Raw genomic sequence first — 72,089 nt, 5'->3', positions numbered from 1 at the left:
GTGGATTGGCTATGCTAAATTGCTCAGGGCTGTAGATTAGGTGGGTTATGGGTCTGGGTGGGATGCTCCAAGGGTCAGTGTGGACTTGTTGGGCCTGTTTTCACACTCTAGGGATTCTATGAAATAAAAGGAGGGTTGAGGAGATACTTTTTTGCAGAGGGTGACAAGAGTCTGGCACTTGCTGCCTGAAGGGCCGGTTGAGTTCGAAACGCTGGTAACATTTGACCAGTATTCAGGTATTCATCTGCATGTCTATTTGCTCTTCAGCAGCCTGCACCTCTACTGTCTCATTTCTTTTTAATTTTTAAAACTTCCCTCCAATTGAATCCGTCCTCCCACACCCACCCTTATCCCACTTATTAGTTTAAAGCCCTCAATAAGGTGCTAAAAAGGCAGATGGACCATGTGCTGCAAAATGAGAGAAGTATAGTCAGATCTTTGTTCACTGACACAAACATGATGGGCCATATGACCTCTTTCTATGTTGTAAATGTCGAAGAGTTTATGAATCTACAACAAAGACTTCAAGGAATGAATCTTCACACTTGTAATAGTTAATTGTAAAACCGAAAGAACTGTGGATGCTATAAATCAGGATCAAAAAACAGAAAGTGCTGGAAAAGCTCCCCAGGTCTGTCAGCATCTGTAAAGAAAAACTCAGAGTTAATGTTTCGGGTCTGGTGCCCCTTCCTCAGAACCTCGGGTCAACGGACTGATTTACCTCTGATTTTTGCTGCCAGACCTGCTGAGCTTTTCCAGCAACTTCTGTTTTTATTCCTGAACAGTTAATTGTCACTGGTTGACTGGCAGTAATTCAGACTCGTCATATTGATAAAACGGCGTTGAGGCTGAAATAGACAAAATGTAACTTTCTATGCTGAAGTCAGTTTGTATCAAAGAGTGTAGTAACTTCATATCATTCAGTAAATCTCAATGGTCAGACAACAGCAGGGTTTGGTTGCATCAAGTAGAAAATTTTGGTTTTCTGTGTTCTGAATTTACAGTATTATTTATAAGAAATAACAACAAATGCCTTTTGTCTCATCATTGTTACTTCTCAGTCAGTTATGCCCCAACATCTCTCTGAAATCTGGTTGTGTGTGCAGTATTCTGTATCTCCCCTGTATCTCTGTAAGTTTACATGAGTTTCTGTGGGCTCTGCCCCACATGGAGCTCTGATGGGAATGCTTTGGCAGCTTCAGGTAAGCATTCATATCCAGCCTTCATTTTTAACAAAGCAAATAATTTCTCCCTGATGAAGAAGCCACAGTTAAGGAAAAGGCACATCGTGCTAAACAGCAACAGGTTTAGGAATTAAATGCCAGGCAGCAGGCAGGTCATCAAGGAGGAGATAATTGCATGATCAACAAAATGGATTTGAACGGTCAGTATTAGAAAGTACTTACTGTGACCCTGCACCGAGACTGACAGGAGGAATGCAGAGAGACAAACATAGAGAGACCTCATTGTCAATACTTCACCATTTCACCCTTCTCACTCGCTTATTCTTATCCTTTTACATAAAAAATACAGAAGTTAGTTGACTTCCTGTGCACTGCTGAAGAAATTTTGGTCCATCTTACAAGATACGAACAACAGAAGGGAAGTCTGTGTATTTTTAGTAGCAGCTGAGAGAATGGCAAATCTACTGTAAAGCTGAGGCACCAACCACAGCAACTGTTGAGAAAAGAACAAAGAACAATACAGGATATGAACAGATCCTTTAGCCCTCCAAGCCTGCACCACCACATTTTGCCCTTCCGTACTAAAACTGTCTTCACTTACAGGATCTGCATCCCTCTATTCCCTTCCTACTCATGTATTTGTCCAAGTGCTTTTTCAATGCTGATATTGTGTATGCTTCCACCACCTCCTCTGGCAGCACGTTCCAGGCACTCACCACCCTTTGTGTGAAAAGTGTGCCTTGCATATCTCTTTTAAACTTCCCCACCATCATGTTTTCAATCTGTGTCCCCTAGTAATTGCCCCCTCCACCCTGGAAAAATGTCTCATGCTTTCCACTTTATCCATGCCATTCACAATCTTATAAACTTCTATTAGGTCACCCCCTCAAACTCCAGCATTCCAGTGAATACAAACCTAATCTATCCAACCTTTCTTCATGCTAAAATCCCCCGTACCAGGCAACATCCTGGTAAACCTGTTCTGTACCCTCTCCAAAGCATCCACATCCTTCCGGTAGTATGGTGACCAGAACTGTGTGCAATATTCCACGCGTGGCTTGACTAAAGTTTTATAAAGCTGCAGCATAACTTGTCTATTCTTATACTCAATGCCCCTTCCAATGAAGGCAAGAATGCCATAAAACTTTTTTACTACCCTATCATCCTGAGCTGCCACCTCAGTGATCTCTGGATCTGCACATCCAGGTACCTCTGCAAATCAATATTCCTAAGGATTCGGCCATTCACTGTATAACTTCCAACTGCACCTGACCTCCCAAAATGCATCACCTCACATTTGTCCGGATTAAACTTCATCTGCCACTTTTCTGCCTATGCTTCCAACTGCTCCACATCCAGCTGCATCCTCTGACAATCCTCCTCACTATCTGCAATTCTACTAATCATTGTATCATCTGCAAACTTACTAATTAGATCAGCTACGTTTTCCTCCAAATCATCTTTGCAGACCAGGAATAGCAGAGGTCGTACCACTGATTCCTGTAGAACACCACAAGTCAAAACCCTCTGTTTCAAAAAGCATCCTTCCACCACTACCCTCTGTCTCCTATGACTAAGTCAGTTCTGTATCCATCTTGCCAACTCACCCTGATACCATGTGATTTGACCTTATGTACCTGTCTGCCATGAGGGACCTTGTCAAAGGCTTTACTAAAGTTCAAGTAGACAACATCAATCGCTTTTCCCTAATCAATCATCTTCATCATCTCCTCAAAAGATTCAATCAAGTTAGTGAGGCATGACCTCCCTTGCACAAAACCACGCTGTCTATCAATAATAGGTCCATTGGCTTCTAAATGCGTATAGATCCTGTAACTGGGAATCTTTTTCAATAATTTCTCCACCACCGACATGAGACTCACAGGCCTGTAATTTCCTGAATTATCCCTGCTACCCTTCTTAAACAATGGGACAACATTGGCTATTCTCCAGGCCCCTGGGACCTCACCTGTGGCCAAAGAGGATACAAAGATGTCTGTCAATGCTCCAGCAATTTGTTCTCTTGCCTCCTTCAATATGCTGGGAAAGATCCCATCATGACCCAGGGACTTATCTATTTTAACACTTTTTAAGATGGACAACACCTCTTCCTTTTTAATAACAACTTGGCTTAGAAACTCAAAACTCCCTTCCTTAAGATCATCCTCCATCAATTACTTGTCTTTGGTGAATACCGACACAACTTATTCAATTAGGACCTCACCTGCCTCTTCTGGCTCCACACATAGATTCCCTCCTTTGTCCTTCAGTAGGCCAACCCTTTCCTTGTCTACTCTCTTGCTTTTTATAAAGGTATGGAAAGCCTTGGGATTCTCCTTAATCCTGTTTTTTAATGACCTTTCATGACCTTGAAAGTCCTTCTAATTTCTGGATTAAGTTCTTTCCTAATTTCCTTGCATACCTCAAGGGGTTCATCAGTTCCCAGCTTCTTAGACCTTATGTATGCTTCCTTTCTCTTTCTGATCAAGGTCATAACATGTCTGGTCACCCAAGGTTCATGTAACTTGCCATACTAACCATTCATTCTCATAGGAACGCGTCACTCCTGAACTCTTATCAGCTGCTGTTTGAAATACTCCCACATGTCCGATGTCGATTTATCCTCAAACAGCTGCCTCAATTCAAAATTATCCACTTCCTGCGTAATATTGTTGTAGTTCCCGCCTCCCAATTTAACATCTTCACCCGAGGACTGCTGTTATCCCGATCCATGAGTATCTTAAAACTCACAGTATTATGGTCACTACTCCCTAAATGCTCCCCCACTGAAACTTCACTCACTTGGCCGGGCTCATTTCCCAAAACCATTTCCCAAACCCCTTCCCTGGTTGCACTGTTTACATATTGACATTCAACCAGAGGGTGCTGAGTCGTCACTTATTTGCATTCTGGGATTGGACTTTGTGGTCAGTATGGGTGTGAAGGGTATCGTGGAAGAACCTGCTGTTAAGGAACGGTTATTCCCAAACATTATATTATTGTTGTGTTTTCATTCCTCCTTCTTCCTCTAACCAAAAAGAATGTTGCATCAGCTTCCAATACGACCTTCAGTGTCAACATCAAACACTCTGAGGGCTGGACAGGGTTACTGACACATCAAAGCTCCCTCTACACTGTCCCCATCAAACACTCCCCTAAAGGGACAACCCGTGGTCCATAGAGTAAAGCTGACTCTACACTGTCCTCAGCAAACATGCTCAGGACAGGGAGAGCATAGGGTTTAGTTAGAGATTAAAGCACCTTCTGCTGCTTTAAACTGAAAGTAACCCACAGAAAAGCACAGTTGACACTGTCCCCATCAAACTCTCCCAGGGCAGATACAGCACAGGATCAGATAAAGAGTTTGGCTCCTTCTCTCTGGTCGTCCAGATCTTTCTGTATTGCTGAAGGGAGAGTGACTCAAGACATAGATGGAGGCTGCTGTCCTGGACCTTCTGTCCCGAACACACAGTGTTGGTGTAAGGGCTGACCCAGGGTCACAGATCTCTGGCAAAATAATCACAAATATACATGTAGAAAGATGGAAATTCAGTTTGTTTTGACATTGCAGACAGACAGACACACACACACACACACATTTGTCGTGCATTTATAACCAAACACGGGATTTAACAGAATAATAAAGTCAGTAGTGGCTGCTGAAGCCACTGTGGGGTTTGAATGTTATTTCTGCAGTTCCCACAATTTCCTTCTCAGAGCCCCAATGCTTTGGGTTGTATCTCATGCTTTTTGCCTAAGTCTGAGCTGCACCAATTTTGTTTTTTTGAGCATTTTTTCCTGCCTCTCTCTCAGTCCAGGAGGGAAACAGCCCTCAATAGAACAGAAAGAGTCAAGACAGAGGATGTGCTGCTGATCATTTGGCTCATCGGCCTGATGTGGATTTAAAGGATTGCCAAATTTTAACTTGGTTCTTTAGTTCTATTGGTCATTTCAGAACAACAACTCCAAAGAAATATTTCAGTGTCAAATTGTTGTCACCAGACTGTTGGGCACCATCAGAGCTAGACTGTATTAACTCCACCCACAACATTTTCATTCCAATTCTGAGGTTATATTGAAACTTTTGATTTTATTACAGCTCCTTTAAGGAGCTGTTAATTTTAAGTTTGGTTTCATTGGTTAAACTTATATTGGTTATTTTGAATCAAAGAGTATAAAGAGACATTGCAATGTCCACAAGTATACATTCACCCCGCTTTGGAGCTGCAGTGCATCATTCGGGGGATGGTATTTTAAATGCAATTAGTGCACTCCCTTTAGAGATGCGATTTTAATTTTTACACAGCCTCTATGGGCTGTTGCTTAAGTTAATTTGATTTCATGGGTTGTCAAAAAGAAAGAGTATGAAGAGTAATTTGCTGCAAGTGTTAAGAATTTATGCAGTCATTGGGAAAATGCTAGAATCCATTATTAAGGAAGTGGGATCAGGATTTAGATAATCATGATGCAATCAGGCACAGTCAACATGGTTTTCTGAAAGAAAAGTAATGTTTGATTAATTTATCAGAGTTCTTTGACAAAATAACAATCAATATGGAGAAAGGGGTCCTGAAAGAGTTCCAAGGAAGAGTCACTGGACCTGAAACATTAACTGTGATTTCTCTCCACAGATGCTGACAGACCTGCTCAGATTTTCCAGCAAATTCTGTTTAAGGTGGAGAAAGGGGTCACTGTGGTATGCCAGGATTTCTTAAAAAAGTGTTCAATAAACCTTTATGATGCATTGATGGGATATGGGATGTTGTTGCTTGGCCTGCATTTATTGGCAAAAGGTTTAAGGATGACCTCTAACAAAAGGAATATGCTGTCCTTACCAGTCTGGCCTGTGTATGGTTTTGATTCTACACAATTCGGTTAACTTTTTAAGCTGAATCTGACATTGTTTTGGCTGTGTATGCATTGCCTCAGGATTTTTGGAGAGATACTTGCTGTGAGGACCAGTGAGATTTCCCCCTGTATCTTACAAAATGCACATTATTAACTACGCACCCAGTCCTGGTGGCATTCCCCACATCCAATTCTATCCCAATTTTACTAAGGGCTATTCCTGAAGCCAGTCGCCACTCACTGGAAAACCACTAATAGATGAATATCCCTAGCGCGTGCACCATCTCCTCATTCAGTACAGACTATTGTTTGACTTAACATGACAGAAGATGACAGCACCACTGGAATGTCTGTGGATGATGGATGTGTGAGGATGATGCCCGTGGATCGTGCCGTGAGACGCTATTTGGTGCTGAGCAACATGGAGACTCCTCACAGCCAGTGGTGAGCTGAAGTCTCCAGGCACCTGCTCTGACCTCCATGTTGAGAATTTGCGATGTCTAGCTTGCTCAGCACGTTTTCAAGTTCAGGAAGTGGAATGTTCATCAGCAGGTTCAGGCAGTAATAAGGCATTTAAAAAGTTATAATGCCCCCTTAATTCACAAGTTCTTGCTGCCTAGTGAGAGACATGCCTCACTGCTCAGCAAATCCATAAAGGATGCAACGAGATGCTCCCAATATCGAGATAGACCTCAGCAAACTTCTCGTTGGGTTCTACCACAAATTTGATCTTGACTCATCAGTCAGGCCCCTCTAAGATGACACCAATAGTGTTAGCAGTGTTAGTTGTGACAATGGGCTAGATCCAAATGAACCAGTGACCATGATTCAAACTACTCCCTGATGTCATGGTCAATTTTTATCCCTGAACCAGGGCATTAGGGGGAGGCAACGGCCTATCACTGGACTGTTAATCCAAAGACCCAGAAAACTTCTGGGAACCTGATTTCAAATCCCACCACATCAGATGGTGGAATTTGAATTCAATAAGTATCTGGAATTAAGAATATCATGATGACCGTGAATCCATTGCCGATTGAAGGAAAAAACCATCTGGTTCACCAATGTCCTTTCGGAAAGGAATCTGCCATCCTTACCTGGTCTGGTCTACATGGGTCTCTAGACCTGCGGCAATCTGGTTGACTCTGAACTGCCCATTGGCAATTAATGCCTAGCCAGCAATGCTCACATCCCGCGAATGAATTAAAAAAAACCCCAACATCACTGAAAGGAATATGTGGTTGTTAGCATAAAGCTGTTTGTCAGGAAATGAGAAAAGAAGGAGGAGACTGAAAGGAATAAATGTATTTTCAAACTTAAATCTGAAGTTTACAACTTGTCCAGAACAATTCACAATCTGAAAAATAAGATTCTGTCATTATATTTGTTCCCTTTCTGGGTCAGAGAAATCGAGTGATCAACATTATTAGCATGATCAGCAGTTCTTACTATCTCTATGATATAAATACACATCTTTTGATTCCATCTTGTTCACAGAGTGATCCAGAAAACTATTATACAAACATCCTCAACATAGCAGGCTGCCCAACACCATCTGTCTGGGGGGAAATAGAATGTGCAATGAAAGCTGTCCCACATCAAAGGGAAAAAAAATCAATAGAGACACAGAAAATATATTGACACACCACCCAAGTATTCAATATCACATGACATATAGATGGGCATTGTTACACCTCACTGAGGTAGCATGTTAGAAAACAAGCCTCAGTATTCCCGGAGTTAGCACAAAAATTAAAGTTTTTATAGAAGTTCACAAAATTCCCCAATTTCCCTGAGTTTTACACCCAGGTTGACAGAAAGCACAGACCAGCTTTCTGTACTTCACAAGGATTACTATTTTATACAAGACTATAAACCCAGACAAATAATGATGAACTATTAACATGTGACACCACTCGTTAAAACTCTTAAGATCCTCATAAACTCCGACTTAAACGTGCACACACATAGTCACACATGCCCACAGACATTCTGAGTGTTCTGAGGAAAGGTCACCAGACCCGAAACGTTAACTCTATTTTTTTCTTCACAGATGCTGCCAGACATGCTGAGCTTTGCCAGCAACTTTGTTTTTGATCCTGATTTACAGCATCCGCAGTTCTTTCGGTGTTTATTTAGACAGGAAGCAAACATTTGTCTTCGGATGCGGGGAAAACACAGAAAACAGTTTCAGTGGTCCCTGTTCACACGAACTGCTGAGATGATTCTTGTGCGGATCAGAAAGCTGCTTCTCTGGATGCTGTCACTGGGTTACAAGAGTCATAAGTCACATGACGCCAGGTTATAGTCCAACAGGTTTATTTGAAATCACAAGCTTTCAGAGCGCTGCTCCTTCATCAGGTGAATTGTGAATTCTGACTTTGTCCACCCCAGCCCAAAACCGGCACGTCCACAGAAGAAACACTGGGTGGCTTATAAAAGTTGTGACACTAATCAGAGTTCAGAGCTTCCTGCAACTGCTGAACGGAAAGAGAATAAGATGGTTTTCCTCAGACTGAAAGTAGATTTTACTGCAGGGAACAGAGCTGATGGAGGTCGGATGACATCACCAAGCTGTTCAGTTATCTGGGAACCAATCACATTGTTGTTGGCAACAAGAACATCTTTGTCACTGAATACTGGTCATTAATCCACAGATCAATCAGCTACTTCTTGCTGGCCTCATCTCTATTCGTACACGCCATTGTCTCCAACTCATCTGCACATTCTTCTGCTACTATTTGACCCAGCAGCTGTGTAAGTAGGACTTAAAATGAGAGTCAAGTTATTTGCTTTCAAAAACATCCAGTAATCCTTCAGCAATCCTTGGCTTTCCAACAATTCTGATACATTTCAGTCCACAATAAAAAATACATGTGAAGAAGAATAACGTCAAGTTTAGGCATTGGTGAATCCCATGATGTTCCTTGAATTTGTTCTGGGAAATAGTACAGCTCGGTTGCACAGATTCAGTACTTTCTATGAATGCTCACTGCTTAAGTGTGCTTACAACAGCTGCATAGGTTACATCTGCTAGAAAGAGACAGAAATCAGAGCTGATTATAGTTATAATTTCAGTTTGAGGGTAATTACAGGAAAGGGGCACGTTTTCCCCAAACACCAGTCCCTTCGGTGTCAGGGCAATGACAAGAAAGGGAAATATTTACTCCAACAGTTGTACATTTTTCCCCTCATTCTCTTCTGACCATGATACATAGAAAGAGCAAGACAAGCTGCTTGACTGACAGTCAAGTATCATCCAATGGAATAGTGAAGAGTCTGTTTGCTTTCTGATTGGTGTAGTAAGGCAACACCCCAGTGAAGATGAACAGTTCTACTGCCAATGACAGCAGCATTGCAGTGAGGGGATGGGGCTTGAAGGTAATGTGATCAAACCTCCATGCTCCACCCAGCCCCAAATGGCACTGTTCTACATATGGGAGAATGGCCTCCAAGGGCTGGGAAAGGAGAAAGGATTAGGATTAGGATTTTGAAAGGAAAAAAACTGATTCACTCTCTTCTGAATCAGCAACTGAGACAGTCTTGCCATCTTGAACTGAAAGAGAATAGCCTGTTGGTGAGGAGGATGTATTTTAAATGTTGAGAAACATCACAATATGGAAAAAACATTTGTAGCTACTTACCTTTTTTCTTGCTAACAAACATGATGTTTCTTAAGTACAGGAATCAGGCTGAGCTGTAATACAAACAGTATCCACTCTGAAACTGCCTTACTTCATCATCTTTCTTTCTCCAGAATCAAAGGATCTTACAATAAGACACAATTCTGTGCAAACATCATAGCTTTATCATTGGAAAATGGTTGACGAGTTTCATTCAAATCAGACATCAAACTGTATTCTGAGTTTTTTGGACATGTGGTCCCCCAATAGGCATGCCTTAAGGAACGACTTAAAAGGTGTAAAGAGAGTTGGAGAGGTTCAAATGGGATTCTCAGAGTCTTGGAGATTAAAAGTTAGGCACCAGAGACATTACTATTCCAGTCCACTTAAGCCTACATCAGTCATCTCTCTGTAATGAGAGAACAACACATTATCTCTGGGATAACAGTGAGTTTATATTTACCGTAAGGGGTATGGCGGAGAAAGAATTGGAGGTAGGAAGTCATCTCAATGGATTGTAAGTGTACAAGGATGGTACAAAGATAGACTCAATGCTGTGGAGGAATTTGAACATGAGGAGGGATAATCTTTAATTTTATGCATTTTTCAACTTGCAAGCAGTTCTGGGCATCACACCTTCGGAAGGATATTTTGACCTGAGAAAGATTGTGGTGCAGAACGATGATAACTGGTCTCACACAGTTCAATTACAAGTTGTTCTGTCACAAATTAGGTTTGTATCCCTTTGCACTAGAATATTTGGGAGTGATTTGATTCAATTTCTTAAGGTAAGAAAAGCATAAACGATCTTTGCACATTTGCCAAGTTGGGATGAGTCAGATGCCTTTTCATGGGGATTCCTGATTCCATGATTACCAATGCTAATGCAGGGTTTCCAATTCTCTCACAGTCCCATGGTTCAGGTCACAAACCCTGCACCCAGTACTCCATTGCAGAGGAAACACGTCCTGCTCATCCACAATTTTCATCCAGTTGGTCCAGGATTTTAAAGAGTCAAGGTTCACAGCATCTCAGAGATGTTGCAAACCATGGTCTACATGAGGGAACTTATTGAAAACTGAATTCACAGTGTGCCCTGTAATAAGGTATGCCTTTTATGCCACCCTCCCTGAACCCTCTTGCCAACTGCCTTGCCAAGCTAAGATGTGGCAATTTCATGCCCATTGTCAGGTATTTCAAGAAAGTAATGCTTTCTTGGAGATATTTTCCAATCAACATGATTAGAGATATTATTACACACCTCTGGATCAGGTGGGACTTGACCCAGTTCTCCCTGCTTAGACATAGGGACATTACCACTGTACCACAAGAGCCTCTAATAGTCTTAATCATAGAGTCATAGCGATCTAGAGTACAGAAAAAGGCCCTTTGGCCCATCAAATCTCTGCTGGTCAAGAAACATCCACCTAACTATTCTAATTCGATTGTGCAGCACTAGCCCCATAGCCTTATATGCCTCAACATCACAAGTGCACATCTAAACGCTTCTTGAGAGTTTCTGCCTGTGCCACCCTTACAAGCAATGTGTTCCAGATTCCCACCATTCGCAGGGTGTAAAGGTTTCCCTCACATCTCCTATAAACCTTTAAATTTATCAACAATCCTCAGACAGCACCTTGCAAACCCACAACCACATCCATCTAAAAATGCAATGCCAGCAGATAAATGGGAATACCGCCGCCTATGAGTTTACCTCCAAGGCTCTTACCATCCTGACTTGGAAATATATTCTCGCTCCTTCACCGTCGTTGGGTCAAAATCCTGGTATTCTGTCCCTAAAGGCATTGCGGGTCTACCTACAACACATCTCCTGCAGCAGTTCAAGAAGGCAGCTCACCAACAATTTCTCAAGAGGTCAACAAGAGATGGGCAATGTATGCTGCCCAGCCAGTGACACAAATTTCTCATGAATTAATAAAAATAAACTTCCTGCCCCTTACCTTAGATTAATGCCCCACACTCCATCAGGAGGAAAACATCTTCATGTTGAACTTATCTATGCCCCTCATAATTTTATGCATCTCAATCATGTCCCCTCGCAACCTCCTCTTCCCTAAGGAAAACAGTCTATCCAATCTCTCTTCATAATTGAAACTCTCCAACCCAGGCGACATCCTGGCAAATCTCTTCTGCACCCTCTCCAGATCTCTCCTATGATGTGGATTCCTGAACTGCACACAATTCTCCAGCTGTGGTCTAACCAATTTTTCATGCAGTTCCAGCATAACCTTCCTGCTCCTACTTAAACCCTTTGCTTCAACTAAAAAAATGGAAGTATCCCATATGGCTTTTTAACCATGTTATCCAAGACTCACCAACTTTAAGGGCATTTAAATGGTCATTGGATAAACATATGGATGATAATGGAATAGTTTAGGTTAGATGGGCTTCAGATTGGTTTCACAGGTCGGCGCAACATCGAGGGCCGAAGGGCCTGTACTGCGCTGTAATGTTCTATGTTCTATGCCCTGATACCTGAAGGGGAATGGTGTACATGCACACCAAGGTCCCTCTGATCCTTGGTATTTCTGAGGGTCCAACTGTTTGTTACATCTTCCTTTCCCTTTTTTGTCCTGCCCAAGTGCTGATGCAGATTGAATTTTATTTGCCACTGATCAGGCCATCTGACAGCCTCCTGTAGTCTTGGGCTGTCCTCCTCAATATTTACCACCCCAACTATTTGTTTATCATCTGGGAACCCACTGATCAACGCTCCGTCATTTAAGTCTAACTCAATTATATAAAGTACAAATAGCAAGGGCATCAACAGTGACCCCTGTGGGATCCCACTGGACACAGATTTCCAGTCACAAAAATGCCCCTTGACCATCTCACTCTATTTCCTGCCAGTCAGCCAATTGTGGATTTAAATTGCAAAATTCCCTTGGATCCCATAGGCTCTCACCTTTGCTAACAATCTCCCATTTGGGACCTGATCAAAAGCCTTGCTGAAGTCCAAGAAGGTATAAGAATGTAAGAAACAGGTCCAGGAGTAGACCAACTGGCCACTCGAGCCTGCTCTGCCATTCAATAAGATCATGGCTGATCTCTTCATGGACTCAGCTCTACTTACCCACTCACCATAACCTTTAATTCCTTTACTGTTCAAAAATCTATCTACCTTTGCCTTAAAAAGATGACATCAAATGCATTGCCCTCATCTACACATCTGATCACCTCTTCAAAAAATTCAGTGAAGTTGTTAAGACATAAGAGACAACAAGGTGCAGGCTGGATGAACACAGCAGGCCAAGCAGCATCATAGGAGCAGAGAGGCTGACGTTTCGGGCCTAGGGTCTAGGGTTCCTCCCTTGCCTCACTCAACAAGCTGAGGTACATCTCATCCTGCCCTGGAGATTTATCTATGTCTGAACTCTAGCAAAAACAATCTTAACCTAGTCAATCTCTCCTCACATGCCAGACCCGCCATCCCTGGAATCTGCCTGGTAAACCTTCACTCCGCTCCCTCAAGAGCAACATCATCTTTTCTCAGAAAAGGAGACCAAAACTGCACACAATATTCCAGGTTTGGTCTCACCAAGGCCCTGTATAACTGCAACAACACATCCCTGCTCCTGTACTCAAAACCTCTCGCAATGAAGGCCAACACACCATTTGCCTTCTTTACCGCCTGCTGCACCTGCATGCTTACCTTCAGCGACTGGTGCACAAGGACACCCAGGTCCCACTGCACACTTCCCTCTCCTAATTTACAGCCATCCAGGTAGTAATCTGCCTTCTCATTTTTGCTTCCGAAGTGAATAACCTCACATTTATCCAAATTATACTGTATATGCTGTTGATTTGCCCGCTCACCCAATGTGTCAAGATCATGCTGAAGGACCTCTGCATCCTTGTCACAGTTCACCTTCCAACCCAATTTGTTATTATCTGCAAACTTGAAGATGTTACATTTTGTTCCTTCATTCAAATCATTAGTATATGTTGTGAATAGCTGGGGTCCCAGCACTGATCCCTGTGGCACCCCACTAGTGACTGCCTGCCAAAGAGTACTGAGCCTGTGGAATTCATTACCACAGGAAGTGGTTGACGCCAAAACATTGAATATATTCAAGAGGTGACTTAATATAGCACCTGGGGCAAATGGGATCAAATGTTACGGGGAGAAAGCCGGGTTAGGCTATTGAGTAGGACAATTAGCCAGGATTGTGAAGAATGGTGAAGCATTCTCGAAGGGCCAAATGGCCTCCTCATGCTCCTACCTTCTATGTTTCTATGTTTAAACTGGCCTATGTTTAAGCTCCTCTCTGACTATGCAAATTTAATTATATCACAGACTATCTCCTTGATACGTACACCAAAATCATCCCTCTTACCAGTGAACACCAACATAAAGGATTCATTTAGAACCTGACCGACATCCTCTGGGTCGAAAGCACAAATTATGACCATGGACCTTTTACCCTTAGTGCACCTTTAAAATAACTTTGAATTTTTCTTTATGTTACCTGCCAGTATACTTTCATATCGCCTTTTAGCTCTCCTAATCTCACTATTAAATTCCCACTTTCACATTCTATCATTCTCCAGAAACTGCCACTGTTCCGACCTCTCAGCATCTGCCATAAGCCTCCCTTTTCCTCTTAATCCAATGCTATGTATTACGCGATATTCAAGATTCACTGGATTTGTTGGTCCCACCCTTTAGCCCTCCACTCTCCTTGTTTCCTTCTTTGATGTGGAGGTGCCAGTACCACACTGGGATGGACAAAGCCAAAAATCAGACAACACCAGGTCCTAGTCCAACAAGTTTATTTGAAATCACAAGCATTCAGAACATCCCACTGCAAATGACAAAGGAGCAGCTATCCGAAAGCTGTAATTTCAAATAAACCTTTTGGACTATAACCTGGTGATTTTTGACTATTTCCTTCTTCACTACATCCCAAAGTATACCTGTTCTGGACTACATGTGAGTCCAGTCCTGCAAAAGGACACTGGTTTAAGGTACAGTAGTTATTAAAGAATGAGAGGGGGTGTCAGCGAGCAGGTTTATACAGGGCTGCAAGGTGCCACATGCTCAAAGAGGAAGCCAATGTCATCAGTAAGTGATGGAAAGCAACAGCCAGTCTCAAAGATTACACTAATTAAAACCAAAAGAACTGCAGACACTGTCAAAGATTACACTGCCGGAAGTCTGCATTCAGAAACATTGTAAAGGATGATTTTAATTTTATTTTAGTAAACGGAGAGTACAGAAACAGGTATTTCAATATAAAGAAACGGAGGTTTGCCTCCCCTCACTCCTGGAGGCGAGGAAGGAAATTGTTGGGGCCTTGTACAAATCTTTTTATTCTGTTTAGTCACAGGAGAGGTCCCAGAGCACTGGAGAATAGCCAAAATTGTTCTTTTGTTTAACGGCAACAGAGGTAATCCAGGAACTTACAGGCTGGTGATCCTTACATCAGTGGTAGGGAAATTATTGGAGAAGATTATTAGGGACAGGATTTACTCACATTTAGAAAAATATGGACTTATTTATGATAGCCAGCATGGCGTTGTGTGGGGAGCTCATGTCTCACAAACTTGATTCAGGTTTTGGGAAAGTTTGATGATTGATGGGGGCAGGGGAGTAGATGTTGTCAACATGGACTTTCATAAGGCCTTTGACAAGGTGCTTCACGGCAGGCTGACACAGAAGGTGAAGTCACGTCAATCCATGAGGGATGGTAAGATGGATACAGAATTGGCTTAGTCATAGAAGACAGAGAGTAGTGGTAGAAGGGTGTTTCTCTGACTGGAGATCTGTGAGCAGTGGTGTCCTGCAGGAATCAGTACTGGGACTCTGTTGTTTAGTATTTATGTAAATATTTTGAAGGATAATGTAGATGGTGTGATTAATAAGATTGCAAATGACACAAAGATTGGGGGAGTTGTGGATAGTGAGGAAGATAGCCAGAGGATACAGCAGGATATAGATAGGCTGGAGACTTGGCCGGAGAAATGGCAGATAAAATTTAATCTGGACTAATATGAGGTAATGCATTTTGGAAGGTCTAATGCAAGAGGGAAGTGTACAGTAAATGGCAGAATCCTTAGAAGCATTAAGATAAAGAGATCTGAAAGTGCCAACACCAGTGGATAAAGTGGTCAAGGAGGCATACGACTTGCTTGCCTTTGGGACACAGAGTTTCAAAATTAGCAACAAAAACAAAGTTGCTGGAAAAGCTCAGCAGGTCTGGCAGCATCTGTGAAGGAAAAAACAGAGTTAACATTTCGGGTCCGGTGACCCTGCCTCAGAACTCTATTTTTTCTTTCACAGATGCTGCCAGGCTTGCTGAGCTTTTCCAGCAACTTTGTTTAGGTTCCTGATTTACGGCATCCGCAGTTCTTTCGGTTTTTGTTCAAAGTTGACAAGTCATGCTGCAGCTGTATGGAAGGTTAGTTTGGCCACATTTGGAATACTGTGTACAGGACTGGTCGCCAAACTATCAGAAGGACGTGGAGGCTTTGGAGAGGAGACAGAAAAGGTTTACCAGGTGTTTGCCTGGTTTGGAGGATATTATCTATGTGGAGAGATTGGACAAACTCAGTCTGTTTTCACTTGAAGAGGCTGAGGGGTGACCTGACAGAAGTTTACAAAATTATGGGAGGTATGGTTAGAACGAATGATCAGAGTCTTTTACTCAGGATAGAGATGTCGATTACTAGGGGATGTGTATATATATATATATATATATATATGTATAGTAAAAAGGGGAAAGTTTGGAGGAAATGTGGGATGAAAATATTTTTACATGGAGGCTGCTAAGTGCTTAGAATGCGCTGCCAGAGGTGGTTTTGGAGGCGGAAACAATGGCAACATTTAAGAAGCATTTTGACAGATACACGAATAGGCAGGGAATAGAGGGATTCGACAGTTCAGAAAGGCATCGTGTGTCATCACAGACTTGATGGGTCAAAAGGCCTTTTCCTGCGCTGCACTGTTCTTTGTTCCTGGCTTGGCGCCCCACCCCTTCATTCCTGGTGCAGACTTCCCTTCACTTCCCTTGCAGACTCCCCTCACTCCTGGGGTAGCTTCCTCCCCTCACAATTGGTTCAGCCTCCCCTCACTCTTGGTTCAGGCCTTCCTTCACTCTTGGTGTGGACCTCCCTTAATTCCTGACATCTCTCTGCAATTATATAGAGCCTTGGTGAGACCCCATCTGGAATCTGGTGAACAGATCTGATTTCTACATCTACGACAATGTCTACTTGTTAAAGAGGAAGGGTCTGAGGAAGGGTCACCGGACCCAAAAAGTTAACTGCTTTTTCTTTTACAGATGCTGCCAGACCTGCTGAGCTTTTCCAGCAACTTTGTTTTTGTTAAAGAAGGAGTGTAACAAAGATTAACTAAACTAATTCCAGGGATGGAATGATTGCCCTTTGAAGCAAGATTAAGTAGACTGAGCCTTTATTCTACAGAAATCAGAAGAACAAGAGGTGATCTTTCAATCAGATCACATCCTTACAGGGATTGACAGTGTTGATACATTGTCTTTAACCAGGGAACACAGCCTCAGAATGAAGGATAGACCCTTAAGGGGGAGGCTGTTTAGGACTGAGATGAGAGGGAATTTATTGTCGCGAAGGAGGTGAATCTTGAGAAATCTCTAGCCAGAGAGCTGTGGAAGCTTAGCCATTGAGTATGTTCACGAATGAAATGGTAAATTTCCAGACATTAAAAACATTGAGAGGTATGGGGATAGTGCAGGAAAGTGGTGTTGAACTACAAGACCAGACGTGATCCTATAGATTGGTGGAGCATCTTGTCTCTAGTGGGGAAAGTCCTGATACACACTCTCCTGACTCTCTTACTTCTTGTGGCTGTGGAAATCCTCCAAAGACACACTTCGGCTTTAAATCTTCCAGTGGAACAGCTTACATGGTCTTTGTTGTCAGACAAATCCAAGTAAAATGTCAAGCACAACACAAGGAACTCTTTATTACATTTCTCAACCTGACCAAAGCAGATAACTTAGTAAATCACTTGATGGAACAATCCTGCAACTGCTTTGTGATGACATGACTGCTTCCGAAACGGATGTCTTCACAGATCAGGATCAGAGTCAAGCAACACTGTGTGACAGCTCCACATTATCCATAGTCTACCAAACAGTGACTGTGTCCTCTGGTGTCAGGATTAAGTATTACCAAGATAGAAATCTCTTCAACCTCAGACTCATCCGTGCCAAAATAACATGACCACAACAAACAGACATAAGATACAGTATGCACTGATAACTTCACTGTTGGTTTTGCATTCTGCACCAGACTAGCAAACCACCCTTGATCTCTTCAATCTTGCAAAAAGAGACTTGGCCACTGCTTGAGTGTTGCCAAAACAAAACTCAAATCACCCATCAGTTAAATATTCTGCCTCCTGTATATGTTAAAACTCTGGAATACAATTAGCACATTCGATATCTTGGGAGGCACCTCCTCAAAAGGGTGCCCAAGGCTGAGATCACTGGCTCTGTCCATCACTGCAAGTCTGAGAACAGTCCATAGCTGACCATGAAGGGACTCTGGTTTTCAATGTCCACTGGGGAAGAGAGATCCAACACTGGATCAGCAGAGACAGCTCAATCTTCTAGAAACTATGGCAGTGATTGTATGACAACATTGGCTCTCCATAAGTCAGCAAAAAGTCCTTGTCTTCATCACCAGCCCATGTAAATGTTGGTGGACGCACAATGCTGTTTGTGATGGAATTACAGGATTGTGACCAAGTGACAGTGAAGGAACAAGGATATATTTCTGAGTTAGGATGGTGAATGGAATGAAGGGGAACTTGCAGGTGATCCCAAGTATCTGTAATCATGAACAAGAATGGAGTTGACTGTATTGCCACAGTTCGGACACTGAACGGCATTTGGACACTTTCCCTGTTCTTTCAAAAAGACAAACTTCAGAAGCTTTTATTTTTTTTATTTTTGAAACATTTCATTGCTTCTGTGTGTTTGGGACTTCTTCAACTCAAAAGACAACATGTTGCAGCTTGTGAGCCTTTGGACATCTTGCAGGATAATTTAAAATGTTACAATTTGCAATCACCTTGTTAAGTACAAATGATTCTGAGGCTCAGAGCGCACCAATAATATGTTACAGTCTCTGACAGGTACAGGTCACAGTTAACTCTCTTGTGTCACACATGTCTCCTGTGGAATGTCATTCCAATGTGGCAGCAAAATAGGTAATATCTGCTTCCTGTTTGGTAGCATCATACATGACAAGAGGAGGCCCCTCATCCCACTGTGCCTGTGCCAGCCGTTTGAAATTAGTCACACTCCCTGTGTTCTTTCCTAATTCTGCGCATTGCCTCTGTCATGTGACCTCTGGTTCTTTTCTCAATCATCTTTATCTGTACATTTACTCACTGACTGTCCTGCCACTGGAAATAGTTTCTCATGACTTTCTTTAGAAACAGTCTTCTTGAATTGGCACAGCTCAATCAAATCTCCCCTGAATCTTCACTGCTCTAAAAGCAACACCAGTTCCTCCAAAGAACTGAAGTCTTTCTTCTCTGGAACCATTCGATTAATCTGTTTTGCACAAAAACATCTTCCCAAAAGTATAATACACAAAATTGGTCATGATTCTCCACCTGGGCTCGAACTGATGTTTTAGAAATGTCCATCCTTGCTTTTCTTCCTCACTCTTCATTATGTTTTTGAATTTTGTGTCATTTGCAAACATTGAATTTTGTCCTAATTCCACAAGTGCAGATCGTTCACATAGATCACGAATAGCATTATATCAACAGTACTGCACACTTCCTTCAGTCTGTAATACAACCGCGCACCACAGCTCTTTGCTTTCTGGCTCGAAACCAATTTCAAAACCACATAACCACTAACTTTGAATCTCATCAGGTTCAACTTAAAGAAGATACATACAGCTTACTCAGCAGCAGGAGCAAGTCACAAGGCTCATCAAGTTTTCTCAACAATTCTTTAAGATCTTGACGGATCTCATTTTAGCTCAGTTCCCACCTTTTACCCACAACCCTCAATAAGGGAAAATGGTTGTGGTTGGACAGCATGTAAAGGATTGGTGGGAGGGGAATAGTCATTAGTTCACACAAGCAGCTGTAAGTGTTTCATACTTTGTGTTTTGAATCCACCCAGGATCATAGGTTTCTCCGTGATGTACTACACCCCTCAAGACAGCTGCTCTCACCACATCCTGAGATCCACACTCAGTGCCATGTGCCGTCAAATGCACATCTGTGTCATCTCTCTCCATCAGCACTGCCTCATGCTGGCTCAGAGCTGTCCTAACCCAACCCCAGCTCCGCTTCATTCTCCGGCTCATTAACATTTTCTCTTCCCTTCAGGCATTAAGGAACACAAGCTGTAAAAACTCAGAGGAACACACTCCCCTCTGGAACCTTCCTCCCCTCCCCGTCGCACTTGTCTCCACCCATTTTCCTAACTTCATCTCTTGCCGGGCATTTACTATCCCTTCTCACCTTCCACTCCCTGATGCTGGACATTTTGTACTCAAAGTTTTAATTACTGTGCAGCCCCACCTCAAGGAATTTCGGACATCCCGTGACGCTGAACTCTTCTTCCATCACCTTCGCCTCTGTGCCCATTTCTTTGAACAAGAACCCTCTCCCTGTCCCATAGACCCTTTCACCCACCTCCAACACTTTCCCTCCACCTGGATCCCTCGCTCTGGCCTTTTACCTGCACTCCTCCTTGTCATCAAGAACTGCTGACATGACATTGGTCGCTTTAATTTTTCTGACTCTCTGCCCCCCGCCACATCTATTCAGCACTAACTTGTTCTGAACTGACTGCTCTCAGGCTGTTGTGTCCATGACAATTAAATCCATCTAGTTCACTAATGTCCTTTAGGGAAGGAAAGTGTCTTCCTTACCTGGTTTGGTCTACATGTGACTACAGACCCACGGCAATGTGATTGATTCTTAACTGCCCTCTGGGCAATGAGGGAAGAGCAGTAAATGCTGCCTAGCCAGTGACACCCTCATCCAATGAATGAATAAAGAAAAAAAAATCACTAATCTCATTTTATATGGATCTCCCCACACCACCCACAGCCTCCAATGTCACATTCCCCAATCCTGTACAGCCTGCTTCCACCTCCTTACCAAAATCTACAAACAGAACTGACAAGGCAGATCCATTGTTCCTGCTTCTTCCTGCCAGATGGAACTTCTCTCTTCTGACCTTGACTTGATCTTTTTTTCTCACCTTGTCCATCCCTTCCCAACGACCTCCACAAATCATTGGCACTTTATGGCAGTTTCAGAATTACCATTTAGTGGACTCCAGCCACATCCTCTTCACTGGTGTAGCCATGGATAACCACTTGGGGCCCTAGTTATGCCGGTCTCTTTATGGGGTGAGTGGAACATTCCTTGTTCCAGTCCTTCTCAGGTGCCTCCCACAGCTCTTTCTCTGGTACATGGATGACATCATCAGTGCCACTTCTGTCTTTCATATAGAATTGGAACAATTTGTCAATTTTACTTCCAACTCCCACTTTGCTCTCACTTTCAACTGATCCATCTGCGACTCTTCCTTTCCCTTTGTAATTCCATTCTCCCAGTTTCTCCATCACATCTGTTCTGATGATACCACCTTCCATGTGTGGGGCCTCAGAAATGTCCACCCTTTCCCTCAACTGAGGATTCTCCACCATTGCAGTTGACAGGACCCTCATCTGTGTTTGACCCATCTCCCACACTTCTGCCGTCATTCTTTTTCTTCCCTCCAACAACAGGAATAGGGTCCCCTTGTCCTCACCAGCCCTTTCACGAACACCCACACCCATAGGATCAATAACAACCATTTTTGACACCTCCAGCAGGAGGCCACCACCAGATATACATTCCCCTCCCCTTCCCTCCCTTGGTAGCTTTCCTCAGGGACTGTTCCCTCTGGAACACCATGGTCTATTCCTCCTCCACTCCCAACACTCCTCACAACTCTACAGCACCTTCCCATGCAATCGTAGAAGATGCAACACTTGCCTGTTCACTATCCCCTTCTCACTATCCAAGGCCCCAGGCAAATCTCCCAGGTGTAACAGCGATTTGCCTGCACTTCACTCAATCTAGTCCACAGCATTTGCATCTCACCATGTGGTCTCCTCAACATTGGGGAAAGAAGGCACAAACTGCGTGAACACTTTGCAGAACATTCTCTTCATAAAAATGGCCCCAAGATTGAATTGCCTGCCACTTCAACATACAACCTTGTTCCCCGGCCAACATCTCTGTCTTGGGCTTGCTGCAGTGCTCCAGTGAGGCTCAGCACAAGCTGGAAGAACAGCATCTCATTTTCCACTCGGGGATCCTGCAGCCTTCAGGCTTCATTGTTGAGTTCTCAACAATTTTAGAGCCTGGCCACCCCATCCCATGTCCTTTATCCATCCCCACATACCCGGCCCTGTCATGATTTGGGCTGTTTTCAGCATGGCCAAACCATTTTCACCTACTTATTGTTTGCATTATAAGCTTTCCTGTCTCCTTTGCATCCCATTTGACCATCTCTCTCTTTCTCTCTCTCTCTCTCTCTGTGGGCTCCATCTCTGCCTATCCACTCACTCCTTTCACTCTCCCCCACTCACTGTATTCAGCATATATTCCACTTTTCTCCAGCTACAAACAGTTCTGAAGAAGAGACAACAGATTTGAAACATTCATTCTGTTTTCTCTCCACAGGTGCTGCCAGACCTGCTGAATTTCTCCAGCAATTTCGATTGATTTATATTGAAAGTATTCCAGAATAATGGGAAGCCATTCAGCCCATTGTGTATGTGCTGATTGACAAAGAACTCAGCAGATTAACCCACTTTCCTTCTCCTGGGCCATATCCCTGGTGGTTCATGTTTTCCAAGTGTTTATCCAACTAGGTTTTAAATGTGATGAGGGTTTCTGCCTCTAACACTCTTTCAGGCAGCGAGGTCCAAAAACCCAGAATCCTCTGACAAAAAGCTTTACTCCTCAACTTCATTCTAATCCTTTCACCAATTACCGCAGACTTTTGTTGCCTGCTTATTGAGATCTCTGAACGTAAAATATAGAACAGTACAGTCCAGGAACAAGCCCTTCAGTGTATAATATCTGTACTGACTATGATGCCATTCTACACTAATCCCATCTGCCTACACATGGTCCATACCTCTCTCTTCCTGCTGTACATGTATCTGTCTAAATGAATCTTAATTGTTGCAGATATATCTGCTTCTACCACCTCTCCTGGCAGCACATTCCAGATACCTTCCAACCTCTGTGTTTCTTCATCAATCTCCCTTAAATTTTTCCTCTCACTATGCCTTCTAGAATTTGACATTTTCTCTCTGTTAAAAAAGTCTGACTATCCACACTATCCATGCCTTTCATAATTTTATTGACTTCTGTCAGGTCTCCCCTCATAGTCCAACGGTCTCACAAAAACACAATCCAAAATTGTCCAACCTCCCTTTGTAGTTAATGCAGCCAAATCCAGTAACATCCTGGTAAATCTCTTCTGCACCCTTGTTGTGTGCACAAGTTACCCCCAAGTCCTTTCGTGTTGCAGCTTTCTTCAGCTTTTTTCTCCAGATCTGCTGATTTTCTACAGCATTGTCTGCTTCTTTCTCAGTCATGGCCAAAACATTGATAAAACCTGAACTGGGAGGGAACTAGTACTGACCAATATGGGACCTCAGCAGGAACAGCATACCAGACACAAAACTACCCTCTAACCATAACCCTCAGCTTCCTGCCACTGAGCCAGTTTTGGATCAAACTTGCCACTTGCTGTTGGTTGCTATGAGCTTTTGACTTTGTGACAAGTCTGCCTTGCCAAAGACCTTGCTGACATCAATGCTGACAGACAACGTGCAATACCCAATCAACCATTCTTCATTACTCCTTAAAAAATTCAATTAAATTCATCAGACACAACCGTCCTTTAACAAATACATGTTGAGGGAATGGTACTGTTTGGGACTCACATTATGAAGCATACTTGAGGGGAGAATTCATGGTCACTTAAAACTGAACTGGAAGTTCTCATTTGGGGTGAATCTCTGACGGTGGGGCAGGCATGACTCCTAGGAGCTGAACAGTTTCCTGGTGCAGCATCAAACACTTGCCACTCAAGTTAGCAGACCCACAATAAAATCAACCTCTAAAGATAATGAGGAGTGGGGGTGATCTCAAATATTGTATTTTCCCAGTGTAAAATCAGACAATGACTCATGATCTTCTGAAGCACTGACTGTGAATCTCTTGCAACCTTTAACAAAGACAAAATAATTCTCTTAGTTTGATGATAGAATCTGAATATCAATTAGACAATAGCTCAAAACCATTAAGGTGCAGCCATTTACCTGTTCTGTTGCTGTCACTCTTGCCATAGAAGCTGAAACTGTCATCTGGAACACAAATAGGACTGATAAGGGAATACTCATCAGCAGGTCTGTCCTTAGATGTCAGCAATGGCTCAGTGGACACCTCATACTTCACTGAGTTAGAAGGTCCCATGTTCCTACTCTAGAGGCTACAACATAAAACTTAGGCTGACACTTCAGAGCAATATTAATAAAGGGTTCCAAGGTCAGAAGTGCTGTATTCCGGATGAAATGTTAAAGGTAGCTCTCGCCTGCCTTTTCAGGTGGATGTGGAAAATTCCATCCCCGTAACTTCAAAACAAGAAACAGAGGAGCTCTCTATTGTGTCCTTGTCACTCAACCCTCAACCCAGATCATTGTGTCCTCATCAACACACATTCCCCAGTCCAGATCACAAAAATACAGTCTCACTGATTGAATACTTTGTTGTCTGTGGTTCATTGCTGTTCACAAATTCATTGTTGCATTTCTACATTTACAAGAATGAAAATAATTGCATTTATATCACACCTTTCATGACATCAGGGCACTGCATAACCCTTGAGAACAGATGAGGCAATATATTTTTATACTTGTAGTCACTAATTCGTACACTGCAAACTGCCACAAACAACAATGTGATAACAATGTTCTAATCTGTTTAAAGCAGTGAACAGGAGAGTTGGATTAGCCTGTATAAACGATGCAGTATTGACTTGAGCAGGGCAGTAATACTAAAACACGCCAAAAAAGCAGAGTATTATTTAAGTGGAGAATGGATGCAGAATTCTGAGGTGCAGTGGGAGTGACGTCACAAAAATTTAGAACAGTGGTACACCATGTAATCAGGAAGGTTAACAAAATGCTATTCCGAATAAAGGAGGAATTGGATACAAGTGCAAAAAGGGTTTTGCTTCAGTTTGCAGGGCATTTTCTCAGACCACATCTTGAATACTTTATTAATGAAGGATATTAAATATCGAATATTCTTTATTGTCAAATGGTGCTGCACAATATTGTCATATTGGTGCTGATTCAGAGGAGTTTGACTGGATTGATAAGCGGGTTATCTCATGAGGAGCAGGTGGGCAAGCTGGGCAGAACAAGAATCAAACCTTAGACATCCAGAGACAGACACTATTGGTTCAAAACGTAGCTAAATTAATTGGCAATAGCTAAGCTGAGTTGTGAGGCTTAACTTGCTTACGTGAGGGGTTTTATTACAAGAATGTTGCCAGGATTGGAGGGTTTGAGCTACAGGGAGAGACTGATCAGGCTGTGGCTACTATCCCTGGAGCATCTGATGCTGAGGGGTGACATTATAGTAGTTTATAAAATCATGAGGGGCATGGATAGGGTGAATAGCCAAGGTCATTTCCTAGGGTAGTGGATCTCTCTGGCAAGGCCAGCATTTGTTGCCCATCCCTTATTGCCCTTGAACTGAGAGTCTTGGTTGGCCATTTCAGAGGGCAGTTCAGAGTCACACACATTGCATTCAATCTGTCCTAAAAGGACACAACTAAGTTTGAAATGGGGATCTGAAGTCAGCTATAGGCCAGATTCATTAGTGAACTGGAATTTTTAAAAAATAATTGATAATTGTTCAGATGGTCATGGAGACAAGGTTTCAATTGCAAATTTATTAATCAAATGCAAATTGCACAAGTTACCATGGTGAGAATTGAACCCTTCTCCCTAGAACATGAACCTAATCCTCAGGTTCTCTTCAACAGCCCAGCTACTGGGAGTCATTTGGGATGCATGACACTCAACTGCACTCTTTTCCCTGACCCTTACAGAAGCAGCACACAGACTGGCCATGAACAACTCGAGACAGCAAGGAACAAACATTTCATTATGGTAGAGACTGGGACCTTTTTTCACTGGAGCTAAGGTGATTGAGGGATAACCTTTTAAAGGTTTATAAAATCATGAGGGATATGGTGGCAGGCGTCTTATCCCTAAGGTGGGGGATTTCAAGGCGAAGGGGCATATTTTTTTCAGGTAAGAGGGGAAAAATTCAAAAGAGACATGACGAGCAATTTTTTTACACAGAGAGTGTTTCATATATGGAACACATGCTGGTACAGTTACAATGTTTAAAAAGCATTTGGGTAAGTGCATGAATAACAAATGTTTGGAGGGATATGGGCCAAGCACAGGCAGGTGCGATTAGTTTTGTCTTGGGATTAATGTCAGCATGGACTGGTTGGACCGAAGGGTCTGTTTCCGTGCTATATGGCTCTCTGGCTCTATGACTATGACCGGGCGTCGCCAGCCTTTCAGCCAGACAATTCCGGAAATCGGAAATGGTTATTATCCAAGAATCCATTCACAGTCAGTGATTGAGGAGAGGATTTTCAGCTCCATTGCTCGGGCTATAATCTAAACAGCCTGATAGGCTCCCTTAATACAAACACACTGCTTTTCACTCCATTACATTGAATGGTATAAGAATTAAAAATTTCAACTATCAAGGGCACAATCTGTGCAATCAGTGTGAAGGATTAGGGTTCGGGTTAAGGATAGTTTTCGAACAATGCAGTCTCAATGTGGCGAAAGGGCCTTATTCTGTGCTATTGAACTCAATATAAAAGTCTGCCCCTGAATATCTATCCAAGAATCTCACTGACTTGATGCTTCACACTCTCTCTGTTACAGTGTGGGAAATGGACATTGATCGGTCAGTTAGAGCACAGTCAGTACCTGGAGCAGGCAGCTGCTGGGACTGCAAACTAATTGCATTCTTCCAGGTCACTATCAGGAGCATTCTGCCTATAGATCAATCACCTGCTCTGCTTATAGACAGAGCAGGTTCCTAAGGATGATATACATAGAAATCACAGATGTTCAGATTTAGACACAATCAGAAATGTCACCCTTGAATAAGTCGTCACCAGAAACAATCTTACCTTGGCACCAGAATGTGGCTGGCACCCATGGAACCCAAGGTGTAGTCAGCAGCTGTAACACAGGGAGGGCTGCAGAAACTCTCAGGAATCACAGTGACTGATGATTCCAGGAAGTTCTGGGTCAGCTTTGAGCAACGAGTTACAGGACAGGGAGGGAGGGTATTGGAGATGACAGGAAAATTCCTGCAGGTATTCTCATCTGTTGCAACTTTGGAGGAGGTTACAGGGCTTGGAAAGCTTGGAAAGTGGACAAAGATCAGGAAACCACACCCTCACCCAATGGAAATTAAGCTGTTTCAACAGCAAGGGAGAAAATAGAAGGATTCACAAAAACCTCCATGTTATAATCAGCAGTCGATGCAAGTGATAACATTTCAATCTTTCCCTCCATAGAACATTCATTATAACTCAAAGTGTCCACTGGGCTAAAAATTAGCAACAGTTTGGTTTTACACGAGGGTAAATTGCAGGTTAATTTGGGGAAGTGGGATTGCAGGTGAATCTGGAGCTGGAGATTCACAAACAGATGGAAATTGACAAATTCTGCTCAGAAATGATAAACCTGTCATTTACCTCTCTGTCTATCGAGTTCACTTTCCCACACTGAGTGATCAAGTACTTTCTTAAAAGCACAAACCACATTAGCAGAGATAGTAAGAACTGCCAAAGCTGGAGTCAGAGATAACACAGTGTGGAGCTGAAGGAACACAGCAGACCAGGCAGGATTAGAGGAGCAGGAAATTTGACTTTTCGGGTCGGTACCTTTCTTCAGAAATGGGGAAGGGGGAAAGGGAGCTCCGAAATAAATAGAAAGAGGAGAGGCAGGCCTGGGAAAGGTAGGTGGGATGGAACAAAAACAAAGTTGCTGGAAAAGCCCAGCAGGTCTGGCAGCATCTGTGAAGGAAAAAAACAGAGTTAATGTTTCGAGTCCGGTGACCCTTCCTCAGAACAGGGATGGTGATAGGTGAGCGCAGGTAAGCAGTGGTGAGGATTGGTCAGTGAGGTGGGAGGAGCAAATAGGTGGGAGAGAAGATGGACAGGTTGTGTCAGGTCAAGGAAGCGGGGATGAGATGGAGTGTTGGTCATGGGATGAGTCCGGGGGTGGGGAGATTTTGAAACTGGTAAAGTCCATATTGAGACCATTGGGTTGTAGGCACTACATTAGCAGCTCATCAGCAGGGGGCTGCATTCTGTCTGCGAACAAGAGGTGTTCAATTCAACTCTGAACCACAGCATTTTTACCACGATGCTTGTACCAATCACTAATTACCATACCTCTTCGAAGGTGAGGTCTGTTCGATTTGCTGAGAACCTCCTAAAGAAACAAAGAAGACGAGTGAATATTTTATTAAATTATGAACAGATTTGCCACATTGTCTCCACAGTTGGCAGTGTCTCAAGTGAAACCATCCCTTATTAATAATCTATATATTTCGCATAATTAGATAGAGACCTCTAGAATCTTATCTGATACCAAAGCCTTTACTCAAGAGTGACCTCCATAGCTCAGTCCAACACTATGGGTTCAATTCCTACATCAGCCGAACTTACCGTAAAAGTCCCTCCTTTAAGCTGGCCCCTTATTTAACATAAGGTGACCATCAGGTTAGACACACCACCAGCCACCTCTCACTCTGATCATAGAACAACTCTATGGTCCTCTCGGACAATGGCAACTTTACACTGAGATATTTTAAAAACAACATGAGTGTGGTTTATGTGGAAAGTGAGTCTGCAGAATTAATCACGGAAATGGCAGATGAATTAAACAGATATTTTACCTCAGTCTTCAGGATAGGGGATACAAATAACATTCCAGAAGCACTGTAAAACAGTCAATGAAAATAAGGAGGAGCTCAAGAAAATTACAATCACCCGAGAAGTGGTCCTGACTAAATCATTGAAGCTGTGGGCTGACGGCCTCCTGGGTCCATGATGGACTTCATCTCAGGGGCTTTAAAGATTAGCTGCTGGGAAAGTTGAACAATTTGCTTAAATTTCCCAAAATTCCCTAGTTTCAGGGAGGTCCTACTTCGTTCAAAAATAGCAAATGTAACTCCTGTATTCAAAAAGAGTTTGCATTTTCAATTTACTCAGCCAGGGCAAAGATAGGTCATGAGGGCAGCCCCAAAACAGATCAGTGCCTGCACATTGCACCCACTGCACAAGCAGTGTCCATATTACCATTCAACCCCAGATATCACTCTGTTACCCATTCATTCCGAGCTACCATGTTGCCTTTATGCAGCAAACTCTCCAAAGCAATTTTACCAATAAAAACAAATAAGGTAATTGTTTTGAGTTGCAGCTTCCTCTCTCTTCTATTGAGATTCTGTACTGAGTGGGAATGAATGGAAAAGGTGCAGTCTGTTTGGGATTCAGGCAACTGAAAAGAAATTTTGGTGTATTCAGATTTGACAGTAATGGGGAGAGGAATGGGGATTCATCCATCAGAGTTCAATAGAATGGTTATGAATGGCCTTGCTAGTGAAACAGCCTCAATGTTAAATCATTCACAAGAAAGCTCAAACAGGAGACAGACGTCAGATAGTGGCTGATGCTATCAAACAGGCCACTTTCACCCAGCCACTAAAGACAAAGCCAGTGTTTTCACAGAATCTACTGAAGAGGAGAGTGTCGGTAAGGGAAATTTAACCCAGGGTCATTGTTTGTTGCTGTTTCAAACACAGAAACATATTGTTTTATTAAACTTTACTCCCTACAGAACCCACCTCCTTTCTTCCTGAAAATAATGAAGATGATGACGATGATGAAAATGATGATCAGCTGGATGAGCAATGGAATGGTCAGCAGATATACAGTGGTGGACTCAGTCCTCTTTGCTGAAAAACAGCAAGAACAACATTGGTCAGTAATATCTAAGTCTTACTGGAGTGAAATTTGCAGCAGGGTTCCAGAGCATGAGATTAAATGAATAAACTGGACATTCTTTGGTGGACCAAACCCATGAGTCCCTCTCCCTTGCCGTTCCTATAACCAAGTAACATGCTCCTTTCCAAATACTTACCCACTTGTATTCTGAAAGATCCCCCAATTGAGTCTGGTTCCACCACCCTTTCAGGCAGTGAATTACAGATCCGAACAATCTTTGAAGGAGGCAGCTGCTTTGAGAATTTTATTGATTTCAAATTCCACCATCTGACATGGTATGATTTGAATCTCATTCCCAAAATATTACTTGTGTCTCTGGAATAACAGTCCAGCGATAATACCACCAGCCATTGCCTCCCCACGAAAAGATTTTTTACCATGTACCTACAGCCGTATCTCTTTCTGGATCAGATACTGGTAATCGAGTCTTGACCTGTATTCCACCTGACACAGGTAAGTGTGATTGTCGCTCACACTCAGCTGGTTTATCCTCTGGGTTCCTGACGAGCTGGTACCGATTTCCACCTTTTACAATTGTCCAATTTCCCTGTGATTGGGCTGTAAATGTAACAATGTGTTGGTAGGTCTCCTTCCTCATCCAGGTAACAGTGGACAGGGTGTTCGAGTCTCTTGTCATGAAGATACAGGGTAAAGTAACTGAATCTCTGTCTGTTCCACTCACCATTGAGACACTTCCCTGAGCAGCTGAGGAAAGGACAAACATCAGAATGGATGAGGTCAGTATGCAGAAGTTCTCAATTCAATTTCTTACCTTTCTTTCAACTTCACAATAAAATGAGTAATTAAATGCCCCACTTATATTTATTACGGGTCTGGACCTGCCTGTTATTGTCTCCTAAAGTACTCACCCTGATGAAAATCACTGCCTCTCCAACCCTTCATTTTGAGATACAGGTACTCATTCACAAGATAATTATGGATCAGAAAATGCACTGAACCCACCTGAATTCATTTATCCTGAGCCTAACATCCCTCCCACCTTCACTAAATGTGTTTGTTATTTGTTCCCCAGCCCTACACTTCACACTGTGCCCCTTCACTCTGTCCACAAATCCCATTCCTGATTGAACATATGCCGGTGCGAAGGGGAACATTCCTGATATTAACCTGAGTGTGATATTTCACTAATTCCAAACTGTGACCTGAACACAGTTTGATTGAGGTCTATTAAAGATTAAGATTTCCTGCAGCACTAACCATCTCTTTAGATGTTGGGTTGCGGCGGGTGGGGGATGGAAGGAATTAGCCTCTTGCTGCACCATCTTTAAAAATTAATCATCTTCTGAAAGAGGAATCACTCGTCATCTCCATCCTATTTTGAAATGAGTTCCAAATTCACCCAAATCCTCTCAGCATCTACTCTGTCAAGACCACTCAGGATCTTGGAAGTTTCAATCTCGCTTGACTCTTAACCAATCAGGATAGGCAGCAGCAACACTCTGAAATTCTCAGCCAATGGAAGTCAGGGAGGTGGCTTTTCACATATTCTCAACCAATGAGACCTGAAGTTCTACAATGTGCTCACACAACAATGGATTGGAAGGTGCTTGCCTAATCTTGTCCTCAACCTCTGCCAATCATTGGATTGACATCAAGAAGGAGGTCATTTTCTCCACTGGGACCTGGCTAGCTCCATGTGGAACAATCCAGGTGAAGTGCACTCAACAGCTCGATTCCCACAAGGCCTTCCAATTTGTTTCCCTCAAGTGCCTGTCAGTATTTCTTTTGAAATCAATGACTATTTCCACGTGCACCTCTGTTGATGTTAGCGACTGTCAGCCATCAGCACACACTGTGTAAAAAATTCACATTGCCTCTTCATCTCTGGCGCAAAATGTAAGGCCTGCATCCTTGTCCCAACAGCTAATGGATGGACCTTTCGCTTGTCCTACTTTCTCTTCACTTGTCACTATCATCTTCACCTCAATCCAATCTCCTCTCAATCTCCTCAGCTCCAAGGAGACCAACCTTTGCTTCTCAAACCTTGTAACTAAAACCAGTCTCCAATTCCCAACCCTAAATACTCCAAGACCTCCCTGGAATAATTCTAGTAAATCTGCACGCTCTCAAGGTCTTTCACATTCTTTCGAATGTGTGGTGACTGATCTGGACGCACAGTTGGAGCGTTACCAATGTTCACAATTGTTAGGCCCCTTGACTGAAAGGTCAATAATGATGGGACATAATCTTATGTGAAAGCTTGAGGGTTTGAGGAAACTTCTTTCAACAAGAAGGTGGTGGGAATTTGAAATACACTGCTGGGAGGGTAATAGAGGAAAAAAGCTGAAACATTTAACAGTACTTGGATGAGCAGTTGAACCACCATAAGATTCAAGGCTATGGGCCAAATGCTGGAAAGTAGGACTAGTGCAGATTTAGAGCAATTTTTTTGTTGGTGTAGACTCAATGGGTTCAAGGGCATCTTCTGTCCTGTTTGATTCTCTGATTCTGTGGTTCAGCATACCATGTGGGTGAAGGGAATGAAGAAAAAGGGGAAGAAGACGATGGTGGGAGTAATTCATTGTCTCCGTTACTTCACGGCGGAGTATATATAGGGTCTAGCTCTATGTGTTTGTTGATGGTCTTCTTTGTGGTGAACCAGGCCTCTAGGAATTCCTGTGCTTGTCTCTGCTTGGCCTGTCTCAGAATCCTGGTGTTGTCCCAATCGAAGTGGTGGTTTTCCTTATCCATGTGGATGGAGATGAGTGAGCATTGGTCATGTCTTTTTGTTTTTAGTTGATGTCCATGTATTCTTCTGGCTAATTTTCTTCCTGTCTGTCCAATGTAATGTTTGTCACAATCTTTGCAGGGAATCTTGTCTATGGCATTGGTCCTGTCCATAGTGGGTAAGGGGTCTTTGGTTCGGGTTAACAGTTGGCATAGGGTTGATGTGGATTTGTGTGTTACTCTGATGCCCAGTGGTCATAGGAGTTTTGTGGTCAGTTCAGATGTGTTCTTGATGTAACATAGCGTGATGAGTGTGTCGGGGCATGCAGTATCTTCCTGTTGTTGTTCGTGTCATAGGTATCTTCTGACCCAGTTGTTCGGGTATCCATTGTCCTTGAATGCTTGGAGGAGGTATTCTTCTTCTTTTTGGTGTAGTTCTGTGTTGCTGCAGTGTGCTCTTGCTCATTTAAATAGTGTTTTCACGCAACTTTGTTTGTGGGTGTTAGGGCAGTTGCTGTTGAAATTCAGTACTTTGTCACTGTGTGTGACTTTCCTGTGTACCTTTGCTAGGAATTCCCCGTTGGTCCTGCATTCCACCATGATGTCCAGGAATGGGAGCTGTTTGTTCTTTTCCTCTTCCCTGGTGAATTTGATCCCGGTAAGAGTGTTGTTTATTAGTTGGTGTGTCTCCTCTAGTTTGGTCCGCTTAATAATGATGAAGGTGTCGTGCACGTATCGGATCCATAGTTTCGGTTGGATTAGCGGAAGGGCCATGCTTTCGAGTCTGCACTGCTTCTGCAATCAGTCTGGAGAGAGGTGACACCATGGGTGTCCCATTGATCCATTCGTAGATTTGGCCATTAAAGGTAAAGTGGGTTTTGAGGCATAGGTCCAGTAATTCCAGCATGTTGTCTGTGGAGATGGTGTCACTTGGGTCTCATTCTTGTTTTAGTAGTGTTGCTAGTGTTTCTCTTACTAGTGGTATGTCTATCGATATGAATAGGGCAGTAACGTCAAATGAAACCATGATCTCATCATCGTCTATTCTTATGTCCTTGAGGGAATTGAGGAACTCTTGGGCTGAGTGGATTGGGTGGCCCCTAACACACTCATCACGTTACCATACATCAAGAACATATCTGAACTGACCACAAGATTCCTATGACCACTGGGCATCAGAGTAGCTCATAAACCCACATGAACCCTATGCCAACTGCTAACCCAAACCAAAGACCCCTTACCCACTATGGACAGAAACAATATTATAGACAAAATTCCTCGCAAAGACTGCGACAAACATTACATTGGACAGACAGGAAGAAAATTAGCCACAAGAAAACATGACCACCAACTAGTAACAAAAAGACACAAAAAATATCACTCATGTCCATCCACATGGATAAAGAAAACCACCAGCTCGATTGGGACAACACCAGGATCCTAGCACAGACCAAACAGAGACAACCACGGGAATTCCTGGAGGCCTGGTTGTCCACTGAGAAGCATCAACAAACACATAGAGCTAGACCCTATATATACTCCACTGCGAAGGAAAACCAGAAGTGAGATAATCCAGCTCAACGAACACCAGGGTTTAAATATCAGGTGGAAAAACACAACAGTGCTTCATCGAAGGCTGCACTGATGATATTACCCAGCAGGGTAATGAAACGTCTGCTGAATAACGAACCTGCTCAGGCAGCCAACCAATCACAAGACGACTGAAAAGTAATATAAAGTAGGAGAAAATACACTTTTGATTGTAAACTCGCTAGTAATATCAAGACAGGGAGCAAATATATAAAAAGGAAGAAAAAAACGAGAGTGAACATAGGCCCCTTCAAGAATAATGCTGGGAAATTCTAATTGGGAACCAAGAAATTTGCAGAGGAGTTGAATAAATATTTTTCAGAAGTTTTCACAGTAGAAGACACTAAAAGCATCTCAACATTAAAAACTATTCAAAGGAAAAAGGAGAAGAATTAATACTATAAACACAGGTATGCTGTTTTGGAAATTGTAGGGGCTGATGGACTTTCAGAGGAATGCAGCACTGACAGCCAAGTTTCTGCTACTGAGACTGACTCTAATGTAACGAGGGGTAGGTCAGGTTCCAAGCAATCGATTGTGATAGGGGTGTCTCTGTTCAGAGATACAGATAAATGTTTCTGTGGCTGGCAATGAGACACTAGAGTGGTGTATTGCCTCCCTGGTGCCAGGGCCAAGAATGCCTCAGTGAGGGTGCAGAAGGTTCTTAAAGGAGGGGGAGATCAGCAGGAGGTTGCTGTACACATTGGAACCAACGACATAGGAAGAGAAAAGACCTAGGCTCTGAGGAGAAAATATCAGAAGATAGGTAGGAGGTTAAAAAGTAGGCCCTCGAGTGCAGTAATATGTGGATTACTCCTGATGCTACGTGCTAGTGAGAGTAGGGATAGGTGGATAAAGCAGATGAACGAGTGGCTGAGGAGCTGGTGCATGGGAAAATTAAATTTTTGGATCATTGGAATCTCTTCTGGGGTAGATGTGACTTGTTAAAGAAAGATAGATTGTGCCTGGATTGGATGAGGACTAATATACTGGCTGGGAGATTTGCCACAGCCCCCAGGAGGGAGGTGGAAGGTGGGGGATCGGTGGGTGTAGAGTGATAGTGAGAACAGGGATCAGTCTGAGGCTGGTGCAGTTGGGAAAAGGAGCAAGTCAAGTAGTCAATGCAACCGGAGGAAATCAGAGAACAAGGTCAAACTGATAAATGAAAATGCATTTATGTCAATGCAAGAGGATTGACAGGTAAGACAGATGAACCCAAGGCATAGTTGGGATCATGGGATTGGGGTATCATAGCTATTACAAAGACGTGGCTCGGGGTGGTCAGGAATGACAGCTTAATGTTCTAGGGTATAGATACTAGAGGAAAGATAGAAAGGAATGGGGAGTGACAAGACAGTAGGGGGCATGGTGTTTTTGATTAGGGATAACATTATGACTTGACTTAGGGAGGATATTCCAAGGAGTATGTCCAGTGAATTTATTTGGTTGAAACTGAGAAATAAGAAAGGGATGATCACCTTATTGGGATTGTCCGTAGATGACCCCATAGTCAGTGGGAAATTGAGAAGCAAATTTGTAAGACATCTCAGTTACCTGTAAGAATAATAGGATGGTAATGGTAGGGCATTTTAATATTCCAAATATAGACTGGGACTGCCATTGTGTTAAGGGATCGGTTGGAGAAGAATGTATGAAGTGTGTATAAGAAAATGTTCTTATTCAGTGTGTAGATGTACCTACTAGAGAAGTTGCAAAATTTGACCTACTCTTAGGAAATAAGGCAGGGAAAGTGACTGAAGTCAGTGGGGGAACACTCTGGGGCCAAGGATCATAATTGTGTTTGTTTTAATATAGCGATGGAAAAGGATAGACCTGACCAAAAAGTTAAACTTCTAAATTGGAGAAAGGACAATTTTGGTGGTATACAGCAAGAATTTCCAAAAGTTAATGGGGGCAGATATTCACAGGTAAAGGGATGGCTCAAAAGTGGGAAGCCTTCAAAAAGAGATAACGAGAGTCCAGAGATGGTATGTTCCTGTTAGAGTGAAGGGCAAGTCTGGTAGCTGTAGAGAATGCTGGATGACTAGAGAAATTGAGGTTCTGATCAAGAAAAAGAAGGAAGCAAAAGACACTTATACATAGCAGAAATCGAGTGAAACCTGATAGGAGTATAAGGGCAGTAGAGTCATTGAGTCATAGAGTCCTACAGCATGGAGACAGGTCCTTCAACTCAAACTGGTCCATGCTGACCAGAATGTCCATCGACACGAAAGCCATTTCCCTGCACTTGGCCCATATCCTCCTAAACCTTTCCTATTCATGTATTCATCTAAACATCTTTTAAATGTTGTTAATGTACTTCTGCTGACAGCTCATTCCATATGTGTACCACCTGCTGTGTAAAAAGTTGCCCCTCAAGTTCTCTTTTATTCTTTCCCCTCCTACCTTAAACTCATGCCCTCTATTCCTCAATTCCCTAATTCTGGGAAAAAGACTGAGTGCATTCACCCTATCCATGCCTCTCATGATCTTATACACTTCTATAAGATCCCCCGGCAGTCTCCTTCACCCTAAAGAAAAGCGTTCTTGTTTGTCCAATCCCTCCCTATATCTCAGTCCTTTGAGTCCCAGCAACATCCTTGTAAATTTCTTCTGCACGTTTTCCAGTTTAATAACATCCTTCCTTTAGTACTGAACACAATACTCCAAGTGCGCCCTCACCAAGGTCCCGTACAACTACAACATAACTTCTCAACTTGTCTACCCATTGCCCTGACTGATGAAGGCCAGTGTGCCAAAAGGTTTCTTCACTGGCCTGTCTACCTGTAACTCCACTTTCAGAGACTGTGCACCTGAACTCCAAGGTCCTTCTGTTCCACTACATTCCTAAAGCATCTACCATTTACTCCTACCTTGATTTGACCTCCAAATCGCAACACCTTACATTTATCCATATTAAAGTCCATTTGCCATTCCTCGGCTCACTTCCCCAGCTGATGAAGATCCTGCTGCAATTTCTGATAACCTTCCTCACTATCCACGATATCACCTATTTTAGTGTCATCTGTCAACCTACCAGTCATGCCTTGTACATTCTCATCCAAATCATCAATCTAGATAATAAACAGCAATGGGCCCAGCACCGACCACTGAAGCACACCACTAGTTACAGGCCTCTCGTCCGACAAACATCCTTCAACTTTTACCCTCTGCTTCCTACCAACACGACAATTGTGTATCCAATTTGCCAGCTCTCCTTGGATTCAATGTGATCTAACCTTTCAGAGCAGCCTAGCATGTGGAACCTTATCAAAGGCCTTACTGAAATCCATATAGACTATGTCTACTGCTCTGCCCTCATCAGCCTTCCTCATCACTTAATCAAAAAACTCAAACAAATTTGTTTGGCACGATCTCCTATGCACAAAGCCATGCTGATGACTCCTAATCAAACCCTGTCTTTTCAATGCATGTGTATCTTATACCTCAGGATCTTCTAAGGTAACTTATCTACCACAGATGTTAGGCTTACTGATCTATAATTCCCAGGTTTTTCTTTGTAGCCATTCTTGAATAAGGGCACAACATTCGCTACCCTCCAGCCTTCCAGGACCTCACTTGTGGTTAACGATGACGCAAAGATATCAACCAGGGCCCCCGCAAATTCTTCTCTAGCCTCTTGCATGGTTGGATATATCTGGTCAGAACCAGGAGATTTATCCAGCTTCATACATTCTAATATGTCCAGAACCTCCTCAACTGTGATATTGACTGTCCCTGAGACATTGGCACTAACTTCCCCAAGTTCTCAAGACTTCATGTCTTTCTCTACGGCAAACACAAAGGTAAAATATTCAATGAGAACCTGGCGCACCTCCTACAGTTTCACATATACATATCCACTTTGGTCCTTGAGGGGTCCTATTCTCTCTCTAGTTATTCTCTATCTTTTAATATATTTAAAGAATCTATTTGGATTCACCCTTAGCTTCTCAACCAAAGCTATCTCGTGTCCCCTTTTTGCCCTCCTGATTTCTTTCTTCAGTAAAACCCTGTATCCCCGAAATACCTCCAGGGATTCCATTGATCCCAAATGCCTGTACCTGAGCCATGTCTCCTCTTTTTTTCTGGCTGAAGCATCAATATATTTTACCATCCAGGATTCCCTACTCCCGCCAACCTTGCCCTTCACCCTCACAGAAACATACAGACCTTGAACTCTAGCTACCATATTTTTAAAGGCCCCCCACTTGTTGAAGTTCCCTTTGCTTGCAAACAAACTGCTCCAATCAACTCCTGCAAGCTCCTGTCTAATTGCATCAAAATGTGCCTTGCCCCAGTTTAGAACTTGAGCCTGTGGACCACTTTTGGCCCTGTCCATAACTATTTTAAAATTAATGGAACTGTGGTCACTGGTCCCATAGTGCCGCCCCACTGTCACTTCAGTCACCTGTCCTGCCCTATTTCCCCAAAGTAGATCGGGTTTTGCCCCTTCCTGAGTAGGACACTCTGTACACTGCTTGAGGAAACTTTCCTGAACACATTTAAATAAATTCCATCCTATATAAGCCCTTAACACTCTGGCAGTCCCGGTCTATGTTTGGAAAATTAAAATCCCCTACTTATTGCCCCTGCAAATGTCCCCAGTCTTGCTGCATATTTGTTCCTGTAATTCCCTTTGACTATTTGGGGGCCTATAGTATAACCGCAGTAATGTCACCATCCACTTCTTATTTCTTAGCTCCACTTACAAAGCCTTACTGGATGATCCTTCAGTTATCTCATGTCTGACTAATACTGCGATAATCCCCTTAATCAAAAATACAACTCCCTCTCTCCTCTTTCCTCCACCTCTGTCTCACCTAAAGCATATGTACCCAGGCACATTAAGCTACCAGTCCTGTCCCTCCCTTAGCCATGTTTCTGTAATGGGTATAATATCCCAGTCCCACGTACTTATCCATATCCCGAGTTCATCGACCTTACCTCTCAGCCCTCTTGCATTGAAATAGATGCAATTTAATCCAACAGCCATTCCTCGCTCCCTGTGTGTTCCAGCCTGATCTGACTCTTCAACTTCTTATTTTGGATTATTGTATCTCCTTCCAGCCTCACACTTGCCTCACTGCTGTTGAGGATCCCATACCCCTGCCAATCTAGTTTAAACCCTCTTTTGTAGCACTAGAACATAGAACATAGAACAGTACAGCACAGTACGGGTCCTTTGGCCCACGATGTTGTGCTGACCTATTATCCGACCTAAGATCAAAACTAACCTGCATTCCCTTCATTTTATTATCATCACTAGCAAATCTGCCTGCCAGGGTATTTGTCCTTCTCCAGTTTAGGTGCAACCCATCCCTCTTGAGTAGGTGACCAGAAGACGATCCCAATGACCCAGGAAAGTAAATCAGTGCCTCCCACACCAATTCTTCAGCCATAAAGTCCTGTTCTTACCCTCAATATCATATCATACTGGAAGTAATCTAGAGATTACCACAGTCAAGGCCCTAGTTTGTAACTTATCCGAGCTCTCGATAATCGCTCCACAGGACCTCATCCCTATTTCTACCTATGTCATTTGTGCCAATGTACACAATGACTTCTGGCTGCTCACCCTCCCCCTTGAGAACATTCTGCAGCCGCTCTGAGACATCCTGAACTCTGGTGGAGGAGTATACTTAAGAGGGAACTCAGGAGGGTAAAAAGGGGCCATGAGATAGGTTTGGCAAATAGGGTTAAGGAGAATCCAAAGGGTTTCTACAAATACATTAAGAAGAAAAGAGTATCTACGGAGAGAATGGAGCCCCTTAAAGATCAGCAAGGCTGGCTACGTGTGGAACTGCAGGAGATGGGGGAGATACTAAATGAGTATTTTGCAAAAGTGTTTACTGTAGAGAAGGATATGAAAGCTAGAAAACTTGGGGAAATAAGTAGCGATATCTTGAAATGTATCCATATTATACAGGATGAGAGGCTGGGAGTCATAAAATGTTTAAAGGTGGAGAAAGCCCCAGGACCAGATCAGAGGGATCTGAGAAATTTGTTGGAAGCTCAGGAAGTGATTGCTGGGCCCCTTGCTGAGATATTTGTATCATTACTGTATCATAGCCATGGTGAGGTGCCAGAACACTGGGGTTGGCTAACGTGGTGCCATTTTTAAAAAAAAGTTGTAAGGAAAAGCTAGGGAACTAAAGACCAGTGAGCCCGACATCACTGGTGGACAGGTTGTTGGAGGGGATTTTGTGGGACAGGATTTACAATTATTTGAAAGACAATAACTGATGAGGGATAGACAACATGGCATTGTGCATTGGAAATCATGTCTTACTGAATTGATCGAGTTTTTTGAAGAAGTGATGAAAAGCGTTGATGAAGGCAGAGTGGTGGGCGTTGTGTGAATGGACTTCAATAAGGCATTCGACAAGGTTCCACATGGACGACTGGTTTATAAGGTTAGATCACATGGAATACAGGAGCAACTAGCCATTTGGATATGTTACTGGCTCGAAGGTAGGAGACAAAGGGTGATGGTGGAGGCTTGCTTTACAGACTGGAGGCCTGTGACCAGCGGTATGCTGCAAGGATTGGTGCTGGGACTACTGCTTTTTGTCGTTTATATAAATGATTTGGATGTGCATATAAGCAGTATGGTTACTAAGTTTGCAGATGATACCAAAATTGGTGGCGTAATGGACAGCGATGAAAGTTATCTGAGAGTACAACAGGACCTTGAACAGATGGGCCAATGGGCTGAGGAATGACATGTGGAGTTTAATCAAGATAAATGTGAGATGCTTCATTTTGGTAGGGCAGATCAGGGTAGGACTTATACACCTAATGGTAAGGACCTGGAGAGTGGAGCCGAACAAAGAAACTTTGGTTTGCAGGTTCATAGTTCGTTGAAAGTGGAGTCACAGGTAGACAGGGTAGTGAAGAAAACATTTGGTATGCTTGCCTTTCTTGGTCAGTGCATTGAGTATCGGAGTTGGGTGGTCATGTTGTGACTGGCTAGGCCACTTTCGGAATACTGCATTCACTTCGGTTTCCCTGCTATCGGAAAGAAGTTGTGAAGCTCAAGAGGGTTCAGAAAAGACAGACAAGGATGTTACCAGGGTTTGAAGGTTTGAGTATGGGGTGAAGCTGAATAAGCTGGGGCTATTTTCCCTGGAGCACAGAGGCAGGGGGGTGACATTATAGAAGTTTATAAAATCATGATAGGCATGAATAGGATGAATAGTCAAGGTCTTTTCCCCAGGGCAGGGGAGTCAAAACTGGAGGACATAGGTTTAAGGTGGGAGGGGAAAGATTTAAAAGATTTAGAGGGTGGTGTGTGTGTGTGGAATGGACTGCCAGATGATGTGGTAGAGGCTGGTACAATTACAATATTTAAAAGGCATCTAGATGCCTATATGAATAGAAGGGTTTAGAGGGATGCAGGTCAAACATTGGCAAATGGGACTAGATTCATTTAGGATATCTGGTCTTTATGGGCCAGTTGATCTAAAGGGTCTGTTTCTGTGCTGTACATGTATATGATTCAAATGACTATCACTGGAGAAAAACTGCAAAGGAAACTAATGCAGTTAAAGACCAACTAGTTCCCTGGACCTGATTGGATGCATCTAGGATATTAAAGGAAGTAGCTACAGAGACAATAAATGCACAGGTACTAACCTGATAAGAATCTTTAGATTCGGGAAAGATCCCAGAGAATTGGAAATCTCCCAATGTAACACCTTTGTTTTTAAGGAAAGGAGACAAAAAAGTAAGCATAGACAGTTTAGTTAATGTCCATTATTGGGAAAATATATTATCAACTATTATTAATGATGTATTATGAATGATGTAATTGTTGAGCATTTAGAAATATATAATATGATCAAACAGACTCAGAATGGCTTCATGATGGGGACATCATGCCTGACAAATTTACTTGAATTCTTTGAAATGGTTACAAGCTGCATAGATAAAGGGAACCTGTAGATGTTATATATTTGGGTTTTCAGAAGACATTTCACAAGGTGCCACAGATTAAGTTCCTTATTAAGATTAGATTCTGTAGTCCTGGTGGCAGTATGTCAACTTGGATAGAGGATTGACTAACTCAGAGGAAGCAGAAAGTTGGGATAATGGCATTGATTTCAGGCCGGCAGCCTGTAATTAGTGGAGTGCCACGGGGATCTGTGCTGGTGCCATATTTGACAGTTGGAATATAATATAGAAAATGTGAGGTAATGCATTTTGATCAGAGGAATAGAGGAGCTGAATATGATTCAAACAGAAAAAGCCTGCAGAAAGTTACAGAACAGAGGGATTTGGAAGTTTCATGAATCACAGAAACATTTAAGCTCAGCTGGTAGTAGGGAAGTCAAATGAAATATTGACCTTTACTTCAAAGAGAATGCAATATAAAACTAGAGACCTTTTGCCAGGCACAGGTTAGTTCACAGTTGGAATATAGTCAATAGTTTTGGTCCCTTATCAAAGCAAAGTTAAACTGGCATTGGAAGCAGTCCACAGAAGGTTCAAAAAAGTTGATGCGAGGTATGGACGGGCTGTCTTATGGATAGCTGTTCAGTAGATTGGGCCTGTACTTGTCGGAATATAGAAGAATGAAAGGTGACCTTATTGAGACACAAAAGACTCTTTGGGTGCTTTACAGGGGAGATGCAGAATGTGTGTTTCCCCTTGTTGGTGGTGTCGGACCAGAGGGCATCATCTCAGAATAAGGAGCTGCACATTTAAGATGAGAGAAATGTCTTCTCTCAGAAGGTAGCAAATACCGACTTCTTTCCTGTAGAGAGCAGTTAAGGTTGGGACATTAAATATGGTCAGACAATATAATCAATATTAAATATAATCAGTAAGGGAATCAAGGTGTGTGAACAAACAGCAGGAAAATGGAATTGAGGGTTATCATCTCAGTCATGATCTCATTGAAATGTGGAACAGACTCAATGGGCCGAATGGCCTTATTCTATTGCTATATCTAATGGTCTACCTGCCTCAGTTCTCAACATCTCCATTTCTGAAGCCTGCAGATTCCATTTCCTTTTCCAACCACTCTCTCAATATGTCCTGACATCTTCAAAAAGTGATGCATACAGATGGCCAACTTCCTTTATCCAGACACATCCTTTAAAACTGTGTCATTGACTCCATATGGCCCATAGGGAGCATGAAACCCGTGGGGATCTTGGAGCATGGATCCTTGGTGATGTTTTCTCTGCCCCTGTCCCAGAACACTGAAGGCAGTTTAAACTTGGCAAATTACTGTGACTGTGAAGAAAACAGGAGGTTTCAGAGAGTGTGATGGAATGGTCTTTAAATCCCAGCCTCATCTCTCTCTCTCCTTCTCACTGTCTCCTGGCTGAGACCCACTGAAAAAGTCCAAGAGAAGGAGCAAACCTGAGAGCTCCCTGACCAGGTGGAACCTGTCCCTATTGAGCTATCAGGGCAGTGACACCATGCGGACATGTTCCTCACCTTTCACTTTCAGCATTGTTGGAGACCGTGTTTTAAAACTGCCGACATTGAGCTCTACATGACACTCATAGGAACCAGCATCCTCCTGGCTCAGTCCATCCATCATTATTGAGACATCTTTGTTGCTGAGGTTCCCCATGAATCTGAATCAATTCCCACCGTCCTGCTGTATCACATTCTCACACAGCTCACTCTGGGAATGGCCTGGACCCGGATATGTACAGTTAAAGATAACATCTGTGAAATATTTTTTCCATATCACGGAGCCGGTGAGTGTGAGATCAGTGTCTGGGTGGGTGAAGCTGCAGGGTAAAACAGCGGATCCTCCTTTCTCAGCCCTCACACTGTCCGCGACTGTCATTGACCATCCATTTTCAGAGAACTTTGTGAGGGGAAAGAGAGAGAGAGAAGATATGAACACTGCAAGGGAACTGACATCAGTGTTAGGAACTGAAACTTTGAGACTCAATCCTGAGTCTGTTATTTAGTGAGAACAGTGTTAGCAGTTATAATGAGAGGCAGTGAACTAATGGTAATGCCAATTCATGAGTCATCCAGTACACTGGAGACAGAGGAAGGGTTCTGAGGAAGGGTCACCGGACCCAAAACGTTAACTCTGTTTTTTCCTTCACAGATGCTGCCAGACCTGCTGAGCTTTTCCAGCCACTTTGTTTTTGTTCTTGACACTTCCAACAGTGGTAGCTGCTGGAATATCAATTCATCTGGAATTAAACACTAGTGGGGTTGTTGGTTTGTTTGCCGAGCTGACTGGCTTTCATTTAAATGTTTCATTCCCTCTTCGAGGTGACACCTTCAGTGTTGTCTAGCTTTCATTGAAGCGCGGTTGCTCTGCTCCATTCTGAATTGATATGGCCCAGTCTGTCATGGTGGCTACTTCTGGTTCCGGTTTTGCTATGTAGTGGTACATAGATGAGGTCTATTTCAAAATGTTTGTTCTTGGCATCTGTGGTTGAAAACCAGGCTTCCAGGAATTCTCGTCCTTTTCTTTGTTTTGCTTGTACTAGTACTGTTACATTGTTCCAGTTAAACTGATGACCTTCTCTGTCAGAGTGAATAGAAATGAGGGAGAGTTGGTCGTGCCATTTTGCTGCAAGTTGGTGTTCATGTATCCTGGTGGTGAGTTTCCTGCTGTGTTGCTTCTCGCAGTTATCATTAATCCAAGAGGTCGTAGGAGTCTTGTAGTCAGTTCTGTTGTATTTCTAATCTCACAATTAGAGAACAGGATGACCTACACACTAAAGAAATTCCAGTCGACAGGCCAAATAACAAGAACAGACTTCCTATAAATGAAACCCTGTGGTTCAAACATCCCGTGATTCTACAGACGACCCAAGGTGCACAAACCCTCATGCCCATAGTTTCCTTGCCAGGCACACTGATGCACAGTCTAGCCAAGGAGCTGCAATATAGACTGAAACACATCCCCAATGGATAGAGTCAGTCCATTCACTCCGCACAGGAATTCCTGAATAATGTCAGAAACATAAAAATCGACAAGAATGAAATGATGGTCTCCTTCAACGTTACAGCACTATTCATCTCTATTGACATGACACTAGCAATGGACACACTGGCTGCATTATTAGACAATCCGCAAACACAGACCTCCAATGAAACCAGCAGCAAGGACAATATGTTGAATTAGACCTATCCCTTACCATGCACTTTGTCTTCGACGCCCAGTTACATGGACAAATTAATGGGACACTGATGGATTCACTCATCTCGGGTCTCATAGCGGAAGCAGTTATGCAAAGACTTGAACGCATAGCCCTCCCCCAGATCCAGCTTAAACTACAGGTCAGGTACGTGGACAATACTTCTGTGATCATTAAATGAACAAAAGTAGAAGAAACACACCACCTCATTAACATCAGCTTTCGTCAGTTTTCCTGCTCCTCTGATGCTGCCTGGCCTGCTGTGTTACTCCAGCTCCACACTGTGCTATCTCTGACTCCAGCATCAACAGTTCTTACTATCTCTGACCTCATTAGCAGCATATTCACCAGGATCAAGTTCACCAGGGAAGAGGAGAACAACAATCAACTCCCGTTTCTAGATTTTATGGTGGAACGAATGAACAACGATGAAATCCTTACCAGTGTATGCAGAGAGACTACACATACAGACCAAATCCTGAATTACAACAGTAACCAACCCAGTGTCCACAAACAGAGCTGTGTCAAGACTCTGTTTAAACAAGCGATAACACACTGCAACACCCCGGAGCTGCACGAAAATGAAGAGGAACATCTATACAAAATCTTCGCAAACAATGGGTATCCTAACAGCTTCATCTGCCGATGCCTGGCAAATAAACAACACCAAGAAGACACTGTACACCCCAACACACTGGCCACCCTACTCTATATCAGAAACATTTCAGAACTGACTACAAGAATCCTACGACCTCTTGGAATAATGATAGCACACAAACCAACAGCCGCACTTCGCCAGCTACTCTCAAAGACAAAAGACCCCATACCCACAATGAGCAGGACAGATGTGACTTTCAAAAAAAAAACCATGCAGCAACTGCAAGAAGCAATACACAGGACAGACAGGCAGGAAACTCACCACCAGGTTACATGCACAACAACTCGCAGCAAAATGACACGACCAACTCTCCCTCATGTCTATTCACTCCAACAAAGAAGGACATCAGTTTAACTGGAACAATGTAACAGTACTAGGACAAGCGAAACAAAGACGAGCACAAGAATTCCTGGAAGCCTGGTTTTCAGCTACTGGTGCCATAAAAAAACATGTTGAAATAGACCTCATCTACGTACCACTACATAGCAAAACCAGAAACAAAACTAAAACAGAAGTTGCTGGAAAAGCTCATCAGGTCTTGCAGCACCTGTGAAGAAAAAATCGGAGTTAACGTTTTGGGTCTGGTGACCCTCAGAACTCCTGACCAAAAACGTTAACTCTGATTGTTTCGTCACAGATGCTGCTAGACCTGCTGAGCTTTACCAGCAACTTGTGTTTTTGTTCCTGATTTACAGCATCAACAGTTCTTCTGGAAACAGAACTACATACTATGACAGACCGGACCATATAAATTCAGAACGGAACAGAACAACAGCGCTTCAGTGGAGGCTGGACAGCACTGAAGGTGTCATCTAGAAGGGGGACAAAATGTTTGCATGAATACCAGTCAGCTCGGTGAACCAGCCTAAAACTCCAGCCACAAGCTGAGCTACAGATCTTCGCTAAAACATTAAACACTAGTCTAATGGTATCCATGAAACCATCATCAATTGTTGGAAAAAATCCATTTGGTTTGCTGATGTTCTTTAGGGAAGGGAAATGCCATCCTTATCCTGTCTAGCCTACATGTGACTCCAGTCCCACAGCAACAGATTTGACTCTGAAATACCTTCAGAAATGGCCAAGGGAGACACTGAGTTGCACAAAACCATTACAAAATGTAAAAGGAAGGTTATAGAGTCACAGAGTCATAGAGATGTAGAGCATGGAAACAGGCCCTTCAGTCTAACTTGTCCAGGCAGATCAGAAAGCCTAAATTATTCTCATTCCATTTGCCAGCATTTGGCCTATATCCCTCAAAAGCCTTCCTGTTCATATACCATCCCAATGCCTTTTAAGTGTTGCAATTGTACCAGATCCCATCATTTCCTCTGGCAGTTCATTCTATACACACACCACCCTCTGCATGAAAATGTTGTCCCTTAGGTCCCTTATAAATCTTTCCCTTCCCACCCTAAACCTATGCCCTCTAGTTGTGGACTTCTCTACCCTGGGCAAAAGACCTTGAGTATTCACCCTATCCAAGCCCCTCATGATTTTATAAACTTCTATAAGGTCACTCCTCAGACTCTGACGCTGCAGGGAAAACCTACTCAGCCTCTCCCTATAGTTCAATCCCTCTAACCCTGGCAACATGCTTGTAATTTTTTTCTGAGCCCTTTTCAGTTTCGCAACATCTTTCCTGTAGCAGGGAGACCAGAAGTGAATGCAGTATTCCAAAAGTGGCCTAGCCAGTGTCCTATACATCCGCAACATGATCAACCAATTCCTTTACTCAGTGCTCTAACCAATAAAGATGAGCGTACCAGATGCCTTCTTCACTACTCTGTATATCTGTGATTCCACTTTCAAAGAACTATGACACTGCACTCCAAGGTCTTTTTGTTTGGTAACAGTCCACAGGACCTTATCATTAAGTATATAAGTGCTGCAATGATTTGCATTTCCAAAATGCAGTGCCTCACATTGATCTAAATTAAACTCCATCTGCCATTTCTGAGCACATTGGCCTGTCTGATCAATGTCCCATTGTACTCTGAGGTAATCTTCTTCATTGTCCACTACACCACCAATATTGGTGTCCATACCGACTTTATTCACATCCACATCATTTAGATAAATGACAATAAGCAATGGATCAAGCACCAATCGTTGCGCACACCGCCGGAAACAGGCCTCGAATGCGAAAAGCAATCCTGGTTCACCACCCTCTGTCTAATACCATCAAGCCAGTAATGTATCCAAATGGCTGGTTCCCCCTGTATTCCATGTGATCTAATCTTGCTAACCAGTCTATCATGTGGAAATTTTCAAATGCCTTACTGAAGTCCATTAATGCCACATCCACTGCTCTCCATTCTTCAATCATCTTTGTCACTTCTTCAAAAAACTCCAAATTAATGAGTCATGTTATGTCTGAACAGCGAATAGTGTGCCAATAACCATGTCCTATTTCTCCACACATCATCAGGAACTGTACAAACATACAACAAACCCAATGAGATCACCCCTGACTGACTGCTACTCAGGACAGAAGCAAACCACACACCAGGAATCTTCAGTAACAGTGAAAATAATTCCATAAATCAATATTCCCAGTAATGAAAGTGGTGAAAAAAAAGTATTCCTGATTAATGCACCTTAACTGCACCCCTTCAAAACCACATACACACTCACCCATACACACACACACACATGCGCGCAAACACGCACACACACAAGCACACAATTAAGACAGAGAAAAGATAAACAGTTTATATTTCTCCCATGAGTGAATAGAGAATATACACAGGGTAAACAAAACTCTGAAATTCAAAGTCCAGAAAAGAAGATGGAAAGATCTTTCTCTTTCACAGTCCTTGTGATTTTTTTGCAGTGGTGAGATGCTGCTCCCTGTACAGTGATGGTCACCCTTCAAATTCAATGGTCAATCAGGTGAACATATATCTTTGATCATGTGAATTATATTCTTTCAGCTTGCTCGGGTTTTCTGTGCATTTCTCTATGGTGATGGGAGAGATGGCTGTTTTCTTTCTGTAGGCTCTAGCTACTTTCCACTTTCAGGGGCTCCTGGCACTTACAGTTTTGTAACAGTTGCAGTTCTACAAATCAGACGGCAGTTGCCAGGCAGAATTTTCTTAACTCAAAAAATTATCATGAAGTCTTAGCATTAGGTCAAACATGACCAAGGAAATCTCCTGATTACTACTTACTGCCACAATCCTCCCACTCCCAGTCTCATGATCGTGTCAATCACCACTTGAAGGAAGCACTGATGTCAACAAGTGTATAGAATGTTCACTTGGTGGGAAATTTAATGCCCCACATCAAGACACACTCATTAATTCACTACTGACCGAACTGATGGAGTCTTGAATGACATAGCTGCTGGACTGGGTCTGTGTGCAGGTAGTCAGGGAACAAATAAGAGAGAAAAGCCTGACCTTCTCCTCAGCAATCTGTCTGTCCGTGATAGGATTGTGAGGACTGACCACCATACAGTCCTTGTGGAGGCAAACTCCCAACTTCACATTGAGGTACATTCCCGTCATTTACGGCACTGGCCCTGTGTTAAATGAGACAGATTTCGAACAAATCTAGCAACTCAAGACTGGGATCCATGAGACACTATGGACCATCAGTAAAGCAGAATTATTGGGGAAGCAATTGCTCCTCAATGATTCTGCTGTACGGATGGACTGTTAATCCAGAGACGTGGATAATATTCTGGGGACTTGGGTTCAAATCCTGCCACAGCAGATGGTGGAATTTAAATTCAATAAATATATGGAGTTAAGAGTCTAATGATGACTGTGAATCTGTTGTCAATGGTTGGAAAAAACCATCTGTTTCCCTAATATCATTCAAGGAAGGAAAGTGCCAGTTTTACCTGGTCTGGCCTACATGTGACTCCGGACCCACAACAATATGGTAGACTCTTAACTGTCCTCTGGGCTATTAGGAATGGACAATAAATGCTGCTTAGCTAGCAATGCCCTCGTCCCGTGAATGAATTAAGAAAAAGAATTGGGCTTCAATACAATCTGTAAACTCATGCCCTGGTAACTTTCCCCAACTCAACCATTAGTATCAAGTCAAGCCACCAATACTGGTTCAATGAACAATGCGGGAGGGATGTCAGGAACATCATCAACAAACCTGAAAATGAGATGTCAGCTACAAAACAGGGCTACTTCCATGTCAAACAGCATAAACAGCCTGGGATAAGTGATTTGACGTCAGTGCATCAGACATAAGTTCAGCAGACCTGCCACTTGCAGTTGTGAATAATTGAGGACAATTAATCAACCAACAGGAGAATGAGTCTCCAAAAATACCCCCATCCACAATGAGGGGGAGCTCAGCTCATCAGTGCAAAAGACAGGGCTGAAGCATTCACAAATAACTTGACTCAGAAGTGCTGAGTGATCATCGATCTCAGTCTTCTCCAGAGGTCCCCAGCATCATAGATGATTCTTTACCCAGAAGGCAAACATAATCTGGGGGGTTTGCGGTCACATGTAGGTCAGGCAAGGGACAGAAATCATGGGGCCTAGTGTTATTCCTCACACAGTCCCTGACCTGTCCTCACCAGCTCACACTCGCTTCCACTGACCTGACACAGTGAACCCCATTATTGAATGCAGATGGAGCAGCCAGCTCTGTCCTGTGCCCTTCATATAGACCAGCCCAAGTAAGGATGGCAGAGGCAAAAACAGAAATTGCTGGAAAAACTCAGCAGGTCTGGCAGCATCTGTGGACAGAAAGTAGAGTTGATGTTTTGGGTCCAGTGATACCGCTTCAGAAATAAAACGATTGAAAATGGTGGACTGAGAGTAGCGTGGATCTTGCAACTGCTCTGGAGATTCAGGCTTATTTCTAGATTTACTTCTAGATTTCTTACATTTATTAAATTTCTGTAATATACGGTTTTTATTTAATTCATTGTTAGTTCACTTATAACCAAAAACACAAAAAAAAAGACAGACACAATTTTTTAACAAACGGAGTTGTGTCAATAGACCTTTTGGATCTGCCTACATGTGGACTGCTCGGTGTTTTTTCTCGATGAAATTATAAGAGTTTTTTTTAACATCACTAAAGCAATTTTTATAAAATTGCGTTGGAGAGTTTTGTCTTAAACGGAATTGTGTTTACAGAGCTTTTGGAGAGGCTACGCTGGGGTGGCTCCAGAGTGGGATTTGCTTTTAATCAGAAGGTTGAAAGCAAACTGCTGGACCACTTGAGCAGAAGTCATTTTTGAGTTTTTTTAAAATTTGATTGTTCAGCAAAGTGATTGATTTTATTGAAGATTTATACTTTTTTTTATTTCTTATTTCTTGCATGCTTAATATTAACTCTTTGAGTAAGGAAGGGTAGTGTAGTTTATTTTAGAGATAAGATGGTATTGTAAGCTGCTTCTTTTTAGGCTTAATGACATTGAAGGCATACAACAGACAAGAGGTAGCTAGCGAGTAGGTTTAGAGAAGTGATTACACAGCAGAATCAATCAAATAGATGGATAACTGTCAGGAAAGTTAAGAAGATATTTCAGAAATCTCCCATGGCTGTTTTTCTCTGAAACAGATCCCCAGTTTTGGGTACTGTTGAAAGAATAGTCGCTCAGATGAGAATAGAAGAGACAGTCAGATCTTGGATCTAAGAATGAATCTTATGTTAGGTGGGGTTTGACAAAATTTAAATTAATAATTGTTATAGGTGACTCTCCTGTCAAGGGCACATATCAGGGGTTCTGTGGCAGTGAGTGTGAATCTCGGATAGTATGTTGCTTTCCTGGTGCAAACTGTTTGAAATATATAGTGAAAGAAGAGTCAGAAACCAGATGTTGTACACATTGGTAAGAAAGACATAGTTAGGGAAAAGATTAAGGCTTTACAGACTGAATATCAGTGGTTATGGAGAAGATTTAAGAGGGAGATCAGGAATTCAAAGAAAGGATATGAGGTAGTTTTGGAAATAAGGTTAAGGTTAATCCAAAGGTATTCTACAAGTACATTAAGAGCAAGAGCGCAACAAGTGAGAAGAATAGGGCTCCTTAAAGATAAAAGAGGTCAGCTTTGTGTTCAACTTCAGGAGATGGGAGGGATGTAAAATGAATATTTTGCATCAGGTTTTACTATGGAGAAAGAAATCAAGGCTAGAGAACTCTGGGAAATAAATATTGATGTTGTGAAAATAGTTTGCATTGCCGAAGAGGAGATGCTGGAGGTCTTGAAAAAATATAAATGTCTGGAATCTGATCCAGCATATACCAGGACTTTGTGGGAATTTAGGGAGGAAATTGCATGGCCACTTGCAGAAATATTTGTATCATCTACAAATACAAGTGAGATGCTGATTGTCTGGAGTGTGACTAATGTTGTGCCTTTGGTTAAGAAGGGATGTAAGGAGAAGCCTGGTAACTATAGACTTGTGATCCTGACTTTGGTGATGGGTAAGTTGTTGGAATTTAGGAGTTCTATGCATTTAGATAGGCAAGGAATGATGAGGGATAGCCAGTATGGATTTGTGCAAGGGAAATTGTGTCTCACAAACTTGATTGCATTTTTTATAGATGTGACCAAGAAGGTTGATGAGGGCTGAATGGTAGACATTGTTAACTTAGACTTTGTTAAATCCTTTGAAAAGATTCTGTATGGTCGACTAATTAGTCAAGTTAGATGACATGGAATTCTGTGTCGCCAAGTGGATGCAAATTTGGCTTAATGGCAGGAACAGGGAGTGATGGTGGGGGGCTGTGTTTTTTGGACTGGAGGCCCACGACCAGCAGTGTTCCACAGGGAGGGGCCACTTTTGCTTGTCCTTTATATAAATGATTTAGATGAGAATATAGAAAGCATGATTTGTAAGTTTGTGGATGATACCAAGATTGGTGGTATAGTGGACAGTGAAGAAGGTTATCTAAGATTGCAAAGAGATCTTGATCAAGTGGGTCAATGTGCTGAAAAGTGACAGATGGAGCTTAATTTAGACCAATGCGAGGCATTGCACATTTGGAAAACAAACAAAGGCAAGACTTACAAAATTAGAAGTAGGGCCTTAGGTAGAGTTGTAGAACAGAGAGAGACCTAGGTTTTTAGGTTCGTAATTCATTGAAGTTTGCATCACTTATAGATCGGGCGGTTAAGAAGGTGATTAGCACACTTGCCTTCATCGCTCAGACCTTGAGTGTAAGAGTTGAGACGTTATGTTGAAGTTGCACAGGATGTTAGTGAGACCTCTACTGGAGTACTGTGTGCAGTTCTGGTGGCCCTATTATAGGAAGGATTTCATTAAGCTGGAGAGTGTTCAAAAGAGATTTACCAGGAAGTTGTTGGGAAAGGAGAGCTTGAGTTATGAGGCAAGGCTGGATAGACTGGAACTTTTCTCAGTGGAGCATAGAAGGTTGATAAATTCATGAGGGGTATAGATTAAGTGAATGGCAGGTGTCTTTTCCCTAGGGTGGGGGATTTCAAGACTGGGGGCATATTTTTAAGGTGAGAGCAGAAAGATTTTAAAAAGACAAGAGGGACAATTTTGTTTTTACACAGAGAGTGGTTCATGTGTGGAATGAACTTCCAGAGAAAGTGGTGGATGTGGGTACAGTTTCAATGTTTAAATGATAAGTACATAAGTAAGAAATGTTTGGAGGAATATGGGCCAAGTGGAGGCAGGTGGGACTAGTTTAGTTTGGGCTTACGATCAGCATGTACAGGTTGAACCAAAGGATCTGTTTCCATGCTGTATGACTCTAAGACGCTATAACTAGTTGTAGCTGAGAAAAGTTTAGTATAACTGCTGAAGATGGGGTAGAGAGTGAGGACTGGAGTACACGCTCGGTGAAGATGGAGACCAGAGAGAGAGAGAAAGACAATTGTACAGACAAAGGAATGGGAAAAGGTCAGCTTGGGAGAATGAATAGCTACTGAAGGGGACAATTAGTCGCTGACAATGTATTGTTTATAGTAGCAGCCCATGTGATGAACAAGGCCTGGTGTGTGGGTGTTGGGGGAAGGAGAAATAAGAAGGTGCTCAGGTGCTAAAATTATTGAACACAATAATGAGTCCAGAGGGCCACAGGGTTCCTGCACAGTGGTGTGTTGAAATGGCAGGCAACTGAAAGCTCAGGGTCATTTCTGTGGACAGAACATGTGTTCTGCAAAGTGGTCACCCAATGTAGAGCTAGAAGTGAAATATGGAGTGTTGGTGAGGCATCGCTGATGCCAGTGTGAGGTTGTGCTGATACAGAGAGAAGGCTCACAATTGTACATAAAGCAATGCATGGCATATTTCATTACTATGCCAAGTCACCATATTCTCACCTGAGCATGGGGCTGCTTTCTTATTAGAGAGAAATGATTGGTGGCTATTTAACCTGTGGGTCACCATACCTCAGGTAGGGAAAGAGGTTAAGAAGGACAGTTTTTCATAGTAACATCCTGTGTGGGAATTGAACCCACACTGTAGGCATACATACTACTTCAGAAGCCAACTGTCTAGCCAACTGAGCTAAACCAACCCCCAGATTCCCTAAAGGGGCTTGACTGAATCAGATGGGCATTTCCAGTTATCACCAATGGCTACATGTGGCCATTAGATTAGTTTTTCATTTAAATTCCAGACTTTTAAAAATTACATTCAAGTTTCACCTTCTGCTGTTGCGGGCTTCAAACCCATGGCCCAGTGACAGCAGCAGAATACCACCACCTCCATTTATAACCCATGTGTAACTGCAGGGCTAGGATGGGTACCACGTGGCTGTGATGCCTCACACATTCAGATGGACACGGGAGGAATGTACTTGCTCTGACGGAACTATTCCTGATGAAGGTGTGAAAGCTTCCATTGTAACCAAGAGGGACACATTAGACTGTTGCACTTTGCTGATCAAGGAGATGATCTCAATGTCAGTACAATTTTGTGTTGTTTGGAGAATGAACTGAATGTTCTGAGTGTGTCAATGTCTTTCAATACTGACAACAGAATGCACCTAAAAGGATCAGCACATCAAATTATATTAAATATTTTAAATATCAAATTTAAAATACAAAAGCAAAATACTGCAGATGCTGCAAATTTGAAATAAATATCACAATGCTACAAATACTTAGCAGGCCAGACAACACCTGTGGAAAGAAACTTGGTTAAAGTTTTAGTTCAATGGTCTCTCATCAGAAAATCAAATCACAAAATGTCCACATAATATATCACACTCTCAGACTGAAGGACGTGTGAATGGCTTCTTACCATCTACCTGCAGCTGTGTCTCTTTCTGGATCAGATACTGGTAATCGCATCTTGATCTGTATTCCACCTGACACAAGTGTGATTGTCCCTCACACTCAGCTGGTTTATCCTGGTCGAGGTGTTTCCCTCCTCTGGGTTCCCGATGAGCTCGTATCGATTTCCACCATTTACAGCTGTCCAATTTCCTTGTGATTGTGCTGTAAATGTAACAATGTGTTGGTAGGGCTTCTTCCTCATCCAGGTAACAGTGGTCAGGGTGGGGTAGCTCTCGGTCCTGAAAATACAGGGTAAAGTAACAGTATCTCCCGCTGTCCCATTCACCACTAAAACCTCTCCCTGAGCAGTTGAGGAAAGGACAAACATCAGAATGTATGAAGTCAGTCTGGTGAAGTTCTCGATTCAATTTATTACATTCCTTTCAACTTCACGATAAAATGAAGAATTAACAAATCCCCTCATATTTCTCATGGATCTGTCCAGACATTGCGCTCGAGGAGTCACCCTGATCAATATGTCTCCCATCACTTGTTTCAAGAACCTCGATCACAAGATATTCACAGATCAGGAAATGTATTAAATCCCCTGGAATTCATTCATGCAGAACCCTCTGTCCATTGTTCAAATTTAATATTCTTTAAATAAGTTCAAGGATTTTACAGCTTTCCCCCAACACTCTGCCCAACAATTACATTCCAAGTATTGACCTCACTCTGAGTGTCATTCCCAATGTGATTTTCACTAGTTCCAACCTGTGAGCTTTGAAATGAGTGCAGGTTAATGTGAACTCGTATTCCAGATCATTTTTTCTGCACCAATTCTGATATTTTGCTTGGAGGTGGAGGGGTAGATCATTATGTGGCTCCTTGCTGCACAAACTTTAAAGAGAAGCTGAGAGATGGAATATTTCCTCATCCCCACTTTAACTGGGAAACCCCTTATTTTGAAACTATTCCTCTGTTTGACTTCTGTTCATAAGAGCAAATATCCTCTCAGAATCTGCCTTGTCAAGCCTCCTCAGAACCTTGAACAAAGGCAAAGCTGCTGGAAAAGCTCAGCAGGTCTGGCAGCATCTGTGAAGGTAAAACAGAGTTAATGTTTCGGAAGGAAGGGTCACCGGACCCAAAACGTTAACTCTGTTTTTTCCTTCACAGATGCTGCCAGACCTGCTGAGGTTTTCCAGCAAATTTGTTTTTGTTCCTGATTTACAGCATCCGCAGTTCTTTCGGTTTTTATTTAGTGTCCTCAGAATCTTCTTTGTTTCATCAATTTCTCCTCTAATTTTTAAAATTCGGTCATGTATATTGCTGGCTTGGATTATGTGCATTTATTGTCCATCCTGATTGCCCAGTTGAAGCTGTCTTCTTGATCTGCAGCAGTTCTGAGGTGTTGGGTTTTCCCACAGTAATTTCAGGGCTGGAGTTCCACGGTTTTGACACAGCAACACTGAAGGAATAGCAGTATTGTAAGAATGGAACCAGACTACTCCACATTGACTGTGGCACCAAAAACAATGAGAGCAGACACAACCCTGTCAACCCTGCCTTATTAACATCTGGCAACTAGTGCAAAAGGTGGAAGAGCTGTCTCACAGACTAACAGTCTCACATAGTCAAAATCACAGAATCATAACTTACAATATCCTAGACACCACTGTCACCATCCCTGTATATTATCTTGTCCTTTGTCCCACCAACAGGACTGACCCAGCAGAGGTGGAGGCACAGCAGTACGCAGTAAGAAAAGAGTTGCCCGAACTTAAACATAATATTTATAAGCCCATTTAACCACAATCTGTAACCTCACGATCCAGGTTAACCCCCAACCCACCATTCCCATCAGGCTGGGAGATTAGTGAAGTGTACATGTGGGTATGTTGTGAGCAACGCCAGGCATACCCAAAAATGTGATGCCAACACGCTGAAACTACAACCTCCAGGACTACTTGCTTGTCTAACAGCAGGAACAGCACACAATAGAGCCATCCTATAACCAATGGATCAAATGGATCTGCAGTCCAGAAGGGTGGTGGACAATTAGTACACCAAGCTGTTCCAGCACAGCTATAACAACGACATTGCCCCAACAATGTGGAAAATTGCCCAGGAATGTCCTGTATGCAGAAAGCAATGTGAGTCTGACCTGGCCAATTACCGCCCCATCGGTCCACTGTGAAGTAATGGAATGTGTGAGTGACTGCCCTTAACTTCAAGGCTGCACTTGAATGGGTGTGGCATCAAGGAGCCTGACAAAACCGAATCCAATGAGAATCGGGGAAGAATCTCCCATTGAATGGAGTCATACCTGGCACAAAGGAAGATGGCTGTGGTTGATGAATGTCAGTCATCTCAGCTCCAGGACATCTCTGCAGGAGTCCATCAGGGGATTGTCCTAGGCCCAATTATCTTCAGCTGTTTCATCAATGACTCTCCCTCCACCATAAGGTCAGAAGTGGGGATGGATGTTTGCTGATGAACATGAGGTGCACCACCTACAGGCTCCTCTGCAAGACACTCACCATCCTGATTTGGAAATATTTCACCATTCCTTCAGTGTCAGTAGGACAGAGATCTGGAACTCCTTTGCCAACTGCATCATGAGTGTCCCTGCACCCGAGGGAATGCAGCAGTTCAAGAAGGCAGCTCACTATTCCCTTCTCCAGGGCAATTGGGGATGTCCAATAAAGGCTGACCAAGCATGTGACATTCACATCCCCTTGAATAATTAAAAGATGAATATAATTCCAAGTCAGGATGGTGGGTATCTGCTGCTGTTTTTCACTGTGGTCATGGAGGTCACTAGTTTGGAAGGTGCTGGTGGAGGAAGTGTTGGCACATTACTGAAGCATATATTGTCATTATTCTTATTCCCACAACGGTGTTAGGGTGGGAGTTCCAGGATGTTGACCCAGCAATGGTGACAGAGCGGCGATATATTTCCCTGCTCTCTTCCAGGCAAGTGGGGAGTATTCCATTGCAGTCCTGACAGTTCAATATACTTTGGAGTCATGAAGTGTGTTAATTTACAGGATTCCTACCTGTGACCTGTTTTTGTAGCCACAGTTTCATTTGCACTCCTGGATTTACTCCTTGTCCACAACTGAGTGAGGCATTCAGAGGGCATTTAAGAGTCAACCACATTGCTGTAGGTCTGGAATCACATAAAGGTCAGACCAGGTAAGGAAGGACATGAGTGAAACAGATTTTTTTTTACAGTGATGGTTACACGGTGATTATTAGACAAGGTTTTAGTTCTAGATATTTTCAAATTCAAATTTCACAAATGGCCATAGATTGGAATCCATTCCCCATGACATAAGCCTCTGGAGAAGGCAATGTCCCAGTGTTCTCTTCAGCAATAGAGATGGAAGATGCTTCTCAGCCAATGTGAGCTGAAGATTCCTTCACCCTGACACATGCTCATTCAATAAGGGCTCAGGAGATACCAGGTCTCTCTTTTCCTCAACCAATGCAGAAAAAGCAGGGCTCTCATTGGTTGGAGTGTTGGAGCTTGGATCCTCTGTAATGTTTACTCAGTTCCCTATTCCAGAATGCTGAAGCCAGTTTAAACATGGTGAACAAATGAACGTGTGAGAGACTGTGGGAGGTTTCAGAGACAGTGATGGAATGTTTTTTAAACCCCAGCCTCATTTCTCTCTCCTGCTTACTTTCTCCAGCCTGAGACCAACTGAAAGAGCCCAAGAGAAGCAGCCAACCCAAGAGCTCCCAGATCAGGTGCAGCCTGTTCCCATTGAACTATCAGGGCAGCGACACCATCCAAACATTGTTCCTCACCATTCACTTCTAGATCTCTTCCAAACTGTGTTTTAAAACTGCCGATACTGAGCTCCAGATGACAGCAATAGATACCAGCATCCTCCTGGCTCTGTCCCTCCATCATTATTGAGACATCTTTGTTGCCGATATTATCCATGAATCTGAATCATCCACTGTATCACATCCTTACACAGCTCACCCTGGGAATGGTCTGGACCAGGATAGGTACAGTCAAAGTTAACACCTGTGTCAGATTGAATCCATATCATGGAACCGATGAGTGTGAAATTAGTGCCTGGGTGGAGCTGCAAGGTAAGAAAGTGGAACCTCATTCCTCAACCCTCACATCATTCGCGACTGTCATTGACCAATCAGGAGCAGAATTCGCTGTGAGGGGAGAGAGAGATAGAGAGAGGGGATACGAATATAACATTGGCAACAAACACTGAGGTGAAATGCTGAATCTCTCACGTAGTGAGAAAAGATATAACATCATACAATAGTGGCTTTTAAACTGACCTGAGACAGTGTGGAATGGGCTGCAGACTGGAGCACAACAGAGAGCTTCAGGTGGTTTGTAAACATCCTGAAGGTAGACTGTGGGCATTTGTTGTTGTTGGTTAGAGAGAGAGTCTGGTGCCTGAGAGCTTTCTGAACTCTCCGTTGTTCCAGGAGACACAGAGTTATCTGAAGAGCAGAACTCAGGGCCTTCCCTTCAGAATTTTTTCCATTTCCCATCACTTTCTACTCCATTCCCAAGCCAGCCTTCAGCAAACTGGCTCACTCATCAGTTGTAACAAAGGGATGGGATATGCAGTGGAGGTACAACGGTGGGGGGGAATACACAGAGAAATAAAGAAGAAGAACAGAAGTAAAAAAGTACATTTGTCCAAGTCTGAGAGAACAGCTGACTTATTAGAAAGAGATGACTGGTGGTGATTTAACCTGAGGGTCACCACGCCTCAGACAAGGGGAAGGTTGGGAAGGTGGGACCTTCATTGTAGCCTCAGACAGTATGGGAATTAAACCTGTATTGTTGACATCACTCTACATTGCAAACCAAATGTCCAACGATCTGAGCTAACTTACCCTGAGACAACAAACCAAGTCAGTCCAGAAGGCAGTGTGAATATAGTCAAGTGAGGGCACAAGGGAGCATAGCATGGCTGGATGGCATTTACTTGTGAGTAAGGCAGATGAGCTGAGGGTGTTGATTAATGTGTGGGGATGTGATATTGTTGTTATCACAGAGACATGTTTGAGGGTGGGGAAGGATTGGCAGAACAATGTTCCAGGGTACACAACCTTCAGATGAGATATGTGGGGGCAACGGCCAATGTAAAAGAGGAGGTCGTGTTGCACCATTGATCAATGAGTCAATTGCCAGAATAAAAGGGATGATGTCATGGGATGGTCCTCAAATGTGTCCACATGGGTAGAAAAAAGAAACAAAACTGTCCACCACCATATTCTCTCTCCTACCATCAAGCCAATTTTTATCCAATTGGCATGCTCTCCCTGAATCCCATGTAATTTAACTTTATTAATTAGTTTACCATGTGGAACCTTGACAAAGGTTGTACTAAAATCCACACAGACGACGTCTATCGTTCTTCCCTCTTTGGTCGTTTTGGTCACGTCCTCGAAAAACTTAATCAATTTTCTGGGACACGATTTCCCATGCACAAAGCCATGTTATCTAACCCTCATCAGTCTTTGCCTCTCCAAATTCATGTAAGTCCTATCTCTCAGAATTCCCTCGAGCAACTTACCCACCACTGATGTCATACTTACCGGTCTATTGTTCCCAGGCATCTCCTTACAGCCTTTCTTAAATAAAAGCACAACATTAGCCACCCTGCAGTCTTCTGGCACCTCACCCGTGGCTTTTGATGATACAAATATCTCTGCTCAGGGCCCCACAATTTCTTCCCTAATTTCCCGCAACGTCCTGGACAATGGAATTAGAATTGGCTGGAGGTTGCATTTGACCAGAGCAGACTCAGTGGGCCAAAAAGCCTTCTATCTCCATAAGCCTGTGACTCTGTGACTCAAAATTATCTGCCATTTCCCGGTTCCATGTTATTAATTTCCCCCTTGTCCCATAACACTGTTTCACAATTACTTTTGCTACCTTTTTTCTCTGTATTTACCCATAGAAGTGGGTGCTGTTAGTTTCTTTTATTTCTTGCCAATTTACTTTCATCCCAATTTTCTCCATCTTTACTAGCTTTATTGCTATCTGTCATTGATTTAGAATCATAGAATCATGCAGTATAGCAGAGGCCCTTCAGTCCATTGGCATTCTGGAATGCCAAAAATATACTGCTATCAACACGAATCCCACTTTCTTGCACTCGGCCCGTAGCCTTGATTGTTATGACTCTACAAGTGCTCATCCAAAACCATATTGACTATCCCTGATCAAACCTTGCTTCTCTAAATGGAGACTAATTTTCTCCTTCTCTATTTTCTTCAATAGTCTCCCTCACACTGATGTTAGAATCACTAGTCTTTAGTTCCCTGTTCTATCTCAGTGGCCAAAAGAAATTTAACATTTTGAATCAGGGCCATAATAATTTCTTCCCTCGTCTCCCACAATAGTCTGGAATACAAGTCACCTGCCCCTGGGAATTTGTTCACTTTTACATCTTCGAAAACCTCCAATATCTCCTCACTTTTTATATCAATTTGCTCAAGAACTTCACAGTCCATCTCCTTGAATTCTTCACTCCAGAGTAAAGATTGATGTGAAATATTCAATTAACACTCTACCAATGTTCTCCAGCCTCACACACAGATTACCTCCTTCCTCCTGATAGGCCCTACTCTCTACCCGGTTATTCTCTTCCCCTTGATATACTTGTGGAATATTTCAGGATTCTCCCTAATCTTTCCTGCCAATGTCTTCTCATATCTCTCTTTGCTCTCTTAATTGCTTCTTGAGTTCCCCCTGCATTTCCTGTATTCCTCTAGGGGCCAAGTTATTTTGCCCATTTCGTACCTGTTATATGACTCTCTTTTCCTTTTGATCCAGTCTTGAGTATTCCCAGACATCCACAGTTCTCTGGGCTTGTTGCTCTTACATTTCACAATTTCTAGAAAATTCTCGATCCTCTGGCCTATCGCTGGTTTTCCTGCTGTGTGTGCATTAATTTTTGTTTGAATACTCCCCTTGACCATCTTTGTTAACTTCAGTGGTTTATCCTTCTCATCAAGTCTTTCTTTTGACGAGAATAAATTCTAGCTCAGCATTAGGAAATATCTACGTAAATGTCTGCCATTGTTCATCCTACTTTCCATTTTCCCCATCACCTAGTTTCCTAGCTCACTTTATACAATGCCTTTTCTTCATTCCTCTGTAATTGTCTTTATTTGAGGACACTACTCTTAGGCTGAGGTTGCTCTCCCTCAAACTGATTTGAAATTCTATAATGTTGTGATTGCTATGCCCTGCAGGATCCTCAAATACAGGAACTCTTAATAATTTTCCCTTATTACACATCACTAGATCTAAATAACCTGTTACTGGACAGATTCTGCGATGCACTTCTCTAAGACACAATCCCTTCTGAATTCAAGACATTAATTTCTCTTATTGTCCTTGCCTATCTGATTTGTTGAGTCAATATGCAGATTAACATGACCCATGACAATTGTAGTGCCTTTCTTTCACACCTCCACTATTTCTTGGTTTATAATTTATCCTGCAGTGAGGCAATTTTTGGCCTATAAATAACTCCCACCAGTGATTCCTTTGCCTTGATATTCCTTACTTCCACCTAAACCAATTCCACATCATGATCATTTGCATTTATATTATTCCTCACCACCACACAATGCGGTCCCACCTCCTTTCACCTTTTGTCAATTTTTCCAGACAGATGAAGGGTCCAAAGTACTAATTTTTTAACATAGTTTCTTACCTTGGTGCTAATTTCCACTACACCCTTCTGTATATATTTTCTACACCTTCCCATCACACTTTGATTATCATTCACCTCTTCAATAGTCTGCACTCTCTACTCTCTCATTTCTTTTTAATTGGTTGAGAGGGAACCTGATAGAATATGTACGATTATGAGTGCACAGGCAGGATTGATAAGATGGTGTTTTTTTTTCACTCGTACAGGGATCAGTAACTATCTATATTGATTTAGATAAGAGATAGAGGGTGACAGGGGAGTTGAAAAGATTTTTTTTCACCCTTAAAGGGTGATAAGAGTCTGGTGCTCACTGCCAGAAAACGCGGTTGAGTTAGAAATGCTAGTAACATTTGCATTTAGATGTTCATTTGTGTTTCTATTTGCCTCGTCAGTAGCCTCCACCTCTGCTCTCTCACATCTTTTTGAGTTTTCAAACTTCCCTCCAACTGAATCCCACACCCATCCAGTCTTGATCCAGTCTTGAGGTTTCCCAGACATCCTGGGCTTGTTGTTCTTTAATTTCACAATTTCTAGAAAATTCTCAATCCTCTGGCCTATCGCTGGTTTTTCTGCCCATCCCCACCTCCATCCCTACCTAACTAATTAGTTTAAAGCCATCAATACGTTGGTTATGAAGGCTTTTAGATCAACAGCTGTAAAATGGGACAAGTAGAGTCTGATGGTTGTTGACTGATACAGACATGATGACCCAAAATCGCATCTTTCTATGCTGTAAATGTCTTAGATTCCATGAATCTACAATGAAAACTTGAAGGAATGAATCTTCATACTAGAAATAGTTAGTTGTCACTGCCTTCATTTTTTGTAAAGCAAATAATTTCTCCTTGATGAAGAAACCACAATGAAGGAAAAGGCACATCGCGCTAAACAGCAACAGGTTTAGGAATTAAATGCCAGGCAGCAGACAGGTCATCAAGGAGGACGCAATTACATGATCAACAAAATGGATTTGAAAGGTCAGTATTAGAAAGTACTTACTGTGACCCTGCATCGAGACTGACAGGAAGACTGCAGAGAGACAAACATAGAGAGACCTCATTGTCAATACTTCACCATTTCACCCTTCTCACTCACTTACGCTTGTCCTTTACATAAAAATACGGAAGTTACTTGATATCTTGCCAAAGTAATGTTGGTCAATTTTACATCATATGAACAACAAATGGGAAGTGTGTGTACGGTCAGTAGCAGCTGAGAGAGTGACAAAGCTGTTGTAAAACTGAGGCACCAACCACAGCAACTGTCGAGAAAAGGAGATGTTACATCAGCTTCAAATACAATTCTCAAAATCATCAGTGTCAACATCAAACACACCGAGACCTGGGGCAGGACAGTTTTAGAGACAGAGTAAAGCTCCCTCAATGCTGTCTCCAGCAAACACACCCAGGACATTTCTGAAGAAGGGTCTAGGCCCAAAACGTCAGCTTTCCTGCTCCTGTAATGCTGCTTGGCCTGCTGTGTTCATCCAGCTCTACACCTTGTTATCTCAGATTCTCCAGCATCTGCAGTTCCTACTACGTCAGAGACAGCAGGAGGTTGGATACAGAGTAAAGCTCCTTCTACTTTTTAAAACTGAAATTAATCTGTAGTAAAGCACCCTTGACATTGTCCCCATCAAACACCCCCAGGGCAGGTACAGCACAAGGTAACATACAGATTGAGGCTGCCCCTATACTTTTAAAACTGAACGGAAACGGAAAATAAAGATCCCTCAAAACTGTCCCCATCAAACAATCCCAGGGCAGCACAGGATCAGATAAAGAGTTTAGCTCCTTCTCTCTGGTAGCCCAGATCCCTCTGTATTGCTGAAGGGAGAGTGACTAGAGACACAGATGAGGCTGCTGTCCTGGACCTTCTGTCCTGAATGCACATCGTGGGGATAAGCGTTGACCCAGGGTCACAGATCTCTGGCTAGTTCATCAAGATACAAATTCAGTGAGTCTGGTTTGCCTTTAAAACCAAACACAGGATTTAACAGAATAATAAAGTCTGCAGTGTGTGGTTTGCATGTCATTTCTGCAGTTTCCACAATTTCCTTCTCAGAGCCCCAATGCTTTGGGCTGTATCTTGTGTTATTTTTTGGCTAAGTCTGAGCTGCACCATTTTTTTTTGAGCATTTTTACCTGCCTCTCCCTCAGTCCAGGAGCGAAACAGCCCTCAATAGAACAGAAAGAGTCAAATCGGAGGGCGTGCTGCTGATCGTTCGGCTCATCGGCCTGATGTGTGGAGAGCATCCTTTCTCTGACTGCCCCGATAAGGGCCAGGACATAACAGAGGCTGCAATCGGCTGACTGTACCAGAATCGCCTGAGAAAGGCTGTCTCCCTGAGTCAACTGAGGATGACTGACAACTACAACAAGCTTCCTATGTCTGTGCTAAATGCTAAATGTGACTGGTGGACACGACAGAGGCAGGAGAGTACTATCCCCACCCACAATGACATTTTAAACTTAATTCTAAATTTGATTTTTTTTATTTTGTAACAATCCCCTTTAAGAGGTTGACAACTTTTAACTTGGCTCTTTAGTTTTATTGATCTTTTCAGAACAACAACTCAAAAGAAACATTTCTGTGTCAAAGTGTTGTCCTCAGACTGTTGGGCACTTACAGGGCTAGAATCCATTAACTCCACCCACAACAACATTTTCAATTCTAAAATTACACTGAAACTTTTTGTTATGTTACAGCTCCTTCAACGGCCTGTTAACTTTAAGTTTGGTTTCATTGGTTAAACTTATATTGGTTATTTCCAAACAAAGCGTATAAAGACACATTGCAATGGTCACAGGTATACGTTCAGCCTGATTCGAATACTCGGTACAGCAGGAGCTGCAGGGCATCATTCAGGGGAATGACATTTTAATTATAATAAATCTACTTCCTTTGAAGATTTGATTTTTATTTTTACACAGCCTCTAAAGGGCTGTTGTTTAAGTTAATTTGATTTCATGGGTTGTCAAAAATAGTATGAAGAGTAATTTGCTGAAAGTGTTAAGGACTTATGCTGTCATTAGGAAAATGCTAGAATCCATTATTAGGGCAGTGACATCAGTATTTAGATAATCATGATGCAATCAGGCAGAGTCAACATGATTTGGTGAAAGGGAAATAGTGTTTGATTCATTTATTTGTTCTTTAAGGAAGTAACAATCAACATAGAGAACAGGGTCACTTTGGTATCCCTGGATTTCTAAAAAGTGTTTGATAAACTTTTCTCATGTCTTGATGGGATGTGGGATGTTGCTGGTTGGGCCAGCATTTATTGCCAACAGGTTCATGAATGTCCTTCAAAGAATGGAATCTGCTGTCCTTACCAGGTCTGGCCTGTGTCTGGATTTAGTCCTACACAATGTGGTTAACTTTTTGAGCTGAATCTTACATTGTTTTGGCTGTGTATGAGTTGTCTCGGAAGTTTTAGAGATTCTCACTGTGAGGACCACAGAGTCATAGACGTGTACAGTACAAAAACAGACCTTTCGGTCCAACTCGTCCATGCTGACCAGATATTCTAAATGAATCTAGTCCCATTTGCCAGCATTTGGCCCATATACCTCTGAACCCTTCCAATTCATATACCTATCCAGATGCCTTTTAAATGTTGTAACTGTACCAGCCTCCACCACTTCCTGTGGCAGTATATTCCATACTCGCACCACCCTCTGCATGAAAATGTTGCCCTTATGTCCCTTTTAAATCTTTCTCCACTCACCTTAAACTGATGCCCTCTGGCTTTATACTGCCCTACCCTGGGAAAAGACATTGACTATTCACCCTATCCATGCCCCTCATGATTTTATAAACTTCCATTAGGTCAGCCCTCAGCGTCCGACGCTCCAGGGAAAATAGCCCCAGCCTATTCAACCTGTCCCTACAGCTCAAACTCTCCAACCCTGGCAACATCCTTGTAAATCTTTTCTGAACCCTTTCAAGTTTAACAACATCTTTGCTATAGCAGTGGTGAGATTTCTCACTGTATCTTACCAAATGCATATCATTAACTACCTACCCCATCCTTGTGGTATACCCCACATCCAATTCTATCCTGCTTTTACCTTGGGCTATCCCTGAACCCACTTGCCACTCACCAGAAAATCACTGAAAGACTGAGATCCCTTGTACCTGCACTATCTCCTCAATGCATTCAGGATAGACTATTGTTAGACTTGCACGACAGATGATGACACCACTATCAGATGTTACACAAATAATGGTTCACCTTTGGCCAACATTTGCCTTTTTTCAAGTCCTTGACAATAAGCTTCTGCATCATTGAAATGCCAGTGTTCAATTGGCAGCACCGATGGCAAGGTGCAAATGACTGTGACCAGCAGTTGACTGCTTTCCATGTTCACTCTGCATGCTTTGCAAATGGACGATAAAATCATTACAAATTAAATGTAATGTAAATACCTGCTTCATGTACTTGACCCTTCAATGTCCTGGCATCCAGCACTGGTGAGTTCCAGGCTTTTACCATCAAAGTGACCTTGACTCCATCCATCCTGCACCACAGGCCCAGCCATTTTCCAGTTCCATTTCACATCTAAGGAACAGTAAGTGCTGGCAGGGAATGCAGCTCACAGTGGACACCGTCAGCATTGGGTTCTGCCAGATCACCAGGTGCACGGTCTCAAGCCTCCACATTCCCTTTTTAGTTTGCACTACCCCAACAGCCCCGTCTACCCATTCTCCCACATGAAGACCCACCACAAAGAACTTCGCCAACAACTGTCACCCACCGCACCCTGCCCCCTGAGCCCGATGTTACACCTCAATGATGTCCACTCTGCCCCTCTGTGCTCCCTGTGGAGGCCATGATGGTGGTCACTGTCAACATCAATTACCATAGCCTGCCATGCCCTCCAGTGCTGTTCCACATTCACCTTCCTCCCCCTATCCACCTTGAGATGCCCTCACCAAACATCGTTCTTGTTACCATAGCCACAAGTGCATCTACTCTTCCCCACCCAGGCCTCAACTCCCCCACCCTTTTCGTTAGTGATTCCCTCACGGTGTCTCTAGAATAATCAATGGATCAGTCGCTTGGACCATATTCACCCCAGACCTCTGAGCCACTTTGACAAACTGCCCCCAGAACATGACTGACTGGACCCCTGACCTCTCCCAGACTGTCAACACAAGATTCTCCTGATTGCTGCTCCTGGCCCTACAGCACTGACTGTTGCCCTCTCCGTGGACTGTAGTCAGGCAGATTTGCTGACGGTGCTTGGCCTGAGCAGAGAATGCATCTATTTGACTGGACTAAGGACTAGTCTCCACCCAGTTTCTGACTTGGCCATCTGACTGAATAAACTTGCAGCTCTAAGGAAGGGTCACCGGACCCGAAATGTTAGCTCTGTTTTTTTCCTTCACAGATGCTACCAGACCTGCTGAGCTTTTCCAGCAATTTCTGTTTTGTTTCCTGATTTACAGCATCCGCAGTTCTTTCATTTTTTATTTTGAAATTTGCAGTGTGTTTGCTGTGTGGGCAGCTGGCATATCCTGTAGGTGTTAGACTGAAGTCTCATGTTGTGGTGTACAGTAAGATGTCCCCGCAAGCTGAATAGATCCCGACTGACGAGAATGACAAAAAGCCTTCCTGCGTATTTGTGGTGCACAGCATGTTAATACAGCAGGACTAAGAGCCTTCATCCCTGGCTGAAGCAGCAACATACCAGCAGGCATGGCCTGGCACAGCAAGTGTGGCCTGACACGACACAACATGGCCTGGTAAGGTGACACAAGGGAAAGGATGGATTCTGTGAGGATGCAGGTCAGTGCTAACTGAGCAAGTGCTAAGAAAGCTAGTGATCAGTCCTGAGATGCAAGTTAACACCCAAAGAACTGCGGATGCTGGAAATCAGAAACAGAAACAGAAACTACTGGAAAACATGGCAGCATCTGTGGAGAGAAAGCTGAATTAACATTTCAGGGCCAGTGACCCTTCTTCAGGACTCAGACACAGACACAGTCAGACAGGAACTAAGTGTAAAGGTCACTCTGGGAGAATGAATTGCTGCTCATGGAGACCATTAGTGGTTGAGAATGAGTTATTTGTGGTAGCAGCCCATGTGATGACAAGGCCTGGTGTATGTGCCCTGATGGATACTGTTACGTCTCACTGAGGTAGCACATTGGGCATCATGCCTCACTATTCCTGGAGTTGTCACAAAAGTTAAAGTTTTTAAAGAAGTTCGCAAAATTCCCTAATTTAGCTGAGTTTTAGATCTGGGTTGGCAGAAAGCACAGACCAGGTTTCTGTACTTCACAAGGATTATTATTTATCACAAGTAAATAGACTCTAATTCCAGAGAAATAATGACCAAAATATAACACTACTTGTTAAATTTCTAAGATCCTCATTAACTTCCAATTAAACGCGCGCGCGCGCACACACACACACACACACACACACACACACAATCAGACAGACAGACAAAAACTAAACATTGTTCTTTGGGTGGAGGGAAAGCAGTTTCAGTTGTCCCTATTCACAGGATCTGCTGAGATGATTCTTGTGCTGATCAGAAAGCTGCTTCTCCAGATGCTGTCACTGGGTTACACAGTGTGGCTTATAAAAGGTATGGCTTATCAATTAAAGATCAGAGCTTCCAGCAACTGCTGAAGGAAAAGAAATTAAGCTGGTTTTGCACAGATTTAAATGATCTTTTATTGCAGGGAACAGAGCTGATGATGAAAAGTTCCTCAGTTGGTGGAGGTCTGATGGCTCCTCCCTATTTTGTTTACATCCAAAAGATGGTCAGTTACCAGGAACCAATCACATAGTTGTTGGCAGCAAGAAGGTCTTTGACATTGATTACTGATCATTAGTCCACAGACCAATCAGCTATACTTTTCTGGCTGAATCTCCATTTGTACACATCTTTGTCTCCAGCTTGTCTGCACCTTCTTCTGTTACTGTTTGAACCAGCAGCTGTGTAAACAAGACTTAGAATGAGTGTCAGCTTACTTGCTTTCAAGAACATGCAGTAATCCTTCAGCAATCCTTGGCTTTCCAACAATTCTGATCCATTCCAGTCCTCATTACAAAAAAGCAGAAAGATAAAAAGGCTAAGACTTTATAAAATATAAAAAGTACTTTTGAAGAATAATTGTGTCATGTTTAGGAGCTGCTGAATCTCATGATGCTCCTTGAAGTTGATCTGGGGAACAGTGCAGCCTCGGTTACACACGTTCAGTACTTACTGTGAATGCTCACTCCTAATATGTGTTCACAATGGCTGCATAGGTTACATCTGCTTGAAAGAGACAGAAGTCAGTGCTGATTATGGTTATAATTTCAGTTTGTGGGTAATTACGGAAAATGGGGAAGATTTACCCCAACGTCAGCTCCTCAGTATCAAGGTAATTACTGGAAAGGGGAATATTTACTCCAACAGTTGTACATTTTGCCCCTCATTCTCTTTATGACCTTTACAAACACACTGGGGGAGACAAGCTTTTTGACTGACAGTCAAATATCATTCAATGGGATAGTGGAGAATTTGTTTGCGTTCCGATTGGTGCAGAAAAGCTACACCCAAATGAAGATGGACAGATCGACCAACACCATTGTGGTGAGGGGATAGGGCTTGGAGGTCATGTGATCAAACTTCCATGATCCAGCCACCCAGGGTCAGGGACTCTAAGAACAAGGAAATAGATCACCCAGCCCCAACTGGCACTGTCTCACACATGGGAGAATGGGCTTCAGTGGAAGGGGAGAGGATCAGGATTTTGAAAGGAAAAAACTGACTCACTCTCTTCTGAATCAGCAACTGAGAGAGTCTTGCCATCTTGAACTGAAAGAGAATAATCTGTTAGTGAAGAGGATGTATTTTAAATGTTTAGAAACATCACTATATAGAAAAAAAATTTGTAGAAGGTTACCTTTTCTGTTACTGTCAAACACGATGTTGGCATAGATACAGGGATCAGGCTGAGCTGTAATACAAACAGTATCCATTCTAAAACTGCCTTACTTTATCAGCTTTCTTACTCTAGAATCAAAGAATCTTACAGTAAAACAGAATCCTGTATTTACATTATAATTTTACCATTGGAAAATGTTCTATGATCTCCATGAGAATCAGACATCAAACTGTATTTGGAGTTATTTGGACAGGTCGTGCTCCAATAGGCATGTCTTAAGGAGCGACTTAGAAGGGGGAAAGAGAGTTGAAGAGTTTTATATGGGATTCTTAGAATCTTGGAGATTGAAAACATTGGCACCAGTGATTTTGTTATTACAGTCAATTTGAACCACCCACCAGTCCGCTCTCTCTAATGAGAGATCAACGTTATGCCCTCTGGGATTATGGTGAGTTTATATTTACTGTAAGGGATATGGAGGAGCCAGAATTGGAGACAGGATGTAGTCTCAATGGATTGTAAGTGTATGAGTATATTACAGAGACAGACCCACTGCTGAGGAAAAATTTGAACCTGAGGAGAATAATCTTTAATTTATGACTTTTTCAACTTGTAAGCAGTTCTGGGCACCACATCTTGGGAAGTACAGTTTGAGCTGAGAAAGAATGAGGTGCAGAATGAAGATATCTGGTCTCACACAGTTCAATTACAAGTAGTTCTGTCACAAATTAAGTTTGTATCTCTTTGGACTGGAAGGTTTGGAGGTGATTTGATTGAAGTTCTCAGGATAAGAAGATCATAAATGATTTTTCTGCATTCACCAAAGTGGGATGACTCAGATGTCCTTTTAACGTGACACGGGGATTCCTGATTCAATGATTACCAATGCTAATGCAGGGTTTCCAATTTTCTCACAGTCCCATGGTTCAGGTCACAAACCCTGCTCCCAGCACTCCTGACCTGGCCACTCCATTGCAGAGGAAACCCATCCTGCTCATCCAAAATTTTCATCCAGTTGGCCCAGGATTTTAAAGGGTCATGGTTCACAGCATCTCAAAGATATTGGCCAGTCAGTGATACCCAGGGCTCATGAGTGAATGAAAAAAAAGTCCTGCCCCTTACCTTAAATCAATCTCCCCTGGCCATTTAGCATTCCATCAGAGGAAATGCTTTTCATGTCTCCCCTGTTTATTCCCTTCATAATTTTATGCCTCTCAATCGTCCCCTCTCAATCTCCTCTGACCTAAAGAAAACAGTCTGTCCAATCTCTCTTCAGAACTGAAACTCTCCAGCCCAGGCAACATCCTGGTAAATCTCCTCTACACCCTCTTCAGTGCAATCACATCCCTTCTATAATGTGGGATTGATGCGATGATTAATGTAATGATTTCTG

The 72,089-nt window shown here is 42.7% G+C and overlaps 2 protein-coding genes across 2 annotated transcripts in view; both read right to left on the bottom strand.

Moving 5' to 3' along the window:
* Positions 1–23,853: 23,853 nt before the first annotated feature.
* LOC125487426 lies at positions 23,854–63,887 on the bottom strand. Its single transcript, XM_048618915.1, has 7 exons — positions 63,803–63,887; positions 55,105–55,378; positions 30,217–30,537; positions 29,673–29,783; positions 28,216–28,255; positions 24,029–24,073; positions 23,854–23,934 (listed from the first exon to the last, which is right to left on the bottom strand). Exons 1-6 carry the CDS (start codon positions 63,848–63,850, stop codon positions 24,070–24,072), a joined length of 798 nt encoding a protein of 265 aa, XP_048474872.1. The 5' UTR covers positions 63,851–63,887; the 3' UTR covers positions 23,854–23,934; positions 24,029–24,069.
* Positions 63,888–69,480: 5,593 nt separating this feature from the next.
* Positions 69,481–72,089, bottom strand: part of LOC109912568 — a 53,649-nt gene continuing 51,040 nt past the window's right edge. The window contains exons 7-10 of the mRNA XM_048594158.1: positions 70,715–70,768; positions 70,585–70,626; positions 70,031–70,080; positions 69,481–69,758 (exon numbers count right to left, since the gene is read on the bottom strand). Of these exons, the coding sequence (XP_048450115.1) occupies positions 70,075–70,080; positions 70,585–70,626; positions 70,715–70,768 (102 nt within the window). The 3' untranslated portion in view covers positions 69,481–69,758; positions 70,031–70,074. The remainder of the gene's footprint in view (positions 69,759–70,030; positions 70,081–70,584; positions 70,627–70,714; positions 70,769–72,089) is intronic.

Source organism: Rhincodon typus, chromosome 3, assembly GCF_021869965.1.
Source record: "Rhincodon typus isolate 14 chromosome 3, sRhiTyp1.1, whole genome shotgun sequence".
NCBI classification, from domain to species: domain Eukaryota; kingdom Metazoa; phylum Chordata; class Chondrichthyes; order Orectolobiformes; family Rhincodontidae; genus Rhincodon; species Rhincodon typus.
This window is presented reverse-complemented; position numbering and strand designations above follow the sequence as displayed.

Excerpts from the sequence above, each read along its gene's own strand:
- LOC125487426 (XM_048618915.1), bottom strand. The coding sequence starts at position 63,850 with ATGTTTGTCTCTCTGCAGTCTTCCTGTCAGTCTCGATGCAGGGTCACA. Across the intron at positions 55,379-63,802 it reads AGTCTCGATGCAGGGTCACA|GACCGAGAGCTACCCCACCC; the intron begins GTAAGTACTTTC and ends CTGTATTTTCAG. Across the intron at positions 28,256-29,672 it reads TATTTTCAGGAAGAAAGGAG|GAGGTTCTCAGCAAATCGAA; the intron begins GTGGGTTCTGTA and ends TTGTTTCTTTAG.